The sequence below is a fragment of the Suncus etruscus genome, chromosome 5, assembly GCF_024139225.1.
Source record: "Suncus etruscus isolate mSunEtr1 chromosome 5, mSunEtr1.pri.cur, whole genome shotgun sequence".
Classification (NCBI taxonomy): domain Eukaryota; kingdom Metazoa; phylum Chordata; class Mammalia; order Eulipotyphla; family Soricidae; genus Suncus; species Suncus etruscus.
Genome location: NC_064852.1, coordinates 92,501,676 through 92,570,092, shown reverse-complemented (window position 1 = coordinate 92,570,092; position 68,417 = coordinate 92,501,676). Strand labels below are relative to the sequence as shown.

At 44.4% G+C, this 68,417-nt stretch overlaps 1 protein-coding gene across 1 annotated transcript; it reads left to right on the top strand.

Moving 5' to 3' along the window:
• The first annotated feature begins 47,960 nt into the window (after window positions 1-47,960).
• LOC126009152 (60S ribosomal protein L37) lies at window positions 47,961-48,341 on the top strand. The gene has a single exon (XM_049773526.1). It carries the CDS (start codon window positions 47,980-47,982, stop codon window positions 48,271-48,273), a length of 294 nt encoding a protein of 97 aa, XP_049629483.1. The 5' UTR covers window positions 47,961-47,979; the 3' UTR covers window positions 48,274-48,341.
• Window positions 48,342-68,417: the final 20,076 nt, after the last annotated feature.

Here is a 68,417-nt window from a genome sequence, read left to right as displayed (position 1 = left end):
TTCATTTCCTTATTGACATTAATCGAAAATGATGAAGGAATCATTCTTTTGTTGTTGTTGTTGTTTTTGGTTTTTGTTTTTGGGCCACACCCAGCGGTGATCAGGGGTTTCTCCTGGCTGGCTGCTCAGAAATAGCTCCTGGCAGGCACGGGGGACCATATGGGACACCGGGATTCAAACCAACCACCTTTGGTCCTGGATTGGCTGCTTGCAAGGCAAACGCCGCTGTGCTATCTCTCCGGGCCCGGAATCATTTTTTTTCTTTTGAAATTTGGGCCATACCTGGAAAAGATCCTTAGGGAACCATATGGGATGTCAGGAATCAAATTCCTGTCCACCGCGTACAAAGTAAATGCCTGCTGTGCCATGCTCTGACTCCCTCATTTAAATACTTTCGATCTGCAGACCATTCTGATGAAGCAAAAATATTTTCTCATCTTTCTGAAAAGAGCCAATAAGCTCATATAGCTATCTATTCTTTTAGTGCAATATTCTTAGAGATATGTAATATCAAAAATACCACAACTTCACGGTAAACAAAGATTCCCCTCAGACTGCATGTAAAAAAAAAGTACTGTCATAAAATATCTTAAAACTGGAAATAGAGTCTGGAAAGGACAGGATTTCTTATTTCTATTCCTTCCAACCCACAATTAAATCTTGAAATAGTTTATGTTACAATATTTCACTCTCAGTAGAAGACATTCAGTTGTGCCTACTAGTCCATTATCTAAGAATCTAAATTGCAGTTGTTTATGTGAAAGGGAAGCATACTTTCTTCCTTTTCAAAGATGATTTATGGAAGCTCTGCACAGCTACCATTTACATCACAGTAGATCTAGGTGTCATCTGATTTCCCCTTTTACTTAATGTCAACTTCTTTGGGGGAGGAAAGATGTTAAAGGGGTCACACCCTTGAGAGGTCAAGGCTCTCTGTTAAAGGGGTCACTCCCGCATTCAAGGCAAAATGCCTTGACCCCGGTACTATCTCCAACTCACTTTTTTTTTTTTTTTTTTTTTTGGTTTTTGGGCCACACCGTGTGACGCTCAGGGGTTACTCCTGGCTATGCGCTCAGAAGTTGCTCCTGGCTTCTTGGGGGACCATATGGGACGCCGGGGGTTCGAACCGCGGTCCGTCCTAGGCTAGCACAGGCAAGGCAGGCACCTTACCTCCAGCGCCACCGTCACTTTTTTTATTTTGCATGTTTTTCCATGTTTTATTAAATCCCTAGGAAACAAGGTAATGTCAAAGAAACTAAGAAATTTCTACAGTCCACTAGCACATCTTTCAGTCACCTTCCAACCCACTCTTCTCTATAAAGAGGAAGCCACACAATAATACTTGGTACACATCTGCAGGTGCCTGGCCATTATATGCTGAAAACAGCTCCAATCCTGCACCAGTCTCCCCCTTCTCTTAACAGCCCTTGCTACTTTTCCTTCCTTCCTGAGCATGAGACTGCCATTATTTAGCTATTTCTGAATCAATCTAACATATTTTGTAGTTCCACCCGAAAAATGTCTCTTAAATATAAACTTTGATGCTGAGATTATGACCCTTCTACATGCCTATATTCTCACACATTGATACTGGATTGCAAGAATCTTCAAATTTATTCTACTTATGTAATCACTATTATATTTCAGAAGCATATGAGATAATATTGACTAGATCTGGTTAACCACTTTTATATTTCATATCTCTTCTACTTTCTCAAAGTATGCTTAGCTCTTCTACTGTTTTTCTTAATCTACCAAAAGTTAAAGGGAGCATTTCTTTGCTATGTGCCTCCCCTTTCAATGTTTAACTTGAAACTTCACAGCCTTAGATGAGTATCATAGGGTTCTCGTTTTATCAATGAGGAAACAGGCTCAGCAAGATAATGGTCCTTTTTCAAATTATGTGGCAGTCAAGATTCAAACCCACATGAGTAAGTCTCAGGAATCTACCTATCAAGTCTTCTTAAATGATCAGTTTCAGAGTTAACCACCTATTATATGAGAAAAAAATTGTAATGATAAAGCATAGCAAAACATATAGTAGGCACTTTATAAGGAAGATTATCTTCATAAAATGTTTTTTATAGAATGTCAACTCCTTGTGTTTGGGGTCATATATTTTGAATATTCTCACCAATTCCTAAAATGTTGTGGATGTTTAATATAAGCAGAAAAGCTGTCAGGACAATTGTCTTGTGGGAAAATTAATGGTGAAGTAAAAATTACAATGAACTAACACTGTATGATAAAATTTCTTTGACCTTATAATAGTTGGCCTTTATCAAGAGCACCTTCCCCATTAGAGTCAGACCCTCATTTTCATTCAAGCTCCACATGAAGGATATTACCATGGTACAAAGGACTGAAGGTTTTATAATTCAAAGAATCCCAGTCTCTTTATACAGTCTGTTGACACCCTTAAGTTCTGGATTTTCTAATTATCCCTAACACTTCTGAAATCATCTTCATGACAGTCCAGGAAGCTTAGGCGACTGACAACACATTTCTGAATCATCACAACTTTCTGTAAAAAGGTGGCATGGGTAGTTCTACCTTGTAAAATCTCTTAGAAGAACATAGAAAACTCTTGGATACAAAGTAGCAAAACAGTAAGGTAGCTTTACTTAACTAATAATAAATAGCCTGATACACTAACTTTAGCATACTTAATTCTTTCCCTTTACACCCCACTTCAGTACCAGGGATTGAAGTGAGGTCATGTGAAATCACATGACCCTACCATTGAGTCATATCTGGCCCCAGAATCTAGAGTCCTTAAATAATGAGTAGTAACTTTCAGCATGATTGTGTCCATAATTACTTCATGATTCAATCTCTATTTTATAATGGGTTTTTCTCTTTCCTTTAGTTCTATCTACTTCCAAAAAGAATCGATCATACCCAAAAAAAAAAAAGAGAGAGAGAGAGAGGGCCCGGAGAGATAGCACAGCGGTGTTTGCCTTGCAAGCTGCCGATCCAGGACCAGAGGTGGTTCGAATCCCGGTGTCCCATATGATCCCCCGTGCCTGCCAGGAGCTATTTCTGAGCGGACAGCCAGGAGTAACCCCTGAGCACCGCCGGGTGTGGCCCAAAAAACAAAAAAAAAAAAAAAGAGAGAGAGAGAAAATAAAGAATGGACAAGCTTGGGGGCCAGAGAGATAGCACAGCGGGTTTGGCATTTGCCTCACATACGGCCTACCTGGGTTTGATTCCTGACATCCCATATGGTCCCCTGAGCCTGCCAGGAGTGATTCCTAAGTACAGAGCCAGGAGTAACTACCAAGCACCACCAGCTATGCCATCCCCCACAAAACAATGGACAATCTTGGCTAGAGGTATAAAAAAATGAAAACCAGTCTGGCGATTGATTGGTTTTTGCTTATTTGATATTTGGATTTGGGGGCCACACCTGGCAATGCTCAGGGATTGTCCCTAACTCTCGACTCAGGAATCCCCTGGCAGGGCTGAGGGACACATGTGGTACCAGGACCACATGCAAGACAGCTTACCTCCTGTATTATCTCTCCTCTGACCTTGAAAAGCAGTCTTTGGATGGTTTTTAGTTGATGTCCTTTTTGGGGGAGGGGAGTATGGGGGGGCTCTTGAATTGAGGAAGGGGGAGAGGGGACAGCAAGAAGCACCAGCAATTCTCAGCCAATAAGGCAACAAGTCGAGAGCTCAGATCTGGGAGCCTTTATGGTCAGGCCCATCAATGCTGGGAGTGGGGAGGAGGAGGGGAGCCTCCAGACTGTAGTCCTGATGGTCAGGGGACCTTTTGGTGCTGGGAATTGAACCTAGGTCAGGCACATGTCTAGCATGTGTCTTAAATACTATACTGTCTCCCAGCTCATATTGTTTTGGTTTGGAGGGCCACACCACACTGTGCTTGGAGACTACTTCTAGTTTATTACTTAGAGGTCACCCCCAGGGATGCTCAGGGGACCATGAGGGGCCATGGATCAAACCCAGGCCTCCCACACTTTTAGTTATCTCCATGGCCCATTGAGTATATTATTATGGTATCATTTGCTATTACTAATCCGTTTGCCTGAAATACTTCATAATTGTTAAACAAGAAAACATGTACATAAATCCTTGGGAGAGGTGGTAAAATAAGTACAATCAGACAACTGATTGATGAAGACAGACTGAAAGGAAGGGAGGGAGTGATTCACATGTTACTAACCTTCAGTTACTGGAAAAATAAATGTATAAGAAATATAAAATATAGGCACGGTAGGGACAATCTTGAGTTGGTTTTGAGTGCTAAGAGGAGATCTATGAGATGGCAATAGACTACAGTAAATTTTAAAATAGACCTAAAGGTCAGAGTGCTAGCACAGTGGTAGGGTATTTGCCTTGCATGGGGCCGACTGGGACCAACCTGAGTTTGATCCCCAGCACCCCATATAGTCCCCCAAACCTGCCAGGAGTGATTTCTGGCCACAGAGCCAGGAGTAACCCCTGAGCTGCTGGGTGTGACCCCAAAACCCTAAATAAATAAACAAAATAAATAAATAAAATTGAGCTAAAAAAGAGAAAAAAAAAGGGTAGTTTATGGACTTGAAGCCAAGGTAATAGAAAATATACTTACTGGGAAGACAGATAGTCCAAGGATTAAAAAACATGCCTTGTATCCATCTGGTTCCAAGTTCATTCTCATCACTTCAGGGTCCCCTCACACTACCAGGTGCAGCTCTGGAGGCCCCAGGACACCACCAAGGTGGACCAAGTTGTGGGTGTACCTATTTAAGACCCTAGACCCACCCACTTCTGGGAGGGGTCTTGGGAACCGGATAGTAGGTGTAACTTTACCTGCTAGACCCTCCCATTCCTGGGAGGGGTCTGGGAAATGTTATATAAGGCTTGGACCAAGGGAATTCGGCCCTTTTTGGCCTTTTGCCGTTTCTCTCTTGGCCCGGCTTGGCTTCCTGGCTTTTGGATCTTTGGGCCGCATGGAGCCCAAAGGGAAGATGGCTAACAGGAGATAAGATGCAGGGCTAGCAAAATATTGCTGAATGCTTGAAAGGTTAACATAGGCCACACACCTGTGGTGGCAAGGGCATGAATAAAGATGATTCTTCCTGATGGCTGCGTGTGAGTGAGTAATTTCACCTGGGCCTGGAACTCGCCAGCTGGATGGGGATGAAGCCACGTGGCTGGGGCCTAAGCACAAAGGCCTCCATCCATCGCCATCCAGCCCCATCGTTATTTATTTTATGCTACATCTGGGTCCGCTACACAAGTAATCCTTGGCACCTCCTGGCCTAAAGAAGTACTTAGCATTGCATCCTCAGGCAGGCTCTCGCAGTGTACCACCAGCCTAGTTGAGAATCTCTGAGAGAGACCCTGGGGCTACCTGAGCACTACTTGGGAGCACTCCCCCATATTAATCTCTGTCCACACTCTCAATTCCTAGCAAGGTGCTCTTGAAAGATCATGAGGAGCATCATTTGTCTAATATTTGGTTTTGAACCTGGATCTTGAGATAGGCTAAATCCTTGGAATTTCCAAAATTCCATTCATCTTTTGCTTTATTATAGTAGGTCTCTGGCATTAGAAAGACCAAGTCATGGGGCCAGAGTGATAGCATAGCAGTAGGGCATCTGCCTTGCACACAGCCGACTCAGAATAGACCGTAGTTCGAATCCCAGCATCCCATATGGTCCCCCCCCCCCAGCCTACCAGGAGCCATTTCTTTTTTTTTTTGGTTTTTGGGCCACACCCATCAGTGCTCAGGGGTTACTCCGGCTGTCTGCTCAGAAATAGCTCCTGGCAGGCACGGGGGACCATATGGGACACCGGGATTCAAACCAACCACCTTTGGTCCTGGATCGGCTGCTTGCAAGGCAAATGCCGCTGTGCTATCTCTCCGGGCCCCAGGAGCCATTTCTGAGTTCAAAGCCAAGAGTAATCCCTGAGCGATGCTAGGTGTGGCCCAAAAACAAAAAGAACAAGTCATGATTAGAAGAAGCTTGAAACTTACAGCCAGCCATACATAGCACCACACTCAGATAGGCTAAAATGAATTTAAAAACCTAGGAGTCAATCTAGTCAATCTAGGAGTCAAAGTAGTGGATAGGGTACTTAGCTTGCACACAGCTGACCCAGGCTTGATTCCCAACATCCCATATGATCCCCTGAGCCCATATCAAAACCATTATCAGAGTGATCAGAGTGATTTCTGAGTGCAGTCAGGACTAAACCCTAAGCACAGCTGGGTGTGTCAAAAAAAAAAAAAAAAGGGCAGGTCAATCTCAGTGGAAACAAAGAATTTGAAAACTGGTATTCATAGTAGGAAAGATGTCATTTGAGGCGGCTGGGGTACAGATAGGAGAATAGCTTGGAAGTAAGGCATTTGCCTTGCATGCAGGACAGTGGTGGTTCAAATCCTGGCATCCCATATGGTCCCCGAGCCTGCCAGGATCGATTTCTGAGCATAGAGCCAAGAGTAACCCCTGAGAGCTGCCGAGTGTGACCCAAAAACCAAAAAAAAAAAAGAAAAGAAAAGGTAATGACTGTGGTGGAGGGAAGTATTCAACCAGGAGAAGGAGGTGAAATATGGCAAAGGGTCAAACCCTATCAACAATAGTATGTGAACCACAGTGTAATAACTTAGTTTGAAAAAATAAAAGTGGGCTGGAGAGATAGCGTGGAGGTAGGGTGTTTGCCTTGCATGCAGAAGGATGGTGGCATCCCATATGGTCCCCTGAGCCTGCCAGGAGCGATTTCTGTGCATAGATCCAGGCAGGAGTAACCCTGAACACTGCCAGGTGTGACCCAAAAAAACAATAAGTAAATAAATAAAATATAAATAAATAAATAAAAGCACCTCTTATAAAGGCACATGGGAGAAAGGAGGAAACAGTTGAGGGACCCAGAATTTGTGGAGGGAAGTAGATACTGATGAAGTCTGAAACTCATAATATACTCATCTATGAAATCATAAATAACTTAGTAATTTTATGATGACTAAATTTTTTTAATTTTAACTGCAAAAAAATTTTTTTTGGTTTTTGGGCCACACCCAGTGATGTTCAGGGGTTCTCTTGGCTATGCGCTTAGAAATTGCTCCTGGCTTGGAGGACCATATGGGACGCCAGGGGATTGAACCAAGGTCCATCCTGGGTCAGTGTGTGCAAGGCAAACAGCCTACCACTTGCATCACCACTCCAGCCCTGGAAAAAAGTTTTAAAAGAAACAAAAACCATTAATTTGGACTCAGAGAGAGAGATAAATCAATGGGCTGAACACATGCTTGGCAGGTGGAAGTTCAGGGTTCAGTCCTCTGTACCACATGGTCCCTGGTACACCACTGGTAGCAACACTAGGCCAAAATATCCCTTGAGCACTGTCAGGTATGACCCCAAAACAAACAAAACACATGCAGATAAGCCTTACATGATTTTTACTTCATAAATATCCCTAATGCATAGAGTTTGGAGAATGTCTGGGTTGTTGAATACATTGTGCTAGGAAGATAACTTCCCTGGAAAGAAAGGAAGCTCTGTGCTCCTTCCCAGTACCTTTTCTCTCTTCATCAGGTTATTCATTTATATGAGGTACGATAAACTGGTAAATGTTACTTGTTTCCTTGAGTTTTGTGAGTCATTCCAGTATATTATCTATCACATACAAGGAAGAGGTCACAGGAACTTTTTTTTTTTTTTTTTTAGTTTTTGAGCCACACCCAGCGGTCTCAGTGGTTACTCCTGTCTATAGGCTCAGAAATTGCTCCTGGCAGGCTCAGGGGACAATATGGGATGCCAGGGGTCAAACCTAAATCCTTTCCAGCTTGGCTACATGAAAGGCAAACACCCTATACTACCATGCAAATGACTGAATGGAAGGTAAATCAATCCAGCCTCAGGTCACAGGAACTTTACATATAATCCAGTGCCTGAGATTTAGGTTGATTTAGGTTGATGTCTGATCTGGGAAGCCTAGCCCTTTGCCTACGCAATCTAATTCTAATTCCAGGTAATATCAGAACAGAATTAAATTGTAGGATACCCAGCTAGTTTTGGAGAATAAACACATTTACTGACCAAAAGTGAAATGTTCTAAGTACAGTAGTTCCTTGAATAATGACATTTTATTCAACATCTTTTCATTCAATGTCATTTCATCATAACCTTGATGAGGAAAAAAAAAATCCTAGCCAATGCTAAAGAAACAGTTCAGATGTTAGACATGATTCCAATGCTAAGGAACAGGAGCGATGATACAATGGGTTGGGCATATTCTCTGCATATGGTTGACCTGGGTTGGATCCCCAGCTGCCATCTAAGGTCCCCCAAACACTTCCAGGGTAATTCCTGAGTTCAGGGCCAGGAGTAAACCTTGATCACTGCTAGGTATGGCCCCCAAAGCCAAAAGAAAGAAAGAAACTTGCTGTTCCCAAAAACCTACTGACCATAATGTTAAGTGAAGACCTAGTATCGTATGAGATTAAAGAGGAAGAGCTTCTCCTTGCCATCTTCTCAGACCTATCTCCACTTATCACATGTGAATAAATCTCCGCATTTGTGAAAACTATCTCCCCATTTATGAAACCTGCCATGTGACTGTTTCTCTATTGTCTTCTTTCTTTATTACCCTCTCCTTTTCCTCTTCCCTCTGTTGATTTTGTTGTTGCAACCACGGGGGGAGGGGGGGGATAGGCTTTACTGCGGTTCTCACACACTTGGCTGCAGCACTCACTTATGTTCTTGGTCAAGGTCACATAGCTGACCTTAGTTCCTGAACAGCATCTGAGCTCACCAAGGAGACACAGCTTTTCATTTGGGCTCAAGTACAACTCACCTGGATGCAGTGCTAACAAGAAACTCATGTGGTGGCAGGCATCTCAGACCACTGAGCTGCCAGCACAACACTGCATACTTATAGGTTTTCCCAGGAATCAAAACCTTGGCCTCAGGCTTGCAAAGCAAGTGCAAAGACACTAAGCTGTCTTTTGGAGCCCTCTCTGTATTTACTCTCCTTGCTTTCCTTGACCAGCATTTCAATACCTTCCTTCCTACTTATTGCCTTCCTAATTTACTTCTACAGCTAGTTCCTGCTCCTACCAAATTCCTTGAAACTGAGAACTTAAAGGTCTTCAATGAGTTGCCAAATCCATGGATTATCCCCCCCCCTCAGATTCTCACTGTTTTTCAGCTCGTCTCAACACATGATTTTATAAACATTTCCTCCTTAAAACACTTTTCTCTCTAGAAACATTATCTCCTCTCTCTGGTCCTCGTATATGTGCAACCTCATTCAATAAAACTATATCTGATGATGGAAATATTCTGTTTTCAGTTTCCATTTGTAGTAGTCACTATGCCAGATGGCTGCTCAACCCTTGTGGTCAGTGTGAGCAAGAAACTGAATTTTTTTTAAATCTTACTTCGGTGAATTTAAATATCAGGGGCTGGAAAGATAGAATTTGCCTCACACATGGCCAATCTGGTTTGAATCCCTATATGGTTCCCAGAGGAGAGAAATCCCCTTTGCACAGAGCCAAGAGTAAGCCCTGGGCATAGCCAGGTATGCTCCCACCCCAAAATGTAAATCAGAATGTGGCTGGTGGCTACCAAATTGGATGGTGCAGTTTTAGACCCGCTTTCTCCCTTCTAGCCCTTTAAGTATGGATATACTCTAGTTTATTGTTTTTTATAACTTTAAGCATTGTAGTTAAGTCAAAATTGCTCATGATTGAGCTTCTGTCATAGAATGTAGAATATATATATTAGAATATATATATAGAATATATGTGTGTGTGTGTATATATATATATATATATATATATATATATATATATATATATATATATATATATATATATATATATATATAGGGGCCGGAGAGATAGCACAGCGGCGTTTGCCTTGCAAGCAGCCGACCCAGGACCCAAGGTGGTTGGTTTGAATCCCGGCGTCCCATATGGTCCCCCGTGCCTGCCAGGAGTTATTTCTGAGCAGATAGCCAGGAGGAACCCCTGAGCACCGCCGGGTGTGGCCCAAAAACAAAACAAAACAAAAAATGTAGAATATACAACATGCTTCACCAGTGTACTTTTCCCACCATCAATATCCCAGTTTCCAGTTTCCCTCTCACCCATCCAATCCCACCTGCCTCTGGGACAGGCATTTTACCTCTCTCTCTCTCCCTCTCTCTCTCTCCCTCTCTCTCTCTCTCTCTCTCTCTCTCTCTCTCTCTCTCTCTCTCTCTCTCTCTCTCTCTCTCTCCCTCCCTCCCTCCCTCCCTCCCTCCCTCTCTCTTCCCTTTCTCTCTTCCCTCGCTCTGTCTCTCCTTTTTGACACTTTGGTTTGCACTTTTGTTAATGGAGGGATACCATGCATGTCACTGTATCCCCTTTTTGCACTCAATTAATGTCCAGGATAATCAGTTCCAACTATCATTGTTATCGTAGACCCTTCTTTTTTTTTTTTTTTTTTTTTTTTGGTTTTTGGGCCACACCCGGTGATGCTCAGGGGTGACTCCTGGCTATGTGCTCAGAAAGTCGCTCCTGGCTTGGGGGACCATATGGGATGCCGGGGGATTGAACCGCGGTCCGTCCAAGGCTAGCGCAGGTAAGGCAGGCACCTTACCTCTAGCGCCACCGCCCGGCCCCTGTAGACCCTTCTTTACCCTAAACGTACTCACCACTCTGTAGCAAGCTTCCTACCATACGATCCTCCTGGCCCTCCTCTCTATTGTCTCTAGATATTATTATCATACTATATTTTATTTTCTTTTTTTTTTTTTTTTTTTTTTTTTTTTTTTTTTTTTTGTGGTTTTTGGGTCACACCCGGCAGTGCTCAGGGTTACTCCTGGCTCCATGCTCAGAAATTGCTCCTGGCAGGCACGGGGGACCATATGGGACGCTGGGATTCGAACCGATGACCTCTTGCATGAAAGGCAAACGCCTTACCTCCATGCTATCTCTCCAGCCCCTATATTTTATTTTCTTATATCCCATGAGTGAGATTATTATGTCTAAGTTCTACGTTCCTCTCCCTCTGATTCATATCACTCAGCATAATAATCTCCATGTCCATACAGGGACTTCAAACTCGCGGCCCGCGGGCCGTTGGCAGCTCTCCGTACAACATTTTGTGGCCCGAGGACGGCCTTCAAATATCACAGTATTCACTATTATTCGCTTACTTTTTTCTTTTTGTGAAATCCCTTATGCGGCCCTGCCTCACCCCGACTTTGCCTCCTGCGGCCCCCAGGTAAATTGAGTTTGAGACCCCTGATATATAAGCAAGTTTAGTGACTTTATTTTTTCTAACAGCTGCATAGTAGTCCACTGTGTAGATATACCATAGTCTTTTTAGCCACTCATCTGTTCTTGGGCACTTGAATTTTTTAGTTTTATTGTTTTTTTTTTTTTTTTTTTTTTTTTTTTTTTTTTTTTTTGGTTTTTGGGCCACACCCGGTAACGCTCAGGGGTTACTCCTGGCTATGCGCTCAGAAGTCGCTCCTGGCTTGGGGGACCATATGGGACGCCGGGGGATCGAACCGCGGTCCGTCTCCTAGGCTAGCGCAGATAAGGCAGGCACCTTACCTCCAGCGCCACCGCCCGGCCCCCGTTTTATTGTTTTTTTACTCCAGAGCTTTCCTTTACAAGTCCAAAGTATCAACCTATATAATTGAGCACTATGAATCTCTCTTCACTTCCTCACTTTAATCTCAAACTCAGAATGTCAAAGGTGCCATTGTCATTGTTTAGGGGAAAGGAGGCTTTGGGTTTTACATCAGAAGGTGCTCAAGGCTTACTTCTGTCTCTGTGCTCAGTGCTTGAGAGCAGTGCTTGAGGAACCCTATATGGTGCCAGAAGCAGGGTCAGATGCATAAATAAGAAAAGCACATTACCCACTGTGCTCTCTCCAGCTCCTGGAAGGTTCAAAGCTGAACTCTTAACTTTCTCTACAGATGAGTTCCCTGCTGCCTTCTAACCTCATTGTTTCTGACAGCAATGATGTCTTCATGATCTAAAGCCTTTTTTGTTTGTTTTTGGGCCACACCTGGTGACACTGAGGGTCACCTGGCTATGAACTGAGAAAATCGCTAATTTGGGACCATATGGGATGCTGGGGGATCGAACCACAGTCCATCCTAGGCTAGGTTGCGCAAGGCAGACTTCATATTTCCTCCACACTAAATTAATAAGCCACTTCTTTGCTCTGTTTCCAGTCTATTCAAGGAGTCGATCCTTTCTATGAATCAACTGCCCCTCCCTCTGGGTTTGTACGACCAGCTTACTGCATGTTCCTTCCTCAAAGTCATTGACAAATAAAATGAATCAAAATGATTCTGATATTGATCCCTAGAGCTCAGTAATCCATCCATTCCAAACTATTTCACTTTTTTTTTTTAAACCAAAGTCAATGTTTAATCTACTTAAGTAACTGATCTCTGGGCCATGTCAACTTCAAGGTATGTTGTTTATGTTGTTTTCTTTACTTGGTGCTTTATTCAAAGTAACTGGCTCCCATGCTCCTCAACTGATATTGGTTCTCATTATTCATATCACCACAGCACAGAAGACATCAATCTATACTGACTTGTTACATCTAGTCATAACTTTCCTGAACTGGAGAAAGAGCTCAGTAAGCCGGACACATGCTTTGCATGCGGAAGGCCAGGGTCAGAATTCTAATAACACAATGTCCCTCAAAAAATGCCTCAAGTGACCCATAAGCACAGAGCCAGGAGCAGTCCATAAGCACTGATAGTGTCACCCTAAGAACAAAAAGACAGGGGCCGGAGAGATAGCACAGCGGTGTTTGCCTTGCAAGCAGCCGATCCAGGACCTAACGTGGTTGGTTCGAATCCGGCCCTATGTGCCTACCAGGAGCTATTTCTGAGCAGATAGCCAGGAGTAACCCCTGGGCGCTGCTGGGTGTGGCCCCAAAACCAAAAACTAAAAAAAAAAAAAAAGACAGAAACAAACAAACAAAAAAAAACCATAATCTTTTAATATTTCAAATCACCAGTTCCTTAACATTTACTGCAATCTTGTCCTCCAGTGAAATGAAACATTAATTATGAATCTTGTATTCGGGAGAACAAGGGTATCGGAAATGAACAATGAAGAGAGGGTATTATTATAGCTGATATAAAAATAGTTTCTAAAACATTCCAAAAGAACTTATCTTGCAGATGTAATTCTGGAACTACCTCTATCCCTGGCACCACAAAGACCACTGAGTATCGCCGATGTGACCCAAAAACAAACAAAATAAAATTGTTCCAGAGAAGACAAGCAAAGGTCTAGACCACAGGCTTTACATGCAGGAAATCCAGGCATCACAAGTGATCATCGTCCCCCAGCACTTAAAGAGTGACTCCAAACCCAAAGCACAGAGCTGTGAGCAGCCCCAGAGCCCAGTTGGGTGAGACCCAAAAGCGAACATAAAAACAAAAAGTATTTCAAATCACTTTTATTAATGAGTTTTGTTGATCATCAGCTAAGACTTAAGATGCAAACATTTGAATTATAATATCAAAAATCTAGTAGGTAAACACTCAAGATGAGTTTTAATTTGTAAAATATACCTTGAATTTTCAAACAAAAAAAGTCAATTAAATCTTTAAAGATGTAGTCTGATAGCACAGGGACCTGAGTTGAGTGGAGGGGATGGTTAACTTAGCTTAAGCACCGGAGCTTTTTTAAGGAAGTCAATAGGAACATATAAACAAAGTCATGAATACTTGGTAAGTAGATAGAATCAACATATAGTGGACAATTGTGTAGCAGGGGGTCTCAAACTCGCGGCCGGGCCGCAAACGGCCCTCCGTACAATATTTTGTGGCCCTGCCCTAGAGAAATCTTTTTTTGTTTTGTTTTGTTTTAGTTGTTTGGGTCACACCCCTCAATGTTCAAGGCTTACTACTGACTTTGCACTCAAGGATCACCCCGACTTTGCCTCCTGCGGCCCCCAGGTAAATTGAGTTTGAGACCCCTGGTAGAAAGAAGCACAGACTTTGTATTAACTCATTAGATCCGCAGTTTGTTACAAAGCGTAACCAAGGAGTCAGATGGAAGGGTGCACAGGACAAGGCCTAGGGAAAGGTTCAGAGACGCCATAATCTCTCCAGGACATCATCTCCTTCATTTCCAGGTGTTCACCGCCCCCACAAACTCTCACAACACCTCCACCCACCTCCGGTGTTTTTCCTTTGTTTTGGTTCAGTTTTGAGCCACACCCAGCACTATTCAAGAGCTATTCGCAACTTAGTTCTCAGATGTTCAGAGTGCAGGTAAAAGAACGTGCAATGCCAGGGATCAAGTCTGGCCCTTTTACAGGTTAAAACCGTGTGCTCAGCCCTTCCACCAATCTCCCCAAACTGAACAAACAATATTCTCTGTAGAAAACAGTGCTAAAAAAAAAAAAATGAAGTACGGCCGGAGCAATAGCACAACAGTAGGGCGTTTGCCTTGCACGCAGCCAAACTTGGACAGAACCAGGTTTGATTCCCATCATCCCATATGGTCTCCCCTAACCTACCATGAGCGTCTTCTGAGCGCAGAGCATTGAGTAACCCCTGAGCGCTGCTGGGCGTGACCTAAAAACCAATCAACCAACCAAACAAAATGAAAAGAAAACGGTGCTAATGAAAAGGAAGAAATACAATCAACAGTCCTTTCACCACCCTAGGAAAAAAACCACTAACAGTAACTGTCACAATATGGTTCATCTTTTCTCTATTCATACACACTTTAAAATAAAAGTTGCATTATAGGACCTGAACAATAGTACAGCAGGTAGGATATTTGCCTTGTATGGTGCTGGCACCCAAGTCTGATCTCTGACACCCAGTAATGAGCCCCGCCAGTAATGCTCTCAGAGCACAGAATCAGGAATAATACCTGAGCACTGCTGGGTGTGGCTCCCCCAAAAAGCTGCATTCTAGGGTCAGAGATAATGTTCAGTGAGAGAGCACCTGTCTTGCACGTAGGAGGTCCTAGATTCAATTCCTGGCAACAGCAAAAAATATAGCCCATTATTATTTAAAATTATGCTAATTTTAAATTAAAATATCAATATATTGTATACAATGTGGGTTTTTTAGTTTAGTTTTGTTTTGTTTTGGTTTTAGGTCACACCTGGCAGCGCTCAGAGACTACTCATGGCTCTACGCTCAAAAATCGCTCCTGGCAGGCTCAGAGGACCATATGGGATGCCGGGATTCCAACCACCATTCTTCTACATGTAAGGCAGACGCCCTACCTCCATGCTATCTTTCCGGCCCCACAATGCGGTATTTTTAATATCTGTGTAATATTTTATGGTGAAAAAATATATATATAATTTTTTTTTTTTGGTTTTTGGGCCACACCCTGTGACGCTCAGGGGTTACTCCTGGCTATGAGCTCAGAAGTTGCTCCTGGCTTCTTGGGGGACCATATGGGACGCCGGGGAGCCGGGGGATCGAACCGCGGTCCGTCCTAGGCTAGCGCAGGCAAGGCAGGCACCTTACCCCTAGCGCCACCGCCCGGCCCCTGTAATTTTTTTTATTATGGTTTTTGGGTCACACCCGGCAGCGCTCAGGGGTTACTCCTGGTTCTATGCTCAGAAATCGCTCCTGGCAGGCTCGGGGGACCATATGAGATGCCGGGATTCAAACCACTGACCTTCTGCATGCAAGGCAAAAGCTTTACTTCCATGCTTATCTCTCCAGCTCCGTGAAAATATTTTATTTGACTTGTTTTGTTTTGTTTGGGCCTTTATACCACATGTCCTGCAGGACTACTCCTGACTCAGTTCTCAAGGTTCCCTCTTGGAGGTGCTCAGGGAACTATGCAGTGCTCAGGTGAAACCCACTCTTTTTGCATGCAAGCCTGTGCTCCAGTCTAGTGAGATATTTGACTGGAGCACCTGAAATATTGTTCCAACTTTAGTTGCCTCTTTTTTAAGACTAAAAGCTTTTTTTTTTTTTAAGTAGGGTGACATGATTGTAGGTTAATTTGAACAGCTGGATTATAACTTTATTATCTGACATTTTGTAGCTAAATCATTTCACAAATTCCTGATAATTTCCTAGGGTTAAATTTCTTTCAAGGGATTTTCCCAAACAAAAGATAAACACAATTGCAAAGTGCAAACATGCACTGCCACCTTGGTTTTACCAATTCATACACTTGTGCGCAACTCATCAAAGTACCTATTCTCGAGGCCAGAGTGTTAGTGCAGCAGAGAGGTATTGCTTTGTATATGGCCAGAAGAGGCTCAATAACAGGCACCACCAGATATGGCTCCAAAATAACAATAACATAGTATGTATCTACTTCTCCACATACCAACTTCTTTATTACTTGTTTTGGGGTGTAGAGTTTGGGTCACACCCGACTGTACTCAGGATTATTCCTGACTTTGCACTAGAAATCACTCCTGGTGGTACTCAGGGGACCATATGGGATGCCAGGGATAGAATCCAGGTTGGTCACGTGCAAGGCGCTTAAGCACCTTACCTGCTGTACTATCTCTCTGGCCTCCATTTTACTTTTAATCTTTACAATTCGATCATCTTAAAATGGCACTTTTTTGTTCTGCTTTCTTTTTTAATAACTGAGGAGAATGAGCAGTTTATATGGTAAAGGTAATTTGCATTTTTAATAATATGCTTTTTGTTTGTTTGTTTTGGGGCCACACCCAGTGGCACTCAAGGGTTACTTCTGGCTCTGGACTCAGAAATCGCTCCTGGCAGGCTCAGGGGACCATATGAGATACCAGGAAACAAACCCGGGTCATTTCTAGGTCAGCTGCATGCAAGGCAAATGCCCTACCACTGTGCTATCGCTCCAGCCCCAGTAGTATGCACTTTTGTTTATATACTATTCAGTTTTTGTTTATAGTCTACTCAATTTTCTCTGGAGGCATTCTTTGTTTTCTTATTGGTTCAAAAATATCTGTGAATGACATTCAGTTTCCTCCTCTTAGTTTAAAAAATTTCTCCCAGATTTTCATTTGCCTTGTAAGGATATTTTGGTTCAGAGGCATGAATCGTTTTCATTTGTTTTCTGCCATTTGGTAACTGTTGTGGGGGTTAGGTTTAGTCTGGATTTGTGTTTTGTGTCTGCTCAGGACTGAGCCTGTGCTATTCCTTTTGGGAAGGCTGAGATGAATCTAGGAAACCTCAATTTAGCCATCTCAGCACAAAAGGCAATGCCCAGAGCCCCCACATTCTCAAGCCTGAGGAGAGAAGAAAGCAAGTAGAGCAAATTTAAAAGCATAGCCCCTAAACATGCTAATAAATCCAGGCTGGTGTTCATCTCCAATGAGTAAACAGTAATAAAAAGGAAAGAAAAAAAGTTATCTTTGATGATAACTCCGTTTCCAAATCAACATCTTTTTAATAGCTCTAGTGCTGTACAGTCTAGGAAACCTCAGTACATTGCTTGGACATGCCCCAGCCTTCTGAGGGCCCCACCTCTCCAGGAAAGAAAACAGAAAAGAGATGTTGGGAGCCTTTGGAAAGCCAGGACTTCTCTTCTTACTGCCCCTTCCTCTTGCCTCCATTTTAGGATGTGAGAATTTGAGAGCAGATGTCAAGACTGAAAATTGTTAGATAGAATAAAAAAGAGTTAAAGTTTTCTTCTTCCTCTTATTTTTTTAAAAATAACACTTAAGGGAAACAGAGAGAGAGAGAGAGAGAGAGAGAGAGAGAGAGAGAGAGAGAGAGAGAGAGGAGAGAGGAAAGAAGGGAGAGATGGAGGGAGAAAGATATAAAGGGAAAGGAGAAAGAGGAGAGGGGGGAGAGAGAGAGACAGAGACAGAGAGGGTTAAAGCATTTGTCTTGCATGAGCCTGAAACCGGTTCCATTCCTATAACTGTGTACAAGTACCATCAGGAGTAAAACATGAGCATCACTAGGTATGCTTCCCCCCAACAAAAAAAATACATTTAAAATAGCAAGTTCTACAGTAAATTCAAAACAAGAAAAAAAAAGGAGAGAGGAAAGAAGGAAGGAAGGAAGGAAGGAAGGAAGGAAGGAAGGAAGGAAGGAAGGAAGGAAGGAAGGAAGGAAGGAAGGAAGGAAGGAAGGAAGGAAGGAGGAAGGAAGGAAGGAAGGACAAAGGGAGGGAGAGAAGGAAGGAAGGACAATGGGAGGGAGAGAAGAAAGGAGAGAAGGGAGAGGAGGAGGAAGAGAAGGAAGAAGGAAGGAAGATGAGGAAGGAAGGAAGGGAGGGAAGGAGGGAGGAAGGAAGGAAGGAAAGAAGGGAGGGAGGGAGGAAAGAAGGAAAAAAGGGAGGAAGAAGAGACTTAATCAAGGAGGACAATAAACATAATCAGAGTGTGTTATGGCTCAGGTGGTCTGGGACAGACATACATTCCACAGAACAGCTCCCTGCCACAACTCACCATAAATGGCTGGTTTCCTAAACATGTGACCCAATACTCAGAGTATTTGTGACTAACTCGTAGAAATACAGCCCTTCTTGGGAAGTACTGAATAAGGGTTTGTCCTCAAGTTGCAGAATGCCTTCTGGAAATAAGCTACAGTTCTGCCTGCTTGGATGTTCTACTTGGGAAAAGGTCGTTGGTGGAGAGAAGTGGCCAACACACCTAGATGAAGAGACAGTGGGAACTGAGATGCTCTGAGGCCTTAAGCATGGCTCAGCTCCACCCACACTAACTGATGTTAAATGGTGGAAAAATGAGCAAAAGGAATGTGGTGCTTTGGTGCAGCTACTCACAATTCCTGGAATCTGGTCTCAGTCTAAAGCGGTAGATCGGAGCAATTCAACATTCAGCCCACAAACCCCAGTCACATCCCTGATTCAAAACGGCTCCAGCCCGGTTCCTGCTCAATGAAGCTGTGTTAGAGAAATGTTTTCTTTAACACTCGTAAACTGCCTGCTTGTAGCGTTTCCTTATTGGTGACCTTATTTCGCCATCCAGTTTCAATATTAATTTAGCATGAAAGGGGAGTGCAGGGATGTCCCAGCCTGAGCCAAAGCTGGGCTCTGAGCCAGGATTCGGATCGGTCTGAGCATGTCTGCAGGGCTTTCCAGCATTCTCGCATGATAGATGGATGAAGCTTCAGAAAATAACATCCTACGGCAGTGGGTGTGGGGAGAACACATCACAAGTTCGGGGTCAAAGAGAAAACTTTTAGACTCACACAGGCCCTGCACAAATGCATTCCTCATTCTGACAGAGAAGTTGGTTGTGCACAAAGGAGCACAAAGCAGAGAGGCTTCTCTAACTAGGAGTTCCTGTGACTCCAGGACAGGAAGATGACTTAATCTGCTGTAGCACATGCCTTACAGGCAAGAATGTTCAGGAGAGACCACCGCAGGTTCAGGGAGTCAGGGACAGACTCTAAGTCAGGGGTCTCAAACTCAATTTACCTGGGGGCCGAAGGAGGCAAAGTCGGAGTGATCCTTGAGTGCAAAGTCAGTAGTAAGCCTTGAACATTGGGGTGTGTGACCCAAACAACTAAAACAAAACAAAACAAAAGATTCCTCTAGGGCAGAGCCACAAAATGTCCAGAGGGCAGTAAATCCAGTGGTCTTGCAAACTATCTGCAACTTAGAAGTGATGGGTTTGTTTTTCTGTAAATGTTTTTTTTCAGATCATGAAAAAAGGAAGTCGGGGCCCGGAGAGATAGCACAGCGGTGTTTGCCTTGCAAGCAGCCGATCCAGGACCAAAGGTGGTTGGTTCGAATCCCGGCGTCCCATATGGTCCCCCGTGCCTGCCAGTAGCTATCTGAGCAGATAGCCAGGAGTAACCCCTGAGCACCGATGGGTGTGGCCCAAAAACAAAACAAAACAAAACAAAAAAAGCAAAAAGGAAGTCGGACCGGAGAGATAGCACAGCGGTGTTTGCCTTGCAAGCAGCCGATCCAGGACCTAAGGTGGTTGGTTCGAATCCCGGTGTCCCATATGGTCCCCCGTGCCTGCCAGGAGCTATTTCTGAGCAGACAGCCAGGAGTAACCCCTGAGCACCGATGGGTGTGGCCCAAAAACCAAAAAAAAAAAAAAAAAAAAAGAAAAAAGAAAAAAGGAAGTCATCCTCGAAAGTTTAAGAACTGACAACTGCCAAAAATATCTGGAGGCCAGATGATTTCCTAAAGTATTGAGCCTGCCCCAGTAGTAGAAATGGCACAAAGCTAGACACATGCTGTTTGTTTGTTTGTTTGTTTTCCAGTTAATGGGACTTGCTTTTACTTCAAGATCTTGGTGATGTGGTGAGACAATGGTTTTGTGAAAATAAATACTGAAAGTGGACTCAAAAATCAGAATTCATTGCTCCGTTGTCTTAGATTTGTCTCAATGAACAAAGTTAATCTTGTAGTTTAATTTTGATTGTTGGGCCATATCTGGTGGTGCTTTGGGACTACTCCTGGCCCAGCGTTTGGGGGTTGTTCCTCATTGTGCTCAGAGGACTATGTGGTGTCAGGAATCAAACCTATGCCTCCTGAATACTAAGCCTGCTCTCAGTCCTTTGAGCCATCTTCCAAAGCCATCTTCCATAAATAATACATTTTAAACATTTCCTTAGATCTAGGGTTCAAGTGGTAGAGGACGTGCCTGTGTGCTTAAGCTCCAGGTTTATTCCAGCACAACCAGAATAACCATGGCCTTCACAACAAGCCGCAAATGTTTTTTATTTAATGTATTACTTATCATTTCTATTGTCATAATTGAGTTGCCACTTTATCGAGTCTGCTTTATCTGCTGAATGGTTGTAAACTGCTTGAAAACAAGGGCCACATAGAGCTGGGCTAAGTCCACTTACCTGCCTGTTGCGAGGAACACACAGGCAAGAGACCTGAGAGCACACCCACAGGACGTTTCAATGAGAAAACACAGATCCGGAGTTCAAAAGCTTGACAGCAAAGGCCAGGAGGTAGAGGAAGCAACGACTAGTGTAGGCATGAGGCAGACCAGGAAAATAAGTCACCAGGCTGCGGGTTGCACTGTGAAGAGCAGATGAACCAGAGAGAACTGCCTGAATGTGGCACAAGGAGGACAGGAAAAACAAGCAGCAGCCAGCCTGGGAGGTGTGGCCAACCCACAGCTCAGAACCTTTGGCACTGGCTCCACATGGGTTTTGCAAGAGCTGCCAAGTATGTTTTTCCTAGTCCTATTACCCTACTTGGTTTGTTCCATATTTATGTCAGACCTTTCCCTTGTACTCAGAACCCACCCACCCCCATGCCATTATACTATATAAAATGATGCAAATGGGATAATGTGGCCGAGTCTGTTTCCAGAGTGAAGCACAGATGAAGCAGAGTATTTTTTCCCTTTTCATCTTTTGGGTCACACCCAGCAGCACTCAGGGGCTACTCTTGGCTCTGTGCTCAGAAATCACTCCTGGTGGAGCCAGAACAATAGCGCAGTGGTAGGGTGTTTGCCTTGCATGCGGCTGCCCAGGACAGACCTTGGTTTGATTCCCGGTGTCCCATATGGTCCCCAAGCCAGGAGAGATTTCTGAGCACATAGCCAGGAGTAACCCCTGAGTGTCACCAGGTGTGGCCAAAACAAAAACAAAAACAAAAAAAGAAAAAAAAGAAAAGAAAAGAAATCACTCCTGGTGGTGTTCAGGGGATCATCTGAGATGCAAAGGATCAAACCCAGGTCAGTCATGTGCAAGGCAAACGCCTAAACCACTGAGTTATCACTTCAGTGAACATCCCCACTGGCTTTCTGAGAGAGGCATGCATGGAGAAATGGTAGCTTTTTCTTCACTTTCTTGCCCTCTCCTTAGTTTAATGTTTAATTTCTCCACACATTCTGTCCTCCCACACATTCATGCATCCGTCATTCTGAGCAAAGTCCCCATAGGTGTGGCATGAGCCTGCTGACAGCGTCTGTTTGATGACGTCCTTGTTACAGTACAATTCTTTTGGAGATCTTTAGGAACAGATGGTGGTCAGAGTCCTTGTGGAACAGCCGTTCCGTTCCTGGATATGCAAGCATCAAACCAAAGAAAGGGCAAAGAGTAGAAGGCCAGCTACCGGTTAAGGTTACCAGGATGGGAACTCTGCTAGTGAGTGATTCTGAATGAACTGCTATAGCCCAGAAACTGCCTGAGGCCACCAGGGTTGCCTGAGGGTGAATAACAACTGCAGAAATGACATAACCTCATGGTTCACTGAGCTGATCACAAGTTTAACCATCCACTGCCACTCAACAGTACTACTTTTTGTTATTACTATTATTATTGAATCAATATGCATTTCTAGCCTGAGTGAGAATATGTCAGATAGAGTGCCTTATATGTGGTAGATCAGGGTTTGATCTCATATCATCCCATAGAGACCCTCTTCCACCACCAGGCATGATCCCTGAACATAGAGCCAGAGCCCTGAACACTACAGGATGTGGCCCAAACACACACACACACACACACACACACACACACACACACTGCCTTTCAGTAGGTTGGGTAGGTGGGTCCTTCAGGACCTCATGCTGGCATTTTTGCATCTTCTTTGAATCTCATCTCTTGGATATTACTTGATCTCTGCATCACTGGGCCCCAAATGGGTTTGTTTTCAATTCCTTAAGTCTAAGTCCTTGAAGAAGCACCATCTGCATTTCTGGATCCCAAATTTAAGTAATTTCCCTTTGATTTCTCTCTCTCTCTCTCTCTCTCTCTCTCTCTCTCTCTCTCTCTCTCTCTCTCTCTCTCTCTCTCTCTCTCCCCCACCCCCACCCCCAATGGAATATTGTCTTCCCTTCTCCAGCTTGTTTAATCTTAGACTTAGGCTCTGGTCCTTGGATATCTACAATTACTGAGACTCACAGACCAGAGCTGGGGGTGGGGGTGGGGTTTACAGAGTATGATGAAAAAGCACATACTCACTTTGCACATGTGTAAATTGATACCCTGAAAATGCAAGGTCATTTAGGGGGCCAGGGAGATTGCTGGCCCCTCACCATCCAAAACACACATACACAAACACACAATGACTTGCCAGTATCTCACAGTGGGATCATATCTCCTGGCTTTTTCCTCTCAGTGAATTCTTTTTCACTATAAGTGACATACCCCCTGGAGAATCTAACAAGCCAAATGGCCTAAAGTGGCTGCAGCACAGAGGTACAGCCAAAGTTAATGGCCAGAGTGTGCCCACTTAAAAAACAAACCAGATTGCTAGACCTAAAATCCACCCTCTACACAGTATCTGAACACCTTGGTTTCACATCCTCTTTGCCACCAGAATAAGACAAAAGCAACAGGAAGTGGCACGTGGTGTCCGGAAACTGCTAAGGAACTAGGCCAGACAAAATGGGAATTAAATTCAAGTTTAAAAATTTGAGTTCTATAAACAAACCCACTTAGCTGGTTTTATCATTATTTTACCCATTTATTAGGATGAGTCAATTTTGAAAGAGTCCAATGTTGTCACAGCTGAGTTGGACTCAACTTGAAAGAAAGAATTTTTTCAACATCTCATTCAGCAGGGGAACAAGGAGAAACAGCTGCCTGGACCCTACAGGGCTTGTTCACCATCGATGTTCCTTAAAGAACCCTTGCTATATTTAAAACTTGAATAAGAAATAACATGCTGGGCCCGGAGAGATAGCACAGCGGCGTTTGCCTTGCAAGCAGCTGATCCAGGACCAAAGGTGGTTGGTTCGAATCCCGGTGTCCCATATGGTCCCCCATGCCTGCCAGGAGCTATTTCTGAGCGGACAGCCAGGAGTAACCCCTGAGCACCGCTGGGTGTGACCCAAAAATAAAAAAAAATAAAAATAAAAATAAAAAAAAAAAGAAATAACATGCTCCGGGCCAGAGAGATAGCATGGAGATATTTGCCTTTCATGCGGAAGGTCATTGGTTCGAATCCCAGCATCCCATATGGTCCCCTGAGTCTGCCAAGAGCAATTTCTGAGCATGGAGCCAGAAGTAACCCCTGAGCACTGCCGGGACCCAAAAACCAAAAAATAAATAAATAAATAAATAACATTCTCCAAGGAACCCAGGCCTAATTAGAAGTTTTAATAGTTTTACTAACTAAGCAATTTGCTGGGTTTTTTTTTTTGGGGGGGGGGGGGCACACCCGGCGGTGCTCAGGAGTTACTCCTGGCTATCTGCTCAGAAATAGCTCCTGGCAGGCACGGGGGACCATATGGGACACTAGGATTTGAACCAACCACCTTAGGTCCTGGATTGGCTGCTTGTAAGGCAAACACCGTTGTGCTATCTCTCCGCCCCGCAATTTGGTGTTAAGTAAGAGCATGGATCTGAGAACAGAAATTCCTTTTGTTTAGCTTTCTGACTAGAGTCAAGACTCTTCTGCATTCTGGTCTCTTCCTATAAAGTGGGGATGATAAAACTCCTATTCATTCCTCTCTACATTCCTCCCTGCTCATTACATGAGTATGCAGGTGAATGCTTTCATAAACTCTCTCTCTCTCTCTCTCTCTCTCTCTCTCTCTCTCTCTCTCTCTCTCTCTCTCTCTCTCTCTCTCTCTCTCTCTCTCTCTCTCTCTCTCCCTCTCCCTCTCTCTCTCTCTCAACTCTTTTCTTTTGGGGGGGATATCACATCCAACACTGTTTAGGGGTTACTGCTGGCCCTGCACTAAGAATTACTGCTAGAGGGCCAGAGAGATAGCATGGAGGTAGAGCGTTTGCCTTCCATGCAAAAGAATGGTGATTCGAATCCTGGCATCCCATATGGTCCCCCGTGCCTGCCAGGAGCCACTTCTGAGCGTAGAGCCAGGAGTGACCCCTGAGTGCTGCCAGGTGTGACCCAAAAACAAAACAAACAAAAAAATAAATTTATAACAATATGAACAGAAAACTCTGCCTTGAGGGTTTGTATATATCAGGGGTCTCAATCTCGTGGCCCGAGGACCGTTTGCAGTCCTCCGTACAACATTTTGTGGCCCGCGGCCGGCCTTCAAATATCGCAGTATTCGCGATTATTCGCTTACCAAATAATCGCAATAAAAATCGCATTAGTAGGAAAAAAATCGCATTAAACATTCGCATGCAAATGTTTAATGCGATTTTTTGCGATTTTTTTTCTTACTAATGCGATTTTTATTGCGAATATTCGGTAAGCGAAATCCCTTATGCGGCCCTGCCTCACCCCGACTTTGCCTTCTGCAGCCCCCAGGTAAATTGAGTTTGAGACCCCTGGTGTATATGTTTTCTGTATTCAGTATTAAAATTCAAATAAATAAAATAAAGAATAATAATACTTTTTCTTGGGACTTGAGAATAATACCAGGAATCTTGCCTTGTTCGAAGCAGACCTGACTTCCATCGCATCACATATGGTCCCCCACTCCAGCCCACCAGGAGTGAGCTGAGTGCAGAGCTAAGAGTAAACCCTTAGCACCGAGTCTGTGGCAAGAAACAAAACAAAACGAACCCAAAGTCTTTTTCTTTGCTTAACAAAACCTACAATAAAATCCCTTGTTGAGAAAATCATTTCTAAAACAGGAACTTTTCTATCTAAACTTTATAGAGTGGAAGGGATCTTGGATTACTTGGGGGGGGGGGGGATTTGGGCCATGTGTGGTAGTGCTCAAGAAGTATGCTGTGTGGGGCCGGAGAGATAGCATGGAGGTAAGGCGCTTGCCTTGAGTCCAGAAGAATGGTAGTTCAAATCCTGGCATCCCATATGGTCCCCCGAGCCTGCTAGGGGTGATTCCTGAGTGTAGAGCCAGGAGTGACCCCTGAGCGCAGCTGGGTGTGACCCCAAAACAAGAAGTACGCTGTGATGCTGTGACTCAACAGTCACTCCTGGCTGTTGTGGAGACCAAACTGAATTGGCCCTGTGCAAGCGCCTTAACCCCTATGCTGTATTTCCAGCCCAGATGGGATGTTGATTCATCTGCAGAACATGGAAGCAAATGGTATCCTTCTAGGAGCCAAAGTGATAATTTTGCAGGTAGGTAGACTCGATCTCTGGCATCCCATATGGCATTATGGGATCCCATAATCTCTGGAGCCGGCCAGGCATGATCCTTGAATGCAGGAGTGGTCAGGTGTGGTGCAAAACAATAAAACAAACAAGCCAATAAAAGGAATCTCTATTAGCTGTCCATCTACCAAAAGGGTTCATACTTCAGATAACAGGGAAAATGTCTGTTCCTTTGGAGCCTGAACTTTCACTTCCATGACGGAAATAATTTTTAGCAGACCCCAGATCTCACAAAGAACTCTAGTGCTGAGATAAGCAAAATTTTGCCACTGTAGGTACCTTTAATCCCGAACAAATTGTGTGATTTAACTGCCCAAACAGTTTAAGTATGGGCAAATACTTAGGACTTGTGCAAAACTGAGAGATGCCTTACAATGCAATAATTCTTTTTGGTTTGTTTTAGTTTTGAAGACCCAACAATGCAATAATTCTTAAACAGACATCTGTAAACCTCCAGGGCATAATTAAAGTTTAAATTTTTGGTTTTTGCTTTTCTGGACCACAGCCAGGGTGGTTGGTGTTCAGCGCTTACTCCTGACTCTGCACTCCAGGATCACTCCTCGTGGGATTCAGAAGGCCATATGAGATGCTAATGATAAAATGCATATTGGCCTCATGCAAAGCAAGTGTCCTACCCACTGTACTCTCTCTCCAGACTGCATTATTTTATTTTTAAAATTGCCTCCCATGGGCCTGGAGAGATAGCACAGCGGCGTTTGCCTTGCAAGCAGCCGATCCAGGACCAAAGGTGGTTGGTTCGAATCCCGGTGTCCCATATGGTCCCCCGTGCCTGCCAGGAGTTATTTCTGAGCAGACAGCCAGGAGTAACCCCTGAGCACCGCCGGGTGTGGCCCAAAAACCAAAAAAAAAAAAAATTTGCCTCCCATGCAACACTTATTTTGGGGTGTTCCTAAAGAAAGTGAACACGTTATAACAAATAAAATATCATAAAATAGCAACTAATAGCTTAAACAAATTAAAAACAGAACTTTGTTTAATAGTCTTGTTTTTCTTGTGGACAAGCAAAACCTTTCAACCACGAAAACTGGGAAGCTTTCAAGAGACTCATTCTGCATAGTGCCAGAAGAGTAAAAATTGGAACAGGGAAGAATCAGGGAGTGGGGTACAGTGAGCTAAGGAGAACATTTTTCCCATGCAGGCCACCCAAAGTTCTCACATAACAGTAGCAGGTCACCCCTACCTAGATGTCTACAGAGATGGGGAATCAATGAAGGACCCTATTCTTTTTGTTTTGGGTTACATTTAGCTGTACTCAGGGCTTAAACTCATCTAGGAGTACTATCATGGTATGGGAACTTGCATACAGTATGCAAAAGAGCCCACTCAACTTGAGAGCACATAGTGGTAGGAGTTGTACTATTGCGCTGGCCCCTGGAAAATCCCTCTAATTCATGAACTGAGTTCAATCACTCACTGTTTATTTTCCTTTCATATTTAGGCCTGATATCATATCCCTTATTCTCCAAACTAGAAACAGTTCTACATTATTTTAAAAGTTAGAGGGACCAAGCTCAGAACTCAAAGGGGTGGAACATAGGGATTCATGAGCATGAGGCCCTAAATGTGATCCCTGCACTATGATGCCTCCAAAGCATCATATCTCATCACTCCCAGCACTTACAAGTTTGAGCCTCTCAGGTTCACATCACTGATCCCTGAATCTAGGCTCAACCCATGGCCTCCAAGCATCAGTGGATAAACCTTACAAAAATTAGATGGTTAGGCATATGGCTCATAGGACCAGTGAGCAGACTTTGCATGCCAGGGCCCTGATTCCATTCCTATCATAACATGAACCCCCAAACACTGCCAGCTGTAGCTCCACAATCAAAGATCGTAACACTAATGGAGAACATAACAACTATTGAACTTGGGGCCTGAGAGATAGCATGCAGAAGGATGGTGGTTTGAACCCCGGCATCCCATATGGTCCCTGGAGCCTTCCAGGAGTGATTTCTGAACATAGAGCCAGGAGTAACCCCTGAGTGCCGCCAAGTGTGATTCAAAAAAAAATTGAACATGTGTACACAAATATGCACATGCATGTCCACATGCCTTTTTATTTTTTTGGGGGGGCCACACCCTTTTGATGCTCAGGGGTTACTCCCGGCTAAGCGCTCAGACATTGCCCCTGGCTTGGGGGGACCACATGGGAAGCCGGGGGATCGAACCTCGGTCCTTCCTTAGCTAGCGCTTGCAAGGCAGACACCTTACCTCTAGCACCACCTCACTGGCCCCATCCACATGCCTTTTTCTGAGCTTACAGACCCACCCACTTAATCTAACTGCCCAAACACAAAGCCATTCCGCTGGAATTTCTTCAAATGCACATGTACGTATATTAACTTTTCTTTAAACCTCTACAAATTTTTTCCTTTCTATCAACTATTTTTGGAAATTCTGTCATGTTTCTCCTTTTCCTTTAGTTCTTATTTCTGGCAAAGACTAAACCTCAAAATATCTTTCCTCTGGGACTCTGAAATAACTGTCCCAAAGCAGCTGCTAGAGCAATAGCTACTCAGAAATATGGAACAGTTTTCTAAGCCATTCTCATGACTGAAGTTGAAACTCCACCTTCAGTGGTAGTTATAGAACAGGTGTGTACATTGGTTGGGGACAGGGTAGAGGACTCGTCCTGGACTGTCTCCTGCGGACCCACCTGCCTGTCATTTCACTTCCTGTTCTTTCCCCCTTGTCTGTGCCCCTTCCTCTGCTAGTGGTTCTTTTGAGTAAAGAAAAAAGTAGGGGCCCGGAGAGATAGCACAGCGGTGTTTGCCTTGCAAGCAGCTGATCCAGGACCAAAGGTGGTTGGTTCGAATCCCGGTGTCCCATATGGTCCCCCGTGCCTGCCAGGAGCTATTTCTGAGCAGACAGCCAGGAGTCAACCCTGAGCAATGCCGGGTGTGGCCCAAAAACAAAAAAACAAAAAAAAAAAACAAACAAAAAGAAAAAAGTCACCATTCTCCTCTACTCACCCCTCAACTCCCACCACTATGTGCTCTCAAGTTGAGTGGGCTTTTCTGCATACTTTATGCAAGTTCCCAAACCATGATAGGTTTCTTTATTCCCAGGACCAGCTCCCTCAAGTCTGCAACAAGTTACAGTCCATGTGTGGGAGTCCAAGTCCCACCTTCACAAGGAAGGTCCTTATGTTGGGGAGGAAGTTTCCGACAGGTTGTTGGGGTTAGAGGAGAGTAAGATTTAGACAGGTGTTAATTTTAGACGGATACACCCAGGTTGCTAACCTGTACTCCAGATGTCAATTCAGTTGCCTCTCAGAACCACCTGGAATTTGTTGCAAAAATTAAAATAAAAATTGTCCAGATTCCTTGAATGGAATCTCTAGGCTGGGAGTCTGCGTTTTCAACAGCTCCCAGATGAGTGTATTGTGTGGCAGGCCTGAGAACCAGAGCTTTCAATTCTGCTCCAGGAGGTCATCCAGCCCTGGTCTTCCTCCAAACACACCCCAGGAGATGGTTCTGTTGTTCTCACACCAAGGCTTTCTGGGAGACAGAAAACAGAGTCCAGCAGCCTCGTTTAGTGTCAGGAAGCAAGGGGCTAAGCAGAAGGGTGGGGTCGGGCCCGGAGAGATATTCGGAGAGATAGCACAGCGGTGTTTGCCTTGCAAGCAGCCGATCCAGGACCAAAGGTGGTTGGTTCGAATCCCGGTGTCCCATATGGTCCCCCGTGCCTGCCAGGAGCTATTTCAGAGCAGACAGCCAGGAGTAACTCCTGAGCAACGCTGGGTGTGGCCCAAAAACAAAAAAAAAAAAGAAGAAGAATGGGGTCAAGGATTGGAGGAGGCTGGCCCTGGGGTGGCTGTACCCAAGATACCCCAGCTGGGACAGTATATAGCTAGCTGGTTTTATTGCCTCTGTACAGGGCCTGCTGTTCACAAACACTTCCCCCTTTACCTTCCACCTTCTCCCCCCCCCCCCCCCAACCAACAGTGCTCAGGGCTTATTTTTGGCTCTGCACTCCGGGATTACTCCTGGTGGGCCAGGGAATCATATGTGGTAACGGGGTTTGAACCCAAATCAGTTGCATGCAAGTTGAGTGCCCTATGCCCTAACCACTATACTATCCCTCTGGGCCACCCCAGAAATCTCAAATTTCATGACGCTCCTTTTCTTTCTTACCAAGTGTGTGTGTATGGAGGGTGGGGGAGGATTAGACATGGAGGAAAGAAAGGTTTCCAGAACTGTCCCCAGAGATGAATACAATCTCCAGTCAGCAATTGGAAACTTAGAAAGTAACTTCCCTCAGTGCAGGCAGGGTCAGAGCACAGTAGAGAGTAGGATTTCACAGGCAGCTCACAGCTGGAAAGGCAGCAGCTGTTGCTCTGATGTGATCCATTCCTGGTCACACGAAGGTGGGGGATGCAGTGGGGGGGGGGGCAAAACCACCATGTTTCCTCAGATACGCCCCCAACTTTTTTTTATTTGGTTTTTGAGTCACACCCGGTCGCACTCAGGGATTACTCCTGGCTCTTCGCTCAGAAATTGATCCTGGCAGGCTCGGGGGACCATATGGGATGCCAGGAATCAAACCCAGGTTCTGGGTCGGCCGTGTACAAGGCAAACGCCCTACTGTTGTGCTATCTCTCTGGCCCCAGAACCCCCAACTTCTCACCACACAGTTAAGACAGTATAAGGACCAATCCCTACGACTGCTTTGGAGCTCAGAGTTGTAAGAAATATCAGGGGAGACCAAACACAGTCATCTTCTCAATTGCTTGTGCAACTCCCTGGAGGTCACCATCCAATTCTTCAGGACTAGGGAGGATCCTGTGTCTGTACTTGGCCATTTGAGACAGAGATCTCCATACAAACACCCTCTCTTATCCTCTCTCCCCCTTCCAAAGATCTGAGTTTACCTGGGAAAGTTTGTTTTCATGACCATTCCAGAGATTTCCAGAGCTAGGTCTTAATCTGCAACTTTGGGAGACCAGGGCCTAACTTCTATGCAGCATATGGCAGGGATGTGACTGCTTTGCCTAGTCTGGGTAGAGCTGCTGAAAGTTCTTGGATTTCCTCTATCATGGTTCACATTTCCCATCCTTGCCTTCAGAAACAATTATGCAAAGTCCTGGACTTCAGGACTCCTGCTGCTGTGCCATGTGAATGATCTGTTTGTTTTTGGGTCACACCCAGCGGCACTCAGGGGTTACTCCTAGCTCTGTACTCATAAATCGCTCTTGGCAGGCTCGGAGACCATATGGGATGCCGGGATTTGAACCACTGTCCATCCTGGATCGGCTGCTTGCAAAGCAAGCAAGGCAAGCCTTACCGCTGTGCTATAGCTCTGGCCCCATGAATGATCTCTGACCTCAAAGGGGCAAGACCTTTTCTCTCTTGTGCTATCTTGGGGCCACTGGCTTAGTGAGATCCCATTACTTGAAATTTTAAGTGTGTTTCTTTTCTATTTCCAGTGTAAATGTAAAGCCCAAAGAAGAATGAACGACCTCTGGATACTAAACCCTTAGAGCCCAGGCACAAATCCACTGTCAGTCCCTATTATCTTCCAGGGCTTCTTACTGACCCCTTTGCAAGCTCAGCCTTGCCTATGTAATAGTATTGAGAGCCATTATGCCTAAAAGGAAAAGGGAGGGGGGGGGCAGGCTGGTAGGCTTGTTGGGGTTGAGGCAAGGGGACTTGAGGGTAAGGAGGGAAATTGATGGCAAGAAATAAACACTGGCACACAGGTGAAGGGATGAGTGCTGAAACTCTGTATGATCAAAACTCAACTATCAATAACATTTTACTCTTGGTGATTTAATTAAAAAAAGTTAGGGCCAGGGCCGGAGAGATAGCATGGAGGTAAGGCATTTGCCTTGCATTGAGAAGGACAGTGGTTCAAATCCCAGCATCCCATATGGTCCCTAGAGCCTGCCAGGGGTGATTTCTGAGCATAGAGCCAGGAGTAACCCCTGAGAGCTGGCCAGTGTGACCCTCCCCTCAAAAAAAGTTTAATGGGGGCCGTAGCGATGGCACAGTGGTAAGGCATGCTCTGACCTAGGACGAACCAAAGTTCGATCCCCCGTCATCCCATATGGTCCCCCAAGCCAGGAGTGATTTATGAGCAAATAGCCAGAAATAACCATTGAGCACCACGGGGTGTGGCCCAAAACCCTTCTCCCTAGAAAGTTTAATATGGAAATGGTACACTATATACATATAGATGAATAAAGTTATATTACTTAAATCCCTGCCTTCCCCCAGAAGGCCCATGCATGCGTAAGTATAAACATCACCATATTTCGAAAGTAGTTTCAGGGTTTGGGGGATGGGATTTTCTACTTGGTTGAGTTTTGAGCCACATTCAGCAGTGGTCAAGGTCTATTGTGAGTTCATGCTCAGAGATCATTACCTGTGGTGCTCAGAGGACCAAATGGTTCCTGCATGCTTTATCGTTGGAGGCCTGCCCCCAGCTTGTTCTGCTTTTTAAAGAAATGAACCATGTATGTAGACTGTATTTGCTTTCAAATCCAATAGGAGTGGAGTCTGAAAGCAATATATCTTTAAAGCTTATCAGACAGATCAAAACTTGATCACATATCAAGTGTATGAATGTGGGTGGGGGGTGGGAAAGTGGGACAGAAATGCCTGAAGGCAGATTCTTCTTCCAGAGGAGGAGAGGCCAAAGAACAGCCTTGCCAGGAAACACCACTCTGCTACAGGGGCTTCATTTACAGAAACCAGAAAAACATGAAAGGCAGAAAGGGCTCCAGTTCCAAGCATCCATTCATGTTGACCCCAGGCAAAATTAGGACTGGGACTCTCAGCCCTTTCTACCACCATGAAAGTCAAGGATGACTGGAAAACTCTCCTGGTGGGGCGAGTCATAAATGACTCTAGGGCACTTGCATTCTAGAACTGTGCTTTTTATTTGGAGGGTAGAAGAGATTTTTTTAGGAGAGAGTTGAACCACACCTAGCAGTATTGAGAGCTACTCCTAGCTTTATTCTCTCCAAGGTACTTGGAATCAAACTGTGGTCTGCAGCAGGCAAGAGTATTAATTCTTTTTTTTTTTTTTTTTTTTTGGTTTTTCAGGCCACACCCATTTGATGCTCAGGGGTTACTCCTGGCTAAGCACTCAGAAATTGCCCCTGGCTTGCAGGGACCATATGGGATGCCCGGGGATCTAACTGTGGTCCTTCCTTGGCTAGCGCTTGCAAGGCAGACACCTTACCTCTAGTGCCACCTCGCCGGCCCCGAGTATTAATTCTTGTACTAGCTCTCTAGTCCCTAGAAATCTATATGTATAGAATAGAAGAGCAGAAAAACCAAAGGAGTATGTGTGGGAATCAATATAAGGAAGATAATAACAAAAGTAAGACCTAGACCTGCTACTTTATAGACTCTGTGATCTTGAGCAAGTCATTTAATCTCTTTCTTTATCTGTAAAATGGTGACAATTCTCTATCTTGCCTTTATCCTAAGGCCATCCTAAGAATCATATGAGAGGGCCCGGAGAGATAGCACAGCAGTGTTTGCCTTGCAAGCAGCCGATCCAGGACCAAAGGTGGTTGGTTCGAATCCCAGTGTCCCATATGGTCCCCCGTGCCTGCCAGGAGCTATTTCTGAGCAGACAGCCAGGAGTAACCCCTGAGCACCGCTGGGTGTGGCCCAAAAACCAAAAAAAAAAAAAAAAAGAATCATATGAGATCATGAGAAAACTGGCACTAGAGGTAAGGCATCTGTCTGCCTTGCTCATGCTAGCCTAGGACCAACCAAGATTCGATCCCCCTGCGTCCCATATGATCCCCCAAGCCAGGAGCTATTTCTGAGCGCATAGCCAGGAGTAATCCTAAGTGTCACTGGGTGTAGCCCAACAATCAAAAAAAAAAGAAAACTACAAAGTTGTTTTCAACTTCGGAGAGGGGCAGAGGGATGGAGCAGAGCAATAGTACAGTAAATAGAGCACTTGCCTTGCACAGCCAACCTGGGTTTAATTTCTAGCTTCCCATATGGTCCCCTGAACACCACCCAGAGTGAACCCTGAGCACAGAGCAGGAGTAAGCCCTGAGCACTGCTAGTGAGAATCCCAAAAACAAACCAAATAAACAAATCAGACCCTAAAAAGTGGGGCCGGGAAGGTGGCGCTAGAGGTAAGGTAGCGCCTTGCAAGCGATAGCGTAGTACAGACCTCGGTTCGATCCCCCCCCCCCCCCCGAGTCCCATATGGTCCCCCCAAGCCAGGAGCGATTTCTTAGCACATAGCCAGGAGTAACCCCTGAGCGCCAAACAGGTGTGGCCCAAAAACCAAAAAAAAAAAAAGACCCTACAATGTTAGTTTGCATCCTGAAGAGAATATTCATTCTTTTTAAGAACATTAAACACCAATAGATGGGCCAGAGAGATAGCACAGCAGTAAGGCGGCTGGCTGCCTTGCATGCAACCAATACAGGACAGACCCCAGTTCGATACCTGGCATCCCATATGGGGGCCTGAGCCTGGCTGGAACGATTTCTGAGCGCAGAGTCAGGAGAAACCCCTAAGTACTACCAGATGTGGTCCAAAAAAAAAAAACCAGCAAACAAAATACCAATAGATATTCAAAACCAGGCACCACAGCTCAATAGATAACTACATAATACTAATATAATAATAGATAATCTTCCAATTACCTGTTGTGTAATTTGGTAGATACACTTGTGTTTTGTTTTTTTTTTCTTATAATCTTCCTAACTATTATTGGAGCTGGAGAGTAAAGAGGCCACCTCTGGTTTTTTCCCAACAATTGTTCACCTAAGATATCTGAACTCAGAGCCAAGGTAAGCCCTGGGAACAACTGCATACTGGCCCAAACCCTCCCCTCAAACAAAACAAAATAATAAAACACACACACACACACACACACACACACACACACACACACACACACGAACCTGTTACTGTAAATAGGTATAAAAAAAAAAGCCTGTGTCTGAAACTAGTTCTCTTCACCTTTGCTAAAGTGGGCTCAAGTACAATGATATGGTTTCATTTCAAAGGTCTCTTAGGGCTGTTCTGCCTAGTTCTGAGTGGGTGGTGCAAACCTTTAAACAGACCACATTAAAATTCCATCACTTCTCAGTGAGCGCAGCCATCTCTATGATTTGTGCTCAATGAGTTCAGAAAAGCATTTCCCTCTAGCTCCAGCTGGCAAGATGTCAAGACTGAAAAACATGTTCTCTGGTTCTCTTTCTTGCCCCAATTGGGATGGATCACTCTAATTCTCACCACCCCATTTCCCCAAGCCATTAGCAGTGATTGAATCTCTTCCCATCCCAATGAGCCTCACATAGATGATTTTAATGCTCAGCAGAACCCATAATAGAGAGAACTATGTTGTGAAACTTCAAATTTACTTTTAATTCTGCCTTTGACAGACCAAATTGAAGCCATGGGTTTTATTTTGCTATGGCTACTTAACATGGCCAATTCAGGAGACTTCCAGTCTGACCAAGTTGCCCTCTTTCATTAGTCCCAATCCTCTATTTCTGTCTTGATTTTCAGACCACAGAAAGGGCTTGTCCTGATGGCATGGAAAGGAAAGGCTGTTATCCCAGAGTATTTGGGGAGTCATAAGAAAGATTGCTAAGTCAGAAGGGGGTTCCATCAAATGCACAAAAGCGACACAAAACAACACTCATTTTTTAGAGGAGTGCCATGGATTGCTGCAATGTTTCAGTAGAGAGCAAGATAATGATATGAGCCAGAGACACTATACAGGGATTAAGGCACTTGTCTTGCATGTGGCCAACCAATTCTCTAACATCTCAGAGGGTCCCTCTTTAGGCTACCAACGTCACTTCTGAACAGAGTCAGGAATAATCTCTCTGGTATGAGCTCAGAGCTCACCCCTAGAAAAATAAAATATATGATATCATAAAGTATATAAAATCAACCTAGATCACCATCTATACTTGTTCTTATAACACACCTTTGAGTTACTATGATCCATAGCTTATAGTTAAGGTAATAGGATATTTGGAAAGGCCTACTATTGCCTAATATTCCAGAGCTATTTTTTTTTCCGCCACATCCATTTGATGCTCAGGGGTTACTCCTGGCTAAGCGCTCAGAAATTGCCCCTGGTTTGGGGGGACCATATGGGATGCCGGGGGATAGAACCGCGGTCCTTCCTTGGCTAGTGCTTGCAAGGCAGACACCTTACTTCTAGCGCCACCTCACCGGCCCCGCTACTTTATTATTTTAATATAATGAATTTTACTTTGGATTTTGGACCACTCATGGTAGTGCTCAGGGCTTAGACCTGGCTCTGTGTTCAGAGATCATTCCCAGGAGTGCTGTGGATAGATCCGGGTTGGTCACCTGCAAGGAAAGCACCCTACCTGCTGTACTATCTCCTCAGCCCTCCGGCACTATTTTATGGCAGATCAAAATTTCCATCAGAGTGTTATCTGATTCCCAAGTGTTTGCTTTGAGCCATTACATTTGGCAGCTTTTTATGGTCCAAATAGGTCAGGAAACATTTAGAAAGGTGCTTTGAGTTGGCTCTTGAAGACATGATTTGGATGAATTAGGTTTGAGAGAGTACATCCAAGTTGATAGGCTTCTGTTTCCAAGACCCAAAAGTCTCTGCCTCATATATGAGAGAAATTTGATGTTTACATAATAAATGAAACAATGAATGAGTGAAAAATAGCATAGAAAAAGGCAAGAAGAGGAGTATAAAGGTGGAGGCCACAGCCTGGGAAAGGGAAAAGGAGACAAGTTAATGACAGTGAAACCAGACTCTAGCACAGAAATGCTCAAATGAAACAAGGGATAGAACCAACAGCATGTAGGTCAGGCAAAAGTATATTCTGGAAGGCTTAAAGTTCTAGGATTATTAAAAAAAAAAAAAAAAGGAGCGATGGTGCGGAGAGTAAGGCATCTGTTGGCACTAGCCTAAGATGGATTGGTGGTTCGATCCCCGATGTTCCATATGGTCACCCAAGCCAGGAGTGTCACCAGGTGTGGCCCTAACAAAACAAAACAAAACAAAAAAGTTCTAGGGTGAAGATTGTATGAATGTTATAAAACTAATCCCTGAATTCCTTTTTTTTTTTTTTTTTGGTTTTTGGTTTTTGGGCCACATCCGGCGGTGCTCAGGGGTTACTCTTGGCTGTCTGCTCAGAAATAGCTCCTGGCAGGCACGGGGGACCATATGGGACACTGGGATTCGAACCAACCATCTTAGGTCCTGGATCGGCTGCTTGCAAGGCAAACGCCGCTGTGCTATCTCTCCGGGCCCTAATCCCTGAATTCCTAAGGTCAGAAGAACTATAATTTTTAAGTATTAACCTGCCTTAGGCAAGCAGAGACCCCCCAACCCAGCAGATGACTTGTAAATGTGCAGAAAACTGGGGAGCACCCTGGGAGCTCTGAGGGCTCTGCTTGGTGAGTGAAGGGAGTGTCATATACAGACATGTATCTTAAACAGATCAAAGACTCAGGGGTCAGAATTACTTACAGAAAGCAAAAGACAGCAAAGAACCTGCCTATGTTCATCACAGTCACACTCAAATAGATAATACCTTGAAAATCTTCAGCTCACCTCACTGAGCAAATAACTACTTGTACAAGTTTTTTTTTCAGAGGACTGGTCTGAGCCAGTGATCACAAATGCTTTTAATAATCTGAATTGGCTCGAGTTTTGTATTTGCTTTTCAGTAAATCATCAGATTGGAGCCATTCTTTTGTCAGGTGGTTCCTCTTTCTAACCAGAGAGAGGAATGATAGGTAGTGACTGCGACAGACACCTTCTCCCAGGAAGCCAGCTTGATGAGAATAAGGCCAAAGCTTGCTCCTTGTGGAAGAACCTTCCAGTGGGCTCAGTCCCTGTACACAGAAATGAGTTCTGCACAAACACACACTTCAACTTCTTGGTAACTGAGACAGTTTTCCCCCTTGCCCCACAAAGCTGGCTCCTGCTGGCTCCTAGTAAATGCTCAAAGAACTGCTATAGCACCAAGGAAGTGTGCCCCGTGTTAGTTCTCTCACTATATTTTGAGGCCTTCTGCCTTGAAGAAATATTCACAGGCCTTCTGCCTTGAAGAAATGCACCCTGGGGTTTTAGATGTCAGTAGTAGAGCAGTCTATGAACAAAAGAGGATTTGAAAATGCAAGCCACAGGGGCCAGAGAGATAGCATGGAAGTAGGGTGTTTGCCTTGCATGCAGAAGGACAGTGATTTGAATCCTGGCATCCCATATGGTCCTCCGAGCCTGCCAAGAGTGAGTTCTGAGCGTAGAGCCAGGAGTAACCCCTGAGCACCACCGGGTGTAACCCAAACACCAAAAAAAAAAAAAAAAAAAAAAAAAGCAAGCGACAGGTGCCCATTCAATCACTCAACAAATACTTCCTGTGCATTTATCTATTGCGTACAGGCACTGTTTAAGGCACTTATATGTATTTGTGTATGCAAGCAATCCTGTCTTCTTGAGAGTTACTTTCTGGTAGGAAATAGATAATATTATTATTAATAATAATAGCAATAATAATGATGTAAATTAGTAGGCTGGAGAGTGATATATGCTGGAGAGAAAGAATAGTGAGTTGTGGCGGCCGGAACAATAACACAGTGGGTAGGGCTTTTGCCTTGCTTTCGGGCACATGGCCGACCCAGGTTCAATTCCCAGCATCCCATGTGGTCCCCCAGCCTTACAGGAGTAATTTCTTTTGTGGGGGTGGGGTGGGTCACACCGAGAGGGGCTTAGGCATTACTCTTGGCTCTGTGTTTAGAGGTCGCTCCTGACAGGCTCCGGGGACCATAAGATATGCTGAGTATGGAACCTGGGTCCATCTGGGGTTGGCACATGTAAGGCAAACATCCTACTACTGTGCTATTACTTCGGCCCCTAGGAGTAATTTCTGAGTTCAGAGCCAGGAATAACCCTGAGCACTGCTGGATGTGGCCAAAAAACCAAAACAAAACAAAACAAAACATAAAAGTGTAAGGAGTTCTGTGAAGTATCACAATTATTTTTTGGGGAGAGTCATACCCGGCAGCACTCAGGGGTTATTCCTGGCTCTATGCTCAGAAATCACTCCTGGCAGGCTTGGGGGACCATATGGGATGCCGGGATTTGAACCACTGTCCTTCTGCATGCAAGGTAAATGCCCTTTCTCCATGCTATCTCTCTGGCCCCGAAATATCATAATTTTTTTTGTTGTTGTTTTGGTTTTTGGGCCACACCCGGCTGTGCTCAGGGGTTACTCCTGGCTGTCTGCTCAGAAATAGCTCCTGGCAGGCACGGGGGACCATGTGGGACGCCGGGATTCGAACCAACCACCTTTGGTCCTGGATCGGCTGCTTGCAAGGCAAACGCCACTGTGCTATCTCTCCGGCCCTGAAATATCACAATTTTAAGTGAACAAAAATCTCATGGAAACAGCAAACAGGCATCTGAAGGAGCGGCAGTTTGGAGCCAGGCTGGGCCACCTCTCCTTGCACTTGTATTTCCAGAAGAATCCACAGCCAAACTCTCAATCCAGGCCTTCTATCATGTCTGCGCAAGTAGTCAATGCCATAGATTCATTTAACTCTTTTTTGTTTTTGTTTTTGTTTTTGGTTTTTGGGTCACACCCGGCAGCGCTAAGGGATTACTCCTGGCTCCACTCTCAGAAATCGCTCCTGGCAGGCTCTGGGGACCATATGGGACGCCGCCGGGATTCGAACCAATCACCTTTGGTCCTGGATCGGCTGCTTGCAAGGCAAACACCGCTGTGCTATCTCTCCTGGCCCGCCAGGAGCTATTTCTGAGCAGACAGCCAGGAGTAACCCTTAAGCACCGCCGGGTGTGGCCCAAAAATAAATAAAAATAAATAAATAAATAAATAAATAAATAAATAAATAAATAAATAAATAAATAAATAAAAAAGAAAGATAGGCACAACTAACAGAAAAAACTCAGACACTTACCAGTCTCATAGCAATCACATTGGGGCCCTCAAAAGGTCTCAACAAACTACCACTGTCACCATATGAGCTCATCAGCCAAGCACCATAGATCCTCAGTATTATGGACCATGTGGCCACTTATGTAACTATATGATGGCTCTATAATTTTGGTTACTTATTTCCCAAGTAGAAATACACCAAGTTATGGGGCCGGAGCAGGGGTGCAAGTGGTAGGGAGTTTGCCTTGCACCTGGCTAACCTAGGATGGACCATGGTTTTATCCCCTAGCATCTCATATGGTCCCCCAAGTCAGGAGCAATTTCTGAGCACATAGCCAGGAGTAACCCCTGAGTATCACCGGGTGTGGCCTGAAAAAAATAAAAATAAATACATCAAGTTAGATATGAAATGGGGCCAGAGAAATAGCATGGAGGTAAAGTGTTTGCCTTGCATGCAGAAGGACGGTGGTTTGAATCCCGGCATCCCATATGGTCCCCGGAACCTGCCAGGAGTGATTTCTGAGTGTAGAGCCAGGAGTACCCTTGAGCGCTGCCAGGTGTGACCCAAAAGCCAAAAAAAAAAAAAAAAAAAAAAAAGTTAGATATGAAATTATTATAGAAGCCAAATAATCTCAACAGACCTCAATTTTCACAAATTTTCTTTTTCTTTCTTTTATTTGTTTATTTTTGTTTGTTTGTTGGCCACACCCAGCAGTGCTCAGGGGTTATTCCTGGTTCAGAGCTCAGAAATTGCTCCTGGCAGGCTCGGGGAACTGTATGGGACACCAGGGATCAAACCTGGATGGGCCGCGTGCAAGGAAAATGTCTTACCTACTGTGCTATTGCTCCAGCCCTACAAATTTTCTTTTAATGAATTTTTTATTTTTCAATAATTCCATTACCATTTAGTTGTACCAAACAAAATTATGTAAATTATTTCTACCTGCCAAAGGGCAGGCTTTGGGGAGACTGGGCAATTTAGAACAAATGTGGAGGGAATGTTACACTGGTGATGGGATTGGTGTTAGAACATTGAATACTAAAAATAACTGTATTGTGAATAACTCTGTAAACCACAGTGTCTAAAATTTATTTAATAAAAAATAAAAAGAAGATTGCAGGAGATAACAGTGTTGGCCCCTAGTTAAATATAATAATTACCTTTAAAGTCTTCATTTTCTTTTTTCCTTTAGCTTTTGGACCACATAATATTTAGGGCTTACTCCTGCCTCTGTGTTCAGGAGTCACCTCCCAATGATGCTCGGGGACCATGCTGTGCTGGGGCTTAAATCTGAGTCTCCTACATTCAAAACATGAATTCAGCACATTAAACTGTCTCTTCTGCTAAAGACTTTCTGGAAACAACATGTTTATGGTAAAAAGGAAAAAACTGCATCCACTTATATCTGGATTAGCAGAGTCAATTACCCTCACACATATTTTATGCCAGTGGCTTTCAACCACTGGTTCTCAAGTTTAGAAAGGTTAAAGAATCTTATTTTATATACCTTCATTTTACCAATATAAGCAATCATAAAAAGTAGTTCTCCAAGGTAGAATATATTAAAATACCATGCCCAAGGGGCCCAAGTGATAGCATAGCAGTAGGGCATTTGCCTTGCAATCAGACGGCCCAGGATGGACCCATTTTCAATCCCCGGCATCCCATATGGTCCCCTAAGCCTACTCAGAGTGAATTCTGAGCACAGAATCAGAAGTAACCCGAGTGCCACTGGGTGTGGCCCCAAAACAAAATAAGACAAAAAACAAAACAAAACAAAAAATACCATGCCCAAAATCTTTTTGTTTGTTATGTTTTGTTTTGATTTGGGGCCAAACCCAGTGTTTTCAGGACTCTGGCTGTGTTCTATGGCTCCTGGCTCTGTGTTCAGGGATCACTCCTAGAGGGGATGGGGGAACAATATGGGATGAAAGAGATGGAAGGCAAGTGAAAGGCAAGTGCCTTACCCTCTATACTATCTCTCCTGCCCCTCAAATCCTTTTTTTTTTTTTTTTTTTTTTTTTTTTTGTTTTTGGGCCACACCCGGCGGTGCTCAGGGGTTACTCCTGGCTGTCTGCTCAGAAATAGCTCCTGGCAGGCACGGGGGACCATATGGGACACCGGGATTCGAACCAACCACCTTAGGTCCTGGATCGGCTGCTTGCAAGACAAACGCCGCTGTGCTATCTCTCCGGGCCCTCAAATCCTTTTTAACACAAAAAATTTATCTTATTGAAATTCTGGAGCCCGGAGAGATAGCACAGCGGCGTTTGCCTTGCAAGCAGCCGATCCAGGACCAAAGGTGGTTGGTTCGAATCCCGGTGTCCCATATGGTCCCCCGTGCCTGCCAGGAGCTATTTCTGAGCAGACAGCCAGTGGTAACCCCTGAGCACCGCCGGGTGTGTCCCAAAAGCAAAAACAAATACAAAAACAAAAACAAAAAGAAATTCTGGTCATGGGTCAGGGTTGTGGCTCAGTGCTAAAGCACATGCCTTGCATATGTGAAGATCTGAATTCGATCCTCAGCACTAAGGGAAAAATTCCATCTTGACCTATGTACCACTCTGTCAGTGACCATTTTCTCTTTGAAGACTATAAAAACAACTGTTATTTTACCAAGAGTTAAAACATCAATGAAGAGTCTAGAGAGATAGCATGGAGGTAAGGCATTTGCCTTGCACGCAGAAGGTCGGTGGTTCAAATCTCGGCATCCCATATGGTCTCCCGAGCGTGCCAGGAGTGATTTCTGAGCATAGAGCTAGGAGCAACCCCTGAGTGCTGCCAGGTGTGACCCAAAAATCAAAATCCAAAAACCAAAAACAAACAAAAAAAAAGAAAAGAAAATCAATGAAATGAAGGTAAAAAAAATACATTGGTTAGGTGCTTGCCTTGCATGAAGGCAACTCAAGTTCAGTTCCCAACACCATACTGTCAGGAGTGAAGCAGAGTCAAGAGTAAGTACTCAGTGTTGTCAGGTGTGGTCCCAAAACCAACAACTAAACAAAGAAATAAACAACAGTTGAAATTTTGAGAGGATATAATTAAGGACTAAAAGCAAGTCTTAGCATCAATTCAATGGTATATGAACAAGTTAGTTAAAGTTTTTACCAGGGAAACATTCAGTCATAGCATGCCTTTCCCACCAACTTTTATATCTCCGTTTGGTACCAAATTTATGACTCTGAGGGGGAAGAAAGAAGCTAGGAAATATGTATTGGATACATTGAATATTTGACTTGCCAATGATAATACTTCCAATTTAAGTGTATATTGTTAAAATTATCAACGTTTCATATTCTAAGCCATTTCATTATGCCTATAGTCAAGACTTTCCAATTTCAAAGGTTTGGGGGATCACTCAACACAAACAAATTTGCCATGTTTGAGGCCCAAAGTTCGACCACTGACAGTGCATAGTATCCAGGTGTGGCCCTGGTGGCACCATGTGGTTAGGTCAAGCACGAAACTATCAAAGCCATGGACTGATCACCAGACCTCCTGAGAAAATGCCTTCCAAATCTGGGAAATTGACCCAGTCAGTCAATTAGGATTTTTGTCTTGAACAGAAATATATTTAGAGAAAGTTTGCAAGATTTCTGAAATACAAAGTTGTATCTGAGATTTTCTCTGATTCCTGTTGTAGCTGGCTTCGTGATCACTGTTCTTGCTGTTCACCTACTCCAAGGTAGCCTCACAGATCCCCCTCCTATACTACTCCTCTGGCTGCTCACACAGCTTCACTGTTCACTCTGTTCGATACCCCTGTGCCTTCCCCAGTTCTGAGCTGCCAGACCAGAGTGCGGCTAAAACACTTTTGAAAACAGAGGCCGGAGCGGTGGCGCTAGAGGTAAGCCTTGAAAGCGCTAACCTAGGACAGATTGCGGTTTGATCCCTGGCATCCCAAATGGTCCCCCAAGCCAGGAGCGATTTCTGAGTGCATAGTCAGGAGAAACCCCTGATCATCAACAGGTGTGGCCCAAAAAACAAAACAAAACAAAACAAAACAAAACAAAACAAAACAAAAACACTTGAAAACAATCATGAAAGTATTCAACTTCTGCTATGAGGTGATTTAGTGATCATTACACTACTACCCAAACACAAATACACTTTAAACAATTATTTTAATTAAGTAATTCCATTTGTGCAGAAAAATATGACTTCCAAGTGATATTTTAAAACAATAGTGATAAACCAAACTTTGCTAGATAGACATTAACTCCTCCGTGCTTTGTGGGCACCTCTGAGGACATGCTGTGAACACCAGAAGACTTGAGCCACCAAGAGTGTGGCTCAAGTGGAACAAGGTTTAACTGTAATTTGACCTGATAAGAAACATTTTCCATTCCATGCAAAATACCGTGGACTACTGGGGCATATAATCAGATGATGCTGAATGCAATTATTTATTTTCTCCATTTTTGCCAGATGCTCAATTCTAGTCTTAACATCTGTTAAAGCATACTAAGAAAAAGGATACTGTTGTCTACAAACGGGCTTAGCATGAAAATATTCTCCCTTTGATCTATTAATTTAGTTCATTTAAAGGCCAGGCCCAGCAGTACTGTAGGGAAAGAGGGTCAGCAGGATCAAATCTGGCAGTTGTTGGGTGTTACATGGAACTGGGAATCAAATTCAGGGTCTCACAGTACCTCCCCAGCCCCTGATCTAGTCATTATTTTGTTGTTTGTTTTTTTCTTTTTTGGGGGGGGGGGTCATAACAGGTGGTGTTCTGCGGTTACTCCTGACTCTGCACTCAGAAATTGATCCTGGCAGACTTGGAGAACCAAATGGGATGACAGAGATCAAGCCCTAGTCAGTCACATGCAAGGCAAATGCCTTAACCACTGTGCTATCACTCCTGCCTCATGATCTATTCATTCTTGGGGCTTCACTTATGACTTCCAGTATCCATCAGAGTAATCCAGTATCTCACTAAAACTTCCACCCTCTGCTTTACTGTGTCAAGGAACTATGACAAAATGAAGCAATAAGCCCAAGATCCAAGTAGCTCTGGTTCTATTGCCCTGCCAGCACTCTTTGTGCGAAGTTATGTGAGTAACTGACCAAAGGTGAAATGATTTCCTGCCTTCAAGCTCTGAGCAACACCCCAAATTCTCCTCCCTTCCAGCAGCCCTTACAGTTCAGCTAGCCTGTGACAACCACAAGAGGAAGTCTGACTTTTGAAACATGCATATGTGGCCATTGTGCCTTCCGTGACATTGGTGAAAAGTGCTACCTATTTAGTCACAGGGCTGATATTCAAATACCTAAAAATTGGCTTTGTTATGCAATTGAAAAAAATTGCCTTGGGGCTGGAGGAATAGTACAATGAGTAAGAAGCTTGCCTTGTCTGCACTGACCCTGGGTTTGATCCCAGGCATCCAATATGATCTCCCGAGCCTGTCAGAAATTATCTCTAAACACAGAGCCAGAGCTAAACCCTGAGTACTATCAAATGTGGCCACAAAACAAAATAAAACAGGGGCCAGAGAGATAGCACAGCACTGCCATATGGACCCCCAACCAGCCAGGGGCGATTTCTGAGTGCAGAGCCAGGTGTAACCCCTGAGCGCCACTGGGTGTGGCCCCCAAACCAACCAATCAATCAATAAAAAGTTTAAAGAAACAAAACAATGAGAAATAAATAAAAAATAAAAAAAGATGGGCCCGGAGAGATAGCACAGCGGCGTTTGCCTTGCAAGCAGCCGATCCAGGACCAAAGGTGGTTGGTTCGAATCCCGGTGTCCCATATGGTCCCCCGTGCCTACCAGGAGCTATTTCTGAGCAGACAGCCAGGAGTAACCCCTGAGCACCGCCAAAATAAATAAATAAATAAATAAATAAATAAATAAATAAATAAATAAATAAATAAATAAATAAAAAAGATTAAAAAAATTTTTAATTGCCTTTACATTATTCTGCTGCTGGATCAAGAGCCTGGAGGCAGACAGGAAGATAGATTATCACTTGGAAACTCCATTGTACCTGGAAAAGCCCCTGAACATGTACCTCCAAACAAACAAAGAACCTAGAGGCTCTCCTCCCTTTTTTGGCTAGAGGTGTTGGGGGAGTTCAGAGGAATCTCAAGAAGGTTCAGTTTAGAGGCAGTTTCATAGAGGCAAAGTTGACTAGAGAAATAGTTTAGGGGTTAAGGTGCTTATCTTGTATGCAGTAGACTCTGGTTTGATCCCCTGAACACTACTAGGAGAGATCCCTGAGCACAGAGTCCTAAGCACTGCTCTGAGTAAGGCAAGGACAAAAAAAATTTTTTTTATTACAAAATTAATGAAAATTTAAAGGATCCATCTGCCACAACAATTATGCAAGTAAGAGAAATCAAAGAAATTCAGAATGGTAAAGAAATCAGACAATCACTATTTGCAGAAGATATGATACTATTATATGTAGAAAATCCTATAGACTCCACCAAAAATCTTTAGAAACAATAAACTTTTTTTTTTTGGGGGGGTGTCACACCCGGCAACGCTCAGATGTTACTCCTGGCTCTATGTTCAGAAATGGCCCCTGGCAGGCACAGGGGACCATATGGGATGCTGGGACTCAAACCGCCTGAAAGACAAACGCCTTACCTCCATGCTCTCTCTCCAGCCCCTAGAAACAATAAACTTAAATAGGAAAGCAGCAAACTACAAAATCAATGCAAAGACATCTGTTGCATTCTTTTTTTCTTTTTTGTTTGATTTTATTTGGGGGACATACCTGGCGGCACTCAGGGGTTACTCCTGGCTCTGTACTCAGAAATTACTCTTGGCAGGCTGGGGGACCATATGTGATGCAGGGGATCAAACCCAGGTTGGCTGCATGCAAGGCAAAAGCCCTACCTACCTACTTACTATGCTATCCCCTGTAGTTACATTTTATTTTATTTTATGTTTTTGGTTTTTGGGTCACACCCGGCAGCATTCCTGGGTTACTCCTGGCTCTATGCTCAAAATCGCTCCTGGCAGGCTCGGGGAACCATATGAGATTCGAACTACTGTCCTGCATGCAAGGAAAACGCCCTACCTCCATGCTATTTCTCTGGCCCCTGTAGTTACATTTAGTATATTTTATCCTCGCTATTTCCCTGTTCCCAAAACCGATCATAATTTGTCTTGCTTTATCACATTTAACTTTATCATCATCACTGTTAAACTTTACAATATAGGAAAAGTAAATTTATAATAACTGCATTAAATAGGATTTTTTAAAAATTTAGTCTCAATTTGTTCATGTAACAATGCTTCTGATTTATTATTCATTCAACAAACATTATTCATGCACCATTCAGAGCACCATGGGAAAAGCAAAGACAGTAAGATATGTCCTCTCATTGGACTTTATGTCCTGAATAGATAAGAGATCATAGATAATCACAACAGAAACCAGAGTTGTCTATGTTTGAGATAGCTCCAGGGCACGGCAGCTGACTAAGAAGGGCATCCTTTAGGGTAGAAGATCACAGAACATTTCCTTCTAGAGAGTACCTTTCGGCCAGCCTTGGGTGTTTTTCTTAACTTTTGAATTGTAACTTGTAATTTACCAGGTTGGTTCATAATAGTTTTTTTTTCAGGCATTTAAGTGTTCCAACACCGATCCTACTACTAGTGTGACCTTCCCTTTACCATGGTCCCCAGTTTCTCACCTACCACCCCAGCCTGCCCCCCATAGACACAAATTTACTTTATATGGTTTGTTATAACACAAAGTCAAATGGAATTGTCAAAACTTAGATCAATAAGAGTTAACTTGCGATAATTATTATATCTTACAACGGTGTTCCTAAAATACATTGTCTAAGAATTTACTGGGCTGGCTGCCGTTGGTTGACCTTCTGTGTTATTGTTTAGGCTCACTGATATTGTTGTTTTTCTTTTTTTTTTTTTTTTTTGGTTTTTGGGCCACACCCATTTGATGCTCAGGAGTTACTCCTGGCTATGTGCTCAGTAATCGCTCCTGGCTTGGGGGGACCATATGGGATGCTGGGGGATCAAACTGCTGTCCGTCCTACACTAGTGCTTGCAAGGCAGACACCTTACCTCTAGCACCACCTCTTCGGCCCCAGATTGGTGGTTTTCTGTGTGACTTTCCCATTAGATTTGCTGTGATCTTCCTGGACTGATGATACTAAGATTTGGAGATGTCTTTGGTCCCCGCCATAGAAGCAAGATGACGAAGGGGACGTCATCGTTCGGGAAGCGTCGCAACAAGACGCACACGCTGTGCCGCCGCTGCGGCTCCAAGGCCTACCACCTGCAGAAGTCCACCTGCGGCAAGTGTGGCTACCCCGCCAAGCGCAAGAGAAAGTACAACTGGAGCGCCAAGGCCAAGAGGAGGAATACCACCGGGACCGGTCGCATGAGGCACCTGAAAATTGTGTACCGCAGATTCAGACATGGATTCCGTGAGGGAACAACGCCTAAACCTAAGAGAGCAGCTGTTGCAGCATCCAGTTCATCTTAAGGAATTCAACAACTAGTCTTGTGAATAAATGTCCTGGTTTTAAAAAAAAAAAAAAAAAAAAAAAAAAAGATTTGGAGATGTTGTGCAGCCGCATATGCAGCCACATGGTCCAGGAGCTAGAAAGGTTGAAGGATTTGGTAACTTGGCAGTTTGATGAGGTTCGGTTTTCGAGCTAGGCCTTTTCTATGCAGGATAGTGTTGGGTGTGGCTACAGACTACTGTACCTTGAGGCACAAAGGGGAATCTGCTTTTCCCTACTCTGAGATGGCCCAAAGTTGTCAGCCTGGACCAGTCTACCTGGCAAAATTTGGCAGCATCATGTTCTTTTGGGGATTAGTTGTGGAGCTGGGCCATTTCTCTGCCTGCAAGATGGAGGTGAGCATGAATTTTTCTTTTATAGGGCTCAGAGAAGAGAACCATGTGATGCCAGAGAATGAACTGGTTTTGTGTGACTGGATTTTTGTTGTTGTTTTGTTTTGTTTTGTTTTGGAGGGCCACATCCTGAAGTATTAAAGAGAGGAGAGGGGACTAATTCAGGGTTTCCCTGGCAATGCTTTGGATATGAGGCAGTTCCCATGGATGGAACGTTGGAGTTTCCTACATGCAACACACTCAGCATGTTAAAAGAGCTCCCTGACAGCAGCTATGGTATTTTAAATTTTTGACCAAGACATAGCTTATGAAAGAAAGCACTAGTGAATTTACTTTATAGTTGCAGAATTACTATAAAAAGATCTTTATTCATAGCCACATAAAGTGACACTATTATGCTAAGAATCCAATTGCTTTTCATTTTGTTTGTTTGAGCCACACCCAGTGGTTCTGAGGGTCACTCCTGGCTCTGTACACAAAGATTGCTTCAGTTGATGTTTGTCTGGGAATGGATGAACCCTCAACCCTGGCCTATTTTATGCATAGCGTGACAGAGCATGTGCTCAATCATTGATCCATCTCTCCTGCCTCTCCTATGGTTTTTATTCTTTTTCTTTTTCTTTTTCTTTTTTTTTTTTTTTTTGTGTGTGTGTGTGTGATTTTTGGGTCACATCCGGCAGTGCTCAGGGGTGACTCCTGGCTCCATGCTCAGAAATTGCTCCTGGCAGGCACGGGGGACCATATGGGACGCCGGTATTTGAACTGACGACCTTCTGCATGAAAGGCAAATGCCATACCTCCATGCTATCTCTCCTGCCCCTTTTATTCCTTTTCTTTTCTTTTCTTCTCTTTTCTTCTTTCTTTCTTTCTTTCTTTCTTTCTTTCTTTCTTTCTTTCTTTCTTTCTTTCTTTCTTTCTTTCTTTCTTTCTTTCTTTCTTTCTTTCTTTCTTTCTTTCTTTCTTTCTTTCTTTCTTTCTTTCTTTCTTTCTTTCTTTCTCTCTCTCTCTCTCTCTCTCTCTCTCTCTCTCTCCTCCCTCCCTCCCTCCCTCCCTCCCTCCCTCCCTCCCTCCCTCCCTTCCTTCCTTCCTCCCTCCCTCCGTCTCTCTCTCTCTCTCTCTCTCTCTCTTTCTTATTTTTTTGGGGTGGGGAGCACACCCAGCAGCACTCAGGAATTACTCCAGGCTCTGTGCTCAGAAATTACTTCTGGGAGGCTCGGGGGACCATATGGAATGCTAGGGATCGAACCCGGGTCCATTCCGGGTTGTCTGCATGCAAGGCAAACACCCTACCTACTGTTGTGTTATCACTTTGGCCCCAGCCCCTATGATTTTTAAAGGATAGGGAGGATTTGGTGAAGAGGAGCTAAATGGAATGGCCATTGCAGGCTGTAGAAAAAAAGAGCTGTGCTCACAGGTAGGAAATGGTCAGGTAGATTAAGGTAGCAGCTGTAGAGGTGCCTGGCTAGAGACAAAGGGAGGCACAGTCATGAGCACCCATTGGCAGGCTGATAATAGAGGGTTCCACCGACACTATGTCCCAGAACAACGCTTGGTGAGTGTTGGGGGCATGTTCACTGAGCGCCCTCTCATTTCTGAACTGCTCAGGAACACCCAGACCACTCGGAGCACAAGCAGGCATTTGTCAAGCAGCCTAAGGGATTTCATACCCAGCCCAGCTCTGAGAGAACTGGTGATTGGAGGCTGTCCCTGGAATCACTGCCTGGGAACAGGATGCAGCTCCAAGCAGGCTTGGAGGCCTCCCAGCGCTGAGCCTGGCTCTTGTCCAATCTGCTTCCAAAGCCAGGAGGGAGGACCAGCTCAGGGCGGTGGATACTCCCTGGTTCTTAACACTAACCAGTACTTCTCAAAGAGTGGGGCGCGAGGCTCCCTAAAGGGGGGCGCGTTTGACCTCAGCAAACACTGTCAAAACAAGCTAAGCCCAGTGTTATGTTTCTGTATGTCTCTGGAGCTGAGAGTTGCTGGAGCTGAGAGTTGCTTCAAACCCCGCTTTGAAAGCCTATGCATTGCAAAACGTGCTCATTGTAGCCATTAATCCATACATCACCTCTGATTAAAAAATCAGTTCGGGGCCGGGCGGTGGCGCTAAAGGTAAGGTGCCTGCCTTGCCTGCGCTAGCCTTGGACGGACGGCGGTTCGATCCCCCGGTGTCCTATATGGTCCCCCAAGCCAGGAGCAACTTCTGAGCACATAGCCAGGAGTAACCCCTGAGCGTTACCGGGTGTGGCCCAAAAAAACAAAACAAAACAAAACAAAACAAACAAAAAAAAATCAGTTCAACTTATTTTATATATTTTTGTTTTTACAGGTTAAAGTTTATTTTTAAATAAGATACTATTTACAGTCGCGCGCAGGAGGTGGGTGGCGAAAAATGTTTTTTTCTTCCACGACAGAAAATAATTGAGAGGCACTGCACTAACCCAACTAAGGAAGGAGGTGGGAAAAGGGAGAGCTTGCCAAAGGGTGGAGGCAAATAGGAGCAGGCAGAGAAACCTGAGAGACGTCATGTGAAGAGAATGAGCCATTCTGTAGTCTGTGGTAGACAAAATTGGGAAAAGGCAGACAGGTTTTTTTTTTTTTTTTTACTATCACCTAAAGTATGTAAGGCTCCATATTGTTTAGTTCCATGACAGAAGCCAGCCTGAGGTTCATTGCAATGCCTGCCCCACTCCTGGTCTTCTCAGTAGATCAGGTGGAAAATACAGTTTCTATTAACCTACAAATGGAATGGGTAAGGGGTCAGAGCAATAGCACAATGAGTAGGGCATTTGCCTTGCATGCGGTAGACCCAGGTTCAATCCCTAGCTTGCCATATGGTCCCTTGAGCCTGCCAGGAGTAATTTTTTAGCACAGAGTCAGGAGTAATCCCTGATTGCTGCCTGGTTTGGCCAAAACAAACAAACAAAATGGAATGTGTTAGGTGGTGGTCTGGTGGTGAGGGGTGGATGGGGTGGAGATCCATAGGTTCAAGTCGACATCTAGAAAAAGGAATGTTAATGAGAAAGAATCTGTCGGTCAACTTAAATGGAGAAAAAAAGGAAGTTTATTGGCTATGACTAGTAGTCAAAACAAATATTTGTAATACAAAGACAGGATATCTAGCTACTCTCGTCTGTTGCCATATTCCCTCAGAGCAGCCAAGTCGCTTGGTTCTTATTTTCTATCCACCAATCTTCTGATCTGCAATCCAGTTTCCTGACGAGGCCTGCGTTTAAGCATCCTGTATATATAACAGAGTTAGTTTTCAAACAAAGCCTTTCTCCTATTGCATTGTTTTCCAGATTGGAGTCTTTCATATTCTCAGAGGACCATGAATAATTTATATTTTTCTTGTTTACATGTTTATTTTTTGCAGTTCTAGTAAGGTTCAAACCCCACAAACTGGACATGTATCCTTTACTACTGAATCACATCCTTGGATCCTCCTGAAAACTTTTTTTTTTGGGTCACACCCGGCAGCACTCAGGGGTCACTCCTGGCTCTACGCTCAGAAATTGTTCCTGGCAGGCTTGGGGATCACATGGATCTCGGGATTCGAACCACCGTCTGTCAGCGTGCAAGGCAAATGCACTACCTCCATGCTATCTCTCCAGCCCCGAAAAACTTTCTTTTTTTTTTTTTTGGTCTTTGAGCCATACATGGTTATGTTCAGAGCTTATTCCTATCTCTGCACTCAGGGATCACTCCTGGCAGTGCTCAGCGGACCATATTGGGTGCTGGGGATTGAACCTAGGCCAGATGCATACAAGGCAAACATCTTGCCTGCTGACCTATTTCTCTGCCCCCTCCATTCATTCTTTTTTGGAGGGGCCACACCCCTCAAAGTGCTCAGTTGTTACTCCCAGCTCAGTATTTAGGAACAGATCCTGTTGGTACTGAATGGAAAACTGCAGAATGAGATCAAATTCAGACTTCCTACAAGCAAAACATGCACTCTCCTCTATTGAGCTAGCTCTCCTGCTAGAATTGTCATTTTATTATTTTGGGGTGGGAAGGGCCACAAATGGCTGTGCTCAGGGCTTATTCCTGGCTCTGTGCTCAGAGATCACTCCTAATGGTGCTAAAGGGACCATTTATGGACCCCAGTCAACTGACCTGGCCAGGGATCCAACCCAGGTCAGCTGCATTTCCTACTTTCTGTTCTATTTCTCCAGCTTCTGCCCAGAATATTTATTAAATATTTGACGATACTAAGAGGAAAATCTTTTTGAGTCACATCTAGTGGTGCTGTGGGCTTCTCCAAGCTTTTTGTTCAGGTGTCTCTCCCAATAGTAGTCAGTGGACCATAAGATGTTGGAGAGCAAATCCAGGTCTTCAGCCTGCAAAGCAACACTCAGTTTGTTGAGTTGTCTCTCCAAGCCAACATATTAAAACAAATTTGTTTTGTTGTTTTTTTTTGGGGGGGGTCACACCCAGTGACTCAGTTCAGGGGTTACTCCTGGCTATGCACTCAGAACGCCGGGGGATGGAACCACAGTCTATCCTAGGCTAGCAAGGGCAAGGAAGATGCCTTACCCCTTGCGCCACTGCACTGGCCCCAACAAAAATTTTTTTAAACTTGAACATCATCTGACTTGGATTTTTTAGTTTAGTTTTTTTTTAATTTAGGAGATTTTATTTGAAAATAAAAAAAAGGGAAAGCTCTGGATTTTGATCTCTGTCTCTGTCTATCTGTCTCTCCTCTTTATCTACTTACAGTTCTCTTCAACAACTCTCTTCTACAACATTCCATGTCCAATATGTCTGGATGCTTCAGGCATCAATCTCCTGTCCCATATGGCCTCTGAGCACTGACAGTGTCACCCTAGCTTCTGAGCAATGTTGGAAGCAGCTCTCATCAGCAGAAATGTCCACAGACCCTTAACTCTTATTTATTTCCATAGCACATGTACTGCATATACAAGGATCTGTATAGTCCACTGTATATATAAGGGGTATATATGTAATGTAACTGTTTCTCCCAACTATAATATAATGCATTTGTACTAGAACAGTTTTTGGCTCATAATAGTAGTTCCAAAACTATTTAATGAATGGATGGGATGGGACATACACTCTACTTCCAAACTCTTTGTTAGGGAAAATCTTTGTCCTTAAAGCCAGGAGCAGAGCCTTCCTAAGCTGGTTCAAGCTGCTGTCCCAGGACTTGAACCTCAGTCCATGACTAGGAAAGTTCATGTGGCTAAACAAATTGTCAGTGGCATCAGCAGAAGTGATAGTGCTCATTTAAAATATTCTTGAGTTCCATCCCAGATTTAAAATCAAAATATTACAGGATAGAAATCACAAATTTGCCTTTTCTTTCTGTTTTTGTTTGTTTGTTTGTTTGTTTGTTTTTGGGTCATATCCGGCAGTGCTCGGGAGTTACTTCTGGCTCTACGCTCAGAAATCACTCCTGGCAGGCGCGGGGGACCATATGGGATGCCGGGATTCGAACCACTGTCCTTCTGCATGCAAGGCAAATGCCCTACCTTTATGCTATCTCTTCAGCCCCTGCCTTTTCTAATTTTGATTGTGGGTTTTTGTTTTGTTTTGTTTTGTTTTGTTTTAGTTTTTGGTTTTGGGCCACACTCAGTGGCTCCTGCACTCAGAAATTGATCCTGGGTCAGCTGCTTGTAAGGCAAACACCCCACCACTGTGCTATCTCTCCAGCCTCTCTATTTTAGTTTTAGAGTCACCCACTGATCTTTAGGGGCTGCTCTCTGCTCCGTGATCGAGGACTATTGTTTCAGTGTTCAGGAAACCAGCAGGTTCCAGGGATCATCAGATCTGGGGTCTCAGCATGCAGGGCATGTACCCATCCCATTGTGTGGTTCTTCTTTGTGTTAAAACTTAACAGTGATGGGGCCAGAGAGGTAGTACTATGGGTAGGGCTCTTGCTTTGCATATGTCTGACCTGAGTCCGATCTCTGCCATCTCATATAGTCCCCAAGCATGCCCCAAGCTATTCCTGAGTGCAGAATCAGAAGTAACCTCTGAGCATTGCCAGATGTGCTTACATCCCACCCTCCAAAAAACCCCAAAGGTCATCAGTAAACAGGTGGTTCTTCTGCTCTCTAAAATTGAAAGTAATCAGGGGCTGTGTAAATGTGCTTGGCAGGGGCTGCCAAGGGGTGCTATGAGACATAACTGGAATAGGACAAGAAGTGACTTATCATCAATGGTGTTAACCTACCATAAAAATGGATAAGCAAACAACACAAGGTCTTTTAAAGTCAGAAAAAGGAAACTAAAATACTCAAAATTTGAATATGTTTTAACCTAAAATATCACTATGAAAGATTTTTAATCTACTGTGGTAAAAATAGAAATAAAAATTTCTCAAAAAGAATTGAATATGTGGGGCCGGAGAGATAGCATGGAGGTAAGGTGTTTGTCTTTCATGCAGAAGGTCATTGGTTCGAATCCCGGCATCCCATATGGTCCCTCGAGCCTGCCAGGAGCGATTTTTGAGCATAGAGCCAGGAGTAACCCCTCAGTACTGCTGGGTATGACCCCCCCCCAAAAAAAAGAATTGAATATGTTTTCCTAAGTACCTTCCTAAACATAAGACATTTTATGTATTTATTGGGGAAGGGGAGCAATGCCCAAGGCTACAATGCCTTGCTCTACATTCAGGAGACACCAGTAGTACTCGGAGGATCATGTGTAATGCTAAGGATTGAAGCCTCGATTGGCCAAAGGCAAGACAAGCACATTAACTCTTGTATAATCTCTCCAACCCTGAATCTTAACTGATTATATCTGCAATAATTCTATTTTCAAATAAGGTCACCTTTCAGGGTACTAGGACTTAGGAGTCCAACATATGAATTGGAGGGGAACACCATTCAACCCTTAACACCATCCATTTCTCTCACGATTTTAAGTCCAATCAATATTCAGATTTCTAATATAATTCCCTGAGATTCCAGGATTTAGAGAACATACATGCATCTCTGAAGTCTGGGATGATAAAGTCTGAGGATGAAGTTTGCATTGTACACTAATGTTCTTTTCTATTCCCAAGTCTTTAGCAAGTTCTTTTCTACTCCCAAGTCTTTAGCAAGTTTGGGTCGCATGAGCCTGGTCACTATAGCTACACTGACTTCAAAATTGTGACAGTTTACCTTCCCTTTATGATCCTGTTGTCAAAACTAGTGGACTTTTCTCTCTGCCTTTATTGTTTTACAGCTGCAAAAGGACACCGAGGCCTGGAGAGACAGTACAGCAGATAAGGTATTTGCCTTGCTTGTGGCTGACTTGAATTCAATTTACATAGGATCCCCTGAGCCGTGACGGGAGTGATCCCTCAGCACAGAGTCAGAAGTGAGCCCTAAGCCCCACTCGGTGTGGTTCCAAGCTCCTTCCCTCAAAAACAAAGAGATGCTCAAGTTTAGAAGACCCCAAGAAGCAAATAACAAAGTCAGAACTACTTCCACATTCCTGAAATCTTGCTTTTTTAATACTCTCCAACCTGGCTCATGAGGTACTAGCCTGAAGCCTCAAAACTGAAGGGCATCCCTTGGAGTTGCTATACCTTACATTGAACTACTGGCCTGACAAGTATTGCTGGGAGAGGACACAGACATCCTGAGCACTTCCAGGGAGCCCTGCCCAAATAAAGTTATTATACTATACAGACTTATTAAAAAAGGATATATCAGGGGCCGGGAAGGTGGCGCTAGAGGTAAGGTGTCTGCCTTGCAAGCGCTAGCGTAGGACGGACCGCGGTTCGATCCCCCGGCGTCCCATATAGTCCCCCCAAGCCAGGAGCAACTTCTGAGCGCATAGCCAGGAGTAACCCCTGAGCATCAAACGGGTGTGGCCCAAAAAAAAAGGAATATATCAGGTACCTAAGCTACAATGGCGAGAATTCACTGGCCCCATCTTACCTGGAAAACAGGCATCCTGAAAAAGGAATAAACTTCTGGTTTGTTGGTTTGTCTGGTTTATGGAGACATACCCAGCAAGGAGACCAGTAGGTACTAGGAATCAAATCAGGAGTTCAACATTCCCCAAAGGAGAGTGATCTTCTGAAAGGGGTGGGGGGTTTTGCAGGCCAGGGTAAAAAGAGCTATCATGTGCTAGAGATTCTGCAGTGTAAGATTCTGCCAGTACACAGCTGCCACCTAGCACAAGTCCTGACACTGCATATGATGCCCCGAATGGCTCCTGAGCAGAGCCAGATGTGGCCCCCAAACACAAACCAAACCAAACCCCAAAACTATCAACTGAGGAAACTCTCTACCTGCCATTTACTTTGCTGTCTCACAAACAAGCTGTCAGCACCATCTGGGTTTGGAAGCCTCCACACCAGTGAGAAAGTCTATGACCACAACTCAAACAAATATTCTTGCTTGCTGTATCTTTTTCTGGTTCCATCAAAACACTCCAAGTGTCCCTGGAGAGAATAAGATGTAAGTGGAGCCCCAGATCAACTGGGAAAAATGTTTTCTTAGATTAGTTTAGACATTTTATCAATTAATTAATCTCCTTGTTCTGCCCATAGAAAAGGATATAATCAAGTGGCCTTAAAATGGCTCAGCTATGGTTAGTTACATATGTAACAGGAACTCTGTGGGCCATTAGCTCTGTCTCAAAGCTTAAGAGTTTCAGATACAAGCCTGTTTCTTTAAAACTTGAACGATGACAGCCAAATTTGAGCAGATTATTTTCAAACTCCCACTTTTTTGTTGTTTTTTTGTTTTTGTTTTTTTGTTTTTTTTTGGCCACACCCGGCGATGCTCAGGGGTTACTCCTGGCTGTCTGCTCAGAAATAGCTCCTGGCAGGCAGGGGGGACCATATGGGACACCGGGATTCAAACCAACCACCTTTGGTCCTGGATCAGCTGCTTGCTGTGCTAGCTCTCCGGGCCCTGTTTTGTTTTTTGTTAATTTTTTTGCGGGGGAGGGAACACCCGGAGGCCTTCAGGGGTTACTCCTGGCTCTGCGCTGAGAAATCACTTCTGGCAGGCCTGGGGGACCCTGTGGAATACCAGATGTGGAATACCAGAGATTGAACCAGGGTCGACTGCATGCAAGGCAAACGCTCTATCTAATGTGCTATTGCTCCAGCCTCTTAACACCCAAATTTTATTTTATTTTTTTAAAACTTTAATTATTGATTGTTTTTTGGGTCACACCTGGCAGCATTCAGGGGTTACTCGTAGCTCTGCACTCAGAAATCGCCCCTGGCAGGCTGGGGCTTCCGGGAATCGAAGTGGGGTTCATCCGGTATTGGCCGTATGCAAGGCAAATGCACTACTGCTGTGCTAGCTCTCCGGCCCCGGAACTCCCCCAAGTTTTGTTTGTTTGTTTTTGGGTCACACCTGGCAGCATTCAGGGGTTATTTGTGGCTCTACGCTCAGAAATCGCTCCTGGTAGGCTCGGGGGACCATATGGGATGCCGAGATTAGAATCACTGTCCTTCTGCATGTAAGGCAAACACTCTACCTCATGCTATCTCTCCGGCCCCATAACCCCCAAATTTTAATCCAAGAAAATCATAATATAGTTAAAGCTCTTAACAGAACTTCACTTGATCCTTCTCCATCTGATGCGAGGTGCTCGAAGAATAGACACCAGCCTTCACAGCATGTCTCCGACTGCAGGTCTTCCTAGCATTTTACTGGGTTGAAGCAAATTCACTGGGTCAGGACTAGTATTTATTTTTAAACATTTCAATTGCTTCTCTAATTTCATTTTATTTTATATTTTTGGATTTGGGGCCATGCCTAGCAGTGCTCCAGGCTTACTCCTGGCTCTGTGTTCAGGCCAAACACACCTGGTAAAGCTCTGGGTACCATGTGCCGTCTAAGAAATAAAGTTCAGTTTTGTCACCTGCAAGATAAGTGCTTTATTCTCTATACTACTTTTCCCATCTATGAATAGCATTTTTGTTTGTTTGTTTGTTTGTTTTGGTTTTTGGGCCAAACCTCGTGATGCTCAGGAATTACTCCTGGCTATGTGCTCAGAAATCATTGCTCCTGGCTTGGGAGACCATATGTAACATTGGGGGTCAAACCCAGTTCTCTCCTGGGTCATTCATTTGCAAGGCAAATGCCCTACTGCTGTGCTATCACTCTGGCCCCTATGAATAGCATTTTTTAGTTTTGTTTTGTTTTGTTTTGAGTCACACCCGGCAGCACTCAGGGGTTACACCTGGCTCTACACTCAGAAATGGCTCCTGGCAGGCTCGGGGGACCATATGGGATGCCGGGATTTGGGTAAGCCGCATGCAAGGCAAATGCCCTACCACTGTGCTGTCACTCTGGCCCCTAACGTATACATATTTTAAGTTCCAATCAAAACTGCTAAAATGAGGGGCCGACGTGGTGGCGCTAGAAGTAAGGTGCCTGCCTTGCCTGCGCTAGCCTAGGATGAACCGCTGTTCGATCCCCGGGTGTCCCATAAGGTCCCCCAAGCTAGGAGCGATTTCTGAGCACATAGCCAGGAGTAACCCCTGAGAATTACTGGGTGTGGCCCAAAAAACAAAAACAAAAACAAAAAAACCCAAAACTGCTAAAAAGAAGAGTAAGTCAGAGGGAGAGAGAGACACACACAGAATTTAAAAAAAAATTAAAGACATTGAAATAATTCCCAGAGAGGAGGGCTGGACGGGCTGGCTCAAGATAATGACGCTCATCACAAAGAGTGATTTCTGAATGTAGAGCCAGGAGTAACCCCTGAGCACTGCTGGGTATGACTCAAAAACCAAAAATATAAAAATAAATAAAAAGAAGAGTATGATTTTAATATCTAACTAGATCTTAGAATAAAATAACATGAATGTAATAAACTCATAATCTATAAATTATACATAATAATACATATTTAGCAGTCAAAGAAGGAATCATACAGCACACTTCTTTTGTTTTTGTTTTTGGGTCACACCCGGCAGTGCTCAGGGATTACTTCTGGCTGTCTGCTCAGAATTAGCTCCTGGCAGGCACAGGGGACCATATGGGACACTGGGATTCGAACCAACCACCTTTGGTCCTGGATGGGCTGCTTGCAAGGCAAACGCCGCTGTGCTATGTCTCCGGGCCCCATACAGCACACTTCTAATATGTTATATGATATAATAAAATGACTAATGTATAAAACAAGATTGGAAAGATAGCACAGCAAGTAAAATGCCATACAGGCAATCCACCCAGGTTTGATCTCCAATATTGCATAAGGCCTGCTTAGCATGGCCAGAAGAGATCCTGGAATATAGAGCCAAAATTAAGTCCTGATACTCCAGACAAACAACAATAACAACATGTTTAAGGAAAATAGTCTCAGGTCATTAAGGATTACTTGTTTCTAAATTGGAGGTTGGTAGTCACTAGCATAGATAGTTTTCTCTGAAGGTTTTCTGTTGCCTTCACTCTATCCTGTCCCATGGGGATGAACACTTACACATTCCGTTGGCTGCTGTAAATTTGTCTGTTTAGAAACTTACTAAAGAAATTGAAAAGTTTTTATTCTACATCACCTTTTTTTTTTTTTTTTTTTTTGGTTTTTGGGCCACACCCGAAGTTGCTCAAGGGTTACTCCTGGCTGTGTGCTCAGAAATAGCTCCTGGCAGGCACGGGGGACCATATGGGACACCGGGATTCGAACCAACCACCTTTGGTCCTGGATCGGCTGCTTGCAAGGCAAATGCCACTGTGCTATCTCTTCGGGCCCTACATCACCTTTTATATATGAGACTCCATCCAATCTTAAAGATTGGAGTTGAAATATACTTAGTCCCCTGAACATCAGAACAGGACCTAGTACTTAGTAAATTCTTGGCAAATGTTTATTGTATATTCATACAATGATTCTATGCACAGATAAATCAGAATACTGCCTTATTTTCAATATAAATGGAAGACAATTGAGGAGTCAGTTATCAGGAATAAAGCTTGCTAGGAGTGATTCCTAAGTGCAGAGACAGGAGTAATCCCTGAGTGGCGCCGGGTGTGACCCCCCCCCCCCCAAATAATAAAGAGTTCTTTAAGACTTAAACGACTTAAAGAAGATTTCTTTCTCTCTCTCTCTCTCCCTCTTTCTCCTTCCCTCTCTCTCCTCCCTCTCTCTCCCTCTCCCTGTCACTCTTTTCTCTCTCTCTCTCCCTCCTTCTCCCTCTCCTCCTCCTCTCTCTTCTTTCCTTTCTCTCCTCTCTCCTGCCTCTTCCTCCCTCTCTCTCTTTTACTCCTTTCTTTTCCCCCCCTCTCCCCCCTCTCCCTCTCACTCCCTCTGTCTCTCTTTCTCTCTCCACTCTCTCCCTCTCCTTCACTAAAATATTAAAAAAAAGAAAAAGAAAAAGAAAAAAATAAAAAAAGACTTAAAGAAGTATTTGTTCCACATGCAGAAGGCCCTGGTTCAGACCCTTGGCACTACAACAGGTGTGGCCTACAAACAAAAACCAAGCATCACAAATGCTTTATTCCTGACACTATCTATGCCTCCACTGCAGAATTCACAATATAGTTGAGACTACTTTCATTTATTGGATCCTAAATTAACAAGGTAACATGTATTTTCTTTTAGAGTGTTCATGAAGAGTTTTTCTCCGACTTTAAAATTTCTAGAAAAAAAATTCTTCAGTTGTCAGTGAGGTTTTATTATTTATGAACATTTTTCTGAACAAAAACTGAGTGCAGTGTACCAAATGATGTTATTGAGTAGACATAAAAAATACAGCCAGTTAAAAATACACATAACAAATCACATAAAGAAATGTAAAGAGGCTTGAATGATAGCATAGTGGGAAGGGCATTTGCCTTGCACGTGGCCAACCTGCATTCAATCCCTGGCATCCCATATGGTCCCCTGGCACTGCCAGAAGTGACTTCTGAGTGCAGAGTCAGGAGTAACTCCTGAGGGTTGCCCAATATGGTCCAAAAACAAAGACCCAGTAAATTGTGTTCCAAAAAACTTAAAACAGAAAAGTTAAAAAATAATAATTGGGATTGGTGGAAGACTGGGCCACATCCTGCTTTGATCGGAAGCTATTTCTGGGCAGTGACCCTAAGGGTGTTGCAGGGATTATATTTGGTGTCCTGGATTTAAACCAGACACATGACATGGCATAGTTTTGTGCAAGACAAGTGCTTTGCCTCCTGTACAATCTCTAACCCCTAGGGAAAAGTGTTTTTGGTTTTTTTTTTTTAAGCAAGAAAACGTACCATGAAGCAACCTCCTGTTTAATGAGGGAAGGAATGAAGTGAAGGGGTGTGGGAGGGATAGTTACCCAGGGTAAATTAGGGCCACTAGGCCCTCTCAGATCAGATCACATAAACAAACCTACATGAAATATTCCACTTCTCTCCAGTTCGATTGCGAGATAGGCATTGTTATCTTTATTTTGCAGCGGTGTGGCTGGAAATGAAGTGATTTGCCCCAATCAGGGAGCCAGTTCATGGCAGAGCTACAGTTGGACCAGAATTAGGCTCTGAACTGCCAAGATATTGTCTTGGGGGCGGGTGGAGGTTGGGGTTTTGGGCCACACCCAGTGATGCTTGGGGTTACTCCTGGCTATGTGCTCAGAAATCGCTCCTGGCTTGGGGACCATATGGGATCGAATCGTGGTTCGTCCTAGGTTAGCACATATAAGGCAGACGTCCTACCGCTTGCACCACTGCTTAAGATATTGTCTTAAGGCCAATAAAGATCCTAGTGTCAAAGCCGAAGTGGGGAGAAACCAATCAAGGCTTTGGAGAAATCTACCATCACTTCTCTGCGGGATGGAGCCAAATAGGTCCAAAGGGAGAGAAGCAGCAGGCCCTGACTTCCCAGGAGCGCACAGGCAGGGCAGCAAGGCGCGATGCCAGCCTGCAAGCATCTGGATCACGCTGAGGTCACACTGCGGGACAGGCTTCCCTGAGGACCCCCCTGCCCTTTCTAAACTGAAGACAGGCGCCACCATGCCTCCTTAGAGGTTTGGGGCAAAAAGGTTTCCTCAATCTTCATGGATGCTCACACATCCCCTACTTGCCTGGCAAGTTTCCGGCTTGGTGGTCTCTGGGGAAAGGGGATCGAGTTTGTTTTGGGGACCCAGAGCCCATAGGAGAAAGGAAGGATTGCACTTAAAATGGCCCTTAACCCCTGACCATGAAGCTTGCAACTTTCAGCCCAGCTGCCCTTTGGCCCTGCAGACTCCCCCTTCCTTTAAACTCTTGAGGCCCAGAGATCCTCACTTAGCACTTGGTGGTGGTGCTGGGGGGTGTCAGTTGCCAGTCTGGCATCAGTTCCCATGCCCACTTCCCACGCAAGGAGGACCTGGAAGCGCCCAAAGCAAGGACACACAAGTTACACTAAAAACAGCTGTCAACTTCCCGCCTCCAACTCCTCAGGCCAGGCCAGGAGCTGGGGGGCAGGGCCGCGCTTGGGGGCAGCAGACAAGGACTTGGTAGGGGCCAGAAGGGGCTGTGAATTTCCTCTGCCCAGGCCCCAGTCCACCCCGCACGTGCCCACCCAGCTTTTTGCGTGTCCATTCTCCTGTGCTTCTTATTCCTGAATCCAGGCCTCCCTCTTCCCCTGTGCATTTTCCTTTCCCCTTCTCCCATGCCAAAACCCCATCCCAGGGAAGCTCCCTAGCAACCCATACTAGGGGAGCTGGAAGCCCTGAACTGGAGGCTCGGGTGCTCCCAGACCGCCCTGGGCCCAGAATCATTTGCAAGCACAAGGGGTGGGGAGGAGTGTCCGTGGCCAGCTACGGCTGTGTTGCAACTCCTGTGAGAATGGTTTGGATACTGACCAGGGCTTGTGGAGTCCCCAGGGTGGAAGGTGGGGACGATTTTAGGTGAAGGAGCAAAAAAGTTCCAGGTCAGGCAGTGTGGCTGGTGACCTGGGCCTCTAGCGTCAGAGCCCTGCTAGTGCCCTCCAGCCTCTAGATGCTGGAGGATACTAGAAACTCCTTAGCAGAGGTCCCAGTGGCCCTCTAGCTGCACTTGAGGGGAGTTAAGCCAGTGTTGGGATGGGGACCAAATACAAACTCAAATTATAGAAATTTAGATATAATTTTTTTATTTCACCAAAAAGCAAAACAATGTGCTCAAGGAAAAAATAAAAACCCATTGGATGTTCCAGAAACCATCTGGATCCATAGTAAACACACAAACACACACACATACACACACATACACACACACACACACACACACACACACAACTGACCCCCCCTCCCCACATTGATTACTGCTGTCTGTTTACTTTTAGGCTTTGAACAAGTCATTCAAGCTCATTGTTTTTATGTGCAGGATAACAGAGTAGGGCCATCGAGATAATACAGAGGTTCAGGCTCCTGCTTTGCATTTAAGGGACCTTGGTTTAAGGAGTCCCCCAAACCCACCACCCCCAGGCACAGAGCTGGCAGCAGTACCAATACTGGAGCACTGCCATATGGCCCTAAAGACCCCACAAAAGAAAATCAAAGGAACAATTATTCCTACTTTGGGGGTATCTGTGAGAGAAGAGCTAATGCATGTCATCATATAAACAATAAAATGTCTTACAGTGCAAAACTCTTTCTTCTGAACTTTATGGCTGGTCCAAGGAGAAAAACAGGCTAGCTTCACCCTGACTTCCAGAAAGATCACTGGAGACCTCATTTCCCAACTCTGTTGTATGTTTTAGCAAAACTCTGGGGAGACCCCAGGGATCTGGGGAACTATCGTAAAATTGCATAATCATTTAACCAGGATACATATATATCATCATCATTAAAAAATTAGCTTGTTGTTTAGTACATCTGAATAGAGGAAATGTTAGAAATCAATGAGTGTCAAAGTAGTGAAAAGGTAGGTGATTGGGAAACTTGAGTTCAATCAAATCAGGTCGTTGTTATTTTATTACAGAATTGCACCAGCCTTGTTATGCATATTGTGTCTCTAAAGAGGGTCTTAGGAATCAAATTTCAGGCCTATGGGTCAGCTAAAAATTAACTTAATTCCAAAACAATTTTCTTTTTTTCTCTCCTCCCTCCCTTCCTTCCCCCTTTCCTCCTTCCCTTCCTGCCTCCCTCCCTCTTTCCTTCCCTCCCTCCCTCCCTTCCTTCCTTCCTTCTTTCCTCCCTCCCTCCTTTCTTCCCTCCCTCCTTTCCTCCCTCCCTCCCTCCCTCCCTCCCTCCCTCCCTCCCTCCCTCCCTTCCTTCCTTCCTTCCTTCCTTCCTTCCTTCCTTCCTTCCTTCCTTCCTTCCTTCCTTCCTTCCTTCCTTCCTCTCTCCCTCCCTCCCTTCCTTTATTTTTTACAGTGCTAGGGATCAAAACCAGACCTCATACTAGGGCGTTACCATTGGCAACATCCCAGTCTCTACACAACAGGCAATGCTTAGGGGTTACTCCTAGTCTGCACTCAGGAATCACTCCTGGTAGCGCATGAAATGCCAAGGACTGAACATAGGCCAGGTGTGTGCAAGACTAGCACCCTACTCGCGTTGCTATCACTTGATCACCCTAAGAATTCAACATTTTTGAAACTGCAATTCGCAATTTTACTCTTCTCATCTATAGTCAAACGCTTGAAGAGTTAAGCCTTCTAGATAGTTTTTTTGGGGGGAGGGACTGGGCTTCATTTGATGGTGATTATGAGTCACTTCCAGCAGTGCCCACAGAACCATCCTGGAGATTAAGCACGGGCCTCCTGCATGCATGAAGTCAACCCAGAGAGTTATCTCTCAGGGGTCTATACCCCGTCCCCTTGTTAACCAAACTCTTAGTAAGTGCTGATATATGGGCACAGCATGGGTACACAGCACAGAGAACAGGTCACACACTTGCTCTCAAGGTATTCCCTCACCTGGGGACCAAATAATGTCATGGACCTCTCAACTTTGAGCACCTGTCAGTAAACCTACAACAAAGAACTGTTCTCAAACTCCAAATGCCTTCAGGGAAGAGACAAGTGGCAGGGGAGAGGCTGAGGTCACAGCCAGAGAAAACGGGGCAGGTTCTGAAAATGGAGTCTCATTGTCCCATTACCACAGCTCCTGGTTTTTTCATTTTTTGTTTGTTTGTTTGTTTAGTTTCTGGGCCACACCCAGCAGTGCTCAGAGGTTACTTCTGACTCTGCACTCAGAAATTGCTCCTGGCAGGCACAGGGGACCATATGGGATGCCGGGATTCAAACCGCTGTCCTTCTGCATGCAAGGCCAATGCCCTACCACTGTGCTAGCTCTCTGGTAGCTCCTGATTTTTTAATGGAATTCAGGAATCTGAGTTTGTATGCAAAAATTACGTGATTTAGGGGCTGGAGAGGTGGCGCAAGCAGTAGGGTGTTTGCCTTGCACACACTAATCTAGGACTGACTATGGTTTGATCCCCTGGGGTCCCATATGGTCCCCCAAGCCAGAACGATTTCTGACCACATAGCCAGGAGTAACCCCTGAGCGTACTGGGTGTGGCCCCCAAACAAAACCAAAACCAAACACAAACAAAAAAAATTATGTGATTTAAAAATTTTTACTAATTCAGACTTTGAGAAAAACTTTTGCAAGACCATCCAAATTCTGGCCTAGAGAAAGTATAGGGGTTTAGGAACTGGCTTTATACATGGCTGACTCCAGTTCCATCCTTAGCACCACATATGCCTCCCAGCACCACCAGAAGTGATCTGTGAGGGGCCGGAGAGATAGCATGGAGGTAAGACGTTTGCCTTGCATGTAGAAGGTGGGTGGTTCAAATCCCAGCATCCCATATGGTCTCTTGAGCCTGCCAGGAGCAATTTCTGAGCGTAGAGCCAGGAGTAATCCCTGAGTGCTACCGGATGTGACCCAAAAACCAAAAAAAAAAAAAAAAAAGAAGTGATCTGTGAGCACAGAATCAGGAGTATGCTGTGAGCATCACTGGCCCCAAAATAAAACAAAACAAATCAAAACTTGCACCAATGGTCAGCCAATTTATAACTTCTGAATTCAATGACCCTTCATCAAAAACTATTCAGAAGTAAGACAAGAACAAAAGGAGATTGAGAAATACTGCTTTACTGGAATCATTTTCTCTATAGGAAAGCTTAGTACAAAGCAAATCATATTTACTCTTCATAACTCCCAAATGGTTTATTATGAGCCTACAAGTCTTATTGTTTTGATTATAATAGCCTGTGTGAATTGGTCCTCAGTAACAGCAGTCTCAGAGAACACACATTAATAATGTACCTCAGTTCATCCATTAGAAAACAAAGGCAACATGACACCATATGGGTATCAAAAATGAAATGAAATTCTGGGGCCAGGAAGACAGCTCACATGTTATCTATAGCCTGTGACCCTGCTGGTTGAATTGTCAAAACCCTAAACTGATACATTAGGCTTCACTGGCCAAATGGCCCCGAGCCCTATTCATTGTAAGATTTCTCCAGAAAAAGTTTCCCAAACCAGCAATTAATAGAAATGGTAAGGAGAGGGCCAGAAAGGATAGTAGGCTGGGCACAGGCTTTGATGCTGGGGGCCCAGCTTGAATCCCTGGCACCACATGGTTCTCTGAGTATAATCAGAAACAAGCACAAAGCTAGGATAACCCTTGAACACTGTGAGGTGTGTGCCCCCATCCCAATTTTTTTTTTTTTTTGGTTTTTGGGTCACACCCGGCAGTGTTCAGGGGTTACTCCTAGCTCTATGCTCAGAAATCACTCCTGGGGCCGGGAAGGTGGCGCTATAGGTAAGGTGTCTGCCTTGCAAGTGCTAGCGTAGGACAAACCACGGTTCGATCCCCCGGTGTCCCATATGGTCCCCCCAAGCCAGGGGCGATTTTTGAGTGCATAGCCAGGAGTAACCCCTGAGTGTCAAACGGGTGTGGCCCAAAAACCAAAAAAAAAAAAAAAAGAAATCACTCCTGGCAGAGTCAGGGGACCATATGGGATGCCAGGATTCGAACCACTATCCTGCATGCAAGGCAAATGCCTTACCTCCAGGCTATCTCTCTGGCCCCCCACCCCCCATCCCAATTTTTGTTTGTTTGTTTTTGGGTCACACCCGGCAGCACTCAGGGGTTACTCCTGGCTCCAGGCTCAGAAATCACTCCTGGAAGGTTCGGGGGACCATATGGGATGCCAGGATTTGAACCATCTTCCTTCTGCATGCAAGGCAAATGCCTTACCTCCATGCTATCTCTCCAGCCCTGAGATGCTCATTTTTGTTCCTAAAACCCATCCCAAGAGCCTGAACAAATCAAAACAATTCTTGTCTTGCAAACTGGGTCTTGTAATTTGTCTTGCAATCTTGGGATCTGACCTAAGTCCCCAGACTTACTTTACAGGGCTTCCTTCCTTGTTTATTATTTAGAGTAGATACCATGATATCTCGGTTGCATCCAAATGTTTGGGACTCAGTGTCTTTGTCACTCTCACACTTTGCTCAGAAGATCCTCAACTTCCTTTTTTTTTTTTGGTTTTTGGGTTACTCCTGGCTCTGCTCAGAAATCACTCCTGGCAGGCTCAGGGGACCATATGGGATGGCGGGATTCGAACCACCATCCTTCTGCATGCAAGGCAAAACGCCCTACCTCCATGCTATCTCTCTGGCCCCTAGCCTCAACTTCTTATGGAGAAACAAACTCACTTGAACATACTCTAGGGGATATCTGCTACTCCAATGAATTCTCCCAACACCTCTGCAGTAAATTTGGGGTGGTTTTTAGCCTCCATCTATTTCCACAGACTTGATTTATTGAACTTACTTTCCTTGACTTCAGCTTTATCTTTGCAATCTTCTTGTCTTTTGTCCTCTCTTACTTCGAATACTTGAATGTCTGTCAATAATAAAAAGATTATACCCTTGAATGTTAGGCAAGTTCCAGACT

Excerpts from the sequence above, each read along its gene's own strand:
- LOC126009152 (XM_049773526.1), top strand. The coding sequence starts at position 47,980 with ATGACGAAGGGGACGTCATCGTTCGGGAAGCGTCGCAACAAGACGCAC.